The sequence below is a fragment of the Pelodiscus sinensis genome, chromosome 1 (assembly GCF_052426305.1).
Source record: "Pelodiscus sinensis isolate ZL-2025 chromosome 1, ASM5242630v1, whole genome shotgun sequence".
NCBI lineage: Eukaryota > Metazoa > Chordata > Testudines > Trionychidae > Pelodiscus > Pelodiscus sinensis.
In genome coordinates this window covers 91,113,375-91,184,618 of record NC_143052.1, presented here as the reverse complement: position 1 = coordinate 91,184,618, position 71,244 = coordinate 91,113,375, and the positions used below count along the sequence as shown (strand labels likewise).

The 71,244-nt window shown below is 47.4% G+C and overlaps 1 protein-coding gene across 2 annotated transcripts; it reads left to right on the top strand.

The window, feature by feature from the left end:
• Positions 1-19,242: 19,242 nt before the first annotated feature.
• Positions 19,243-44,683, top strand: TEF (TEF transcription factor, PAR bZIP family member). Of its 2 annotated transcripts, none has more exons than XM_006123960.5 (5): positions 19,243-19,552; positions 29,690-30,016; positions 32,977-33,197; positions 34,452-34,663; positions 36,949-44,683. In XM_006123960.5, exons 1-5 carry the CDS (start codon positions 19,450-19,452, stop codon positions 36,968-36,970), a joined length of 885 nt encoding a protein of 294 aa, XP_006124022.2. In that variant the 5' UTR covers positions 19,243-19,449; the 3' UTR covers positions 36,971-44,683. The 2 variants fall into 2 exon arrangements, with proteins under 2 accessions (XP_006124022.2, XP_075792280.1); XM_075936165.2 differs by lacking the exon at positions 19,243-19,552 and adding an exon at positions 27,181-27,436.
• The last annotated feature ends 26,561 nt before the right edge of the window (positions 44,684-71,244 follow it).

Genomic DNA, 71,244 nt, shown 5'->3' with positions numbered 1-71,244 from the left:
AGCTGCACTGCGAGCTTTTACACCTGGGCTGCACTGGGAGCATGCCCAGCAGGGTCGCAGGGGAGGGGTGTATTCCACCACATAGGCATGCTCTACTTCCCCTTGTTCAGTGCGGGCTTGGTGTGCCCTGTCACACCCCTTAAAAGGGTCCCCTTGGTGGGCTTCTCATCACCCTTCTCAAGATCTATTCGGGAAAAGAAATCCGCATTTGCGTGGGCTTTCCCTGGCCTGAAACGAATACGGCTGTAGCGACAAATACCACGTATAGTTCGGGCGTTGGTGTCTTGTATAGTTTGCAGCCACCATAGTGGGGCATGATCCATCACTAATGAGAAGGAGGTGCCCAGCAAATAATATCTAAAGGCCTCAACAGCCCATTTCACCACCAGCGCTGCCGCCTCTTTGGTGGAATACTTGGTCTCTCGGGGATGCAACTTTCGGCTAAGGTATAGAATAGCGTGTTCCGTACCCTCTACCTCTTGAGATAACTTGACGCTGAGGCCTACCTTGGAGGCGTCCATCTGTAGGATGAATGGCTTGGAAAAATCCGGCTAGACCAGTACCGGTCCCTGGGTTAGGGCATTTTTTACGAGACCAGCTTTCTCACTCCGTTGCCCATTCCACCCGCCGGGGATGTTGGTTTTTGGTCAGATCCGTCAAGGGGGTAGCTATGGTTGAAAAGTTAGGAACAAATGGCATTGGCGGGGCAGCAGCTATAGGACCTCACAAAGAGCAGTGTACTGTGGTGGTGGCCCCAAGGTTGGCATACCCAATGGTGTTAGGCCAGGATTGGCCCTATTTCTCCAATGGCCTGCCCTCCCCCCCACCTGACCCCGTCTTCTTCTCTGGGTCTAGCCATCACCAACATTGTTCCCGTATCCTCCGTGCCACCTCCCGGGGTCAGGCCCCCCAAGGGGTATTGCTTCCGCCCCGGGCCTAACATCTCCTTAGGTCCCTGCGCTCTCTCTTGTGGGGGACTGGCCCTCTATGGGGACGCACAGGAAGAGGGCGAAGGCCACACGTGTGAACAATCGCGGAGAAGAAAAAAAATTAGCCGGAACCCTCTGCCTCGCTATCCATATATAGTATTATCCCCTTTGTCAGTCAGGGGTCGGGAGAGGGGGGGAGGGACACTCAGTGTCCATGTTCTCCACCAGTTGTCCTGGGTTGCCTTACTCCAGATGTGTCTATGACCCGGCAAGCCTGAGGGCCCGGGCCCTGTTCTGCAGGCCCAGGGGCCCAGTCATTGTCCCGCAGGCCCGGAGGCCTAGTGACTTGCTCATCTCCGAGGCTGGGAGCTACAAAGAGGAGGTAGGTAGGGGGGCCCAGGCACTCCCTCTCCTCCAGGCCCCAGCCCAGGGCCCTATCAGTGGTGGGCAGTTCCCACCACTGGCTCGGTGGGGAGCTCTCCCCAAAATGCGCCGAGCCCCGCCCTGTGCTGCTTCCTACCCCCATCCCCCTGGCTACTGTGGACCCCACCTGCGTAGGCAGATCGGTAGCTGGGTTGGTTGGTCCGGTGGCAACAGCGCATGTGGCAACAGTGGTTAGTTGCGAGTCGTGGCCGGCGAGGCGGTAGAGATCGGCCTGAGGGCTGGGTCGTCTGGTCCGGCGATAGCAGCTGCGGCTCTGGTGCTCAGGCCGGAGCTCCTTCCTCTCCCAAGGACAGCCCCAACTGAGCTGGACTGCGGGCTTTTATACCTGGGCTGCACTGGGAGCATGCCCAGCAGGGTTGCAGGGGAGGGACGTATTCTACCCCACAGACGTGTAATAATTTCACCCACAAGCTGTAATAATCTTTTGTAAATTCTCATCCTGTTTAGTTGCTTGTGTAATTTCTTTCCAGAATGTGTGCCAGAATATACTCTTGTGTTCACACCCTACGCAGTTATAACTATGTTTGTACGATATTGGGCTCATTGGTTAACATTCACGGTTACATGCAGCCCTCCCTCCCCGACTGCTGCCTCTGATACAGAGGCAGCAGCATGTGGGAGGGCAGATGGTAGCCAGTGTTCACAGAGAGCTAGCTTTTGGGCTGGCTCCCAGGAAGCCACCTGTGCCCCATCAATAAACATCAGCGGTTACATGTTTACCTAAACAAATGCATTTTAACATCCCTACTGGAGGTTTTATCATATGACAAACTTTAATTAATCTGGAAATGCTTCTTAAAGGGAAGGCGAAGGACTAGAAAAAGCAGGGGCTGCTATCCCAAGACACCCTTCTTTCCCCCTGCCCATTGCAGTGTCTGCATCTGAGAAGATAAAAGGAAATACCTGCTGGACTTTGGGGGGTAGGGTCCTGACCTGAAGAATGTGGTTGGTAACCTTGCTGGAAGTGCATGGTGAGAAATTTTGCTTGAAACTAATAGTTAAGTTAGGCTCTAATCAACATTTTCTCTGTTTTTGTCTTGTAACTATGTTTTCAACCCTTTGGGGATTGTCCTGGAGTCTCCAGGAATTAAAAATGAATCTTTAAAGATTGTCATGTGATGAAATCCCCAGGAATATGTCCAACTGTAAATTGGCAGCATTACTTTGTAACCATTTCAGATTAAGGGAGTACAAGTAATAAGGCATAAAAATCAAACTCTATGGAGTTAATAAGCTTGATTTACTGTTACCTAATCCAATGTTTTTAAATCTGAGAGTCTGAGTACTCTTATTTTAAAATAATAAAATGGTGTATTAAAGAAATAACAGACTTAATATATTTTGTACAGCCCAGCACAGAGTTGGGCAGTCCAGGACATATGCTTCTGGTGGGATGTTGGGGTTACCCAGCAGTATAAGCAAGGCTGGAGGAGAGCCAGGGTAGAGCTGGCAAGCTGCAATTATACCAGGAACCTTAGGGTGTGGCTTGCATGCTGGGAGCCTGTTTGTAAGTAGACCAGGTGGGAGCTCCTACAGCAAGTCATTGTAAGGTTGCAGAGCAAGGGTGACATAGACCACCACCCCCCCCCCCCCATCCCACACACGCCCTCTCCCCCTACTCTGAATTGTGCCCTGGTATGTCTCAACCAACAATCCAGTGCTGTTTTAAGATGTCTACTGAGATCATCTATAAAAAACACTGGTACATGTCGCTCCATAGAACTAGTGTGACTTGGCCTGGAATACTGAGGGAATTTTGGTTTCCATCTTCAGGAAAAAGCTACAAGAAATAAAAACCTCAGTAAATCTAGGGGGATTAGAAGGCAATATGAGGAGAAAAAGATGGTGCTAAATCTGCAGTGTCAAGAAAGGAGAACCTCCCAGGAGCTGTGATTCAAAGTTTTACAAGGAACACTGGGGAAAAAACGGAACTCTTGTGTTCTGAAAACAGCAAGACAAGTAATGATTAAAGAGAGAGAAGTTCAGGTGATGACATGATGAAAATGTAATAATAATGGAAAGCAAGCAGTAACAGTCTCTCGAGGCAAGGTGTCAGAGTCCCTGGTGGTGAATTTCAGGCTTGATAAAATGTTTGTGGATGGCTGGAGCGCTGAAAAAGGCATTTACATGGTGATCTTTCACAGGAAGTTTCCTTGACACTTTCTAAAACTTATAAACAGGGTTCTTAGCTAAGCTATATATTCATTGATTATAGAGCAATATCAGGCTGTAACACAACATGAAGATGCAAATGTCATTGTACATGTGATGCTATACGTGTGGGCCAGCCCATAAACTAATTCCTAAGGATGAAGAGTTACAAGATCTTGGGGCAGACCCTTTAAAAACAGGCTGTTAGGTACCTGATGAAAGGAACTCCTAAATGAAGCTCACTCAGATCTGGAAGAGGAGCCTCTCAAACACGATTCTCATCATGACTGCCTCATGCTTAGAAGAGAGAAGAGTTTTCTATAAGCTGAAGGCTTGGGCAGCCACCAGGAGAGTTTCAGGTGTCATCCAGCTGATTAGCAGAGTGCCCACAGCCGGCAGCATGTGTTTCTATTGGTGCACATCCGCACATGGGTAGGTACACATAACAAAATTTATTCCACACGTGGATGGAAAAAGCTAGGTGGAACACTGGAAAAAGGGAAAACATTTAATGTTAACGGAACCCTGAATAACTCATACTCCGATAGATTACATCTGTCTGCAGTGACTACTAACTAAGCATCACTGGTACCCTACCTGCAGATGCTGGGAAGGGATAGTTAGCCATGGGTTGGTAGAACTGAACATCCAATACTGCTTGATCAGCAAACCTGGAAAAACAGAACCAGAAATCCCTGATTGCATTGAGTGTGGGTGGGTGACTGCACCAGTTTTCAGAAGCTGAACTGTGCCAGAACATGAAGAGGAGTCCCCAGGGCAATGCATGGTGCCACCAGTGGGGTTAGTGTCTCATGCAAGTCAGTACGGAACCAATATTTCAGAGTGTGATGGCAGGGAAATCCATCTTTCTTTGGAGAGCTAAACATGGAGGCCCTGACCATGGGGTCATAAGAAGGTGCTTTCCATATGAGGAAAGGTGTTACCCCATCCTATCCAAATTCCACTTTAGGTAATTACTTCTGATATACATTCTCCGTCCCCCCACACAAGACACAGTTTCAATCACAGCATTCTTTCCTTTCTTTTCTCAATTGTATTGCCACAGGGCACATTACCCCAGATGCCCCTCTACATTTCAGGGGTGGTGGAGCGATCCGGTCGGTAAAGTGCTTTGGGATGGGTAGGGGTGAAAGGTGCTTCAGAAATGGCTGCTGCCAGGAGACATAAAGAAGAACTCAGAAGTCTGTCTTTCATCCACAGAAGTTGGCCCAGAAAAATAAATAGTACCGCTCCCTAGTGTGCATCTGCTGTAACATAAAATCTCAATAATTTCACGCACAGCCTCACTTATTTTTAGAGGGAGTACAAAGACCTGCCCTTCTTGCCTCCTCACTCAGAAGACTTGTGCTGTTCCCTCTAAGATTTTTTATTCTTTCCGTTCTCCTTTTAAACATAGTGGATGTGCCTACTCTAAAAACTTAAGTCGACTTATATCAGGTCAACTTCTAACCACCTCAGAGGCACTTCCACCAACCTAAGAGAGGCAGCATCGGGCGCTGAGAACCTAGTCTCAGCTCTGCTAGCGGCTCCCTACAAGGGGCCCCGTTACCCCACAGGCTTCTGGCTCCCTGCTCCCCACCACACATCTGCCCTTCCCTCGGCTTCCGGTTCCCAATGGAAGCCCAGCAGCCCTTCCAGTTTTCTGCTCTGCTCCCAGTAAGGAGGCAGGAGCCTTGGAGAACAGCCTGGCTGGGACAGGGAGGACTTTCTTGTTAAATTCATGGTTCTACGCTGAAGCTGTCAAATTGACAAGAATGACAGCCAACAGCTGATTTAAGTAATGCAGTGTCCACACAACACCCGCTGTTTTAGTTAGGTCAATATAGGTCAAAGTAAGGCAGCTTAACTGCGTAGCGCAGAAAAAAAAAGACTCAATTTAGGGCTTGTGCTGGGTGTGGCTCTTTGCACCACATATTAAAACAGTATGTGATTTAGTTATTAAGCAGTCTAATGCACATTGCTTTTACTGTGTGGTTAACCAATTGTAGTTGATAAAATAATACTCGGTCATTTTGCAGAGAATTATATAAACTATTTTCAGGTCATATTTTTAAAATATGAATAGCACTACAGCAAATGAAACCATGAATTCATGCTACTGTGGCTCTTTCGAGAAGTGTGGATCACTCATTCGGCTCTGGAGTGCCGAGGGCTGAGTATCGCTGATTTAGTGCATGCAGTGTAGCTTCCAAGTCCTGGTCACTCGCAGGGTTGCTACACGCAAAGGGCTCCTTGTGGGAATTCACCTTTGGCACTTCCTAAGTGTGGCTCTCCTCGGGCACCCAGATGTTTCATAACCACTGAAGAAAAGCAGCTGCGGCTCTGGATCTCCCTGCTTGTGCCTCGCAAGGAAGTGCAGGGCTGGTGACACTCTGGCCCTAGCAAGCTTGCGCATGTTCCCCGCCCACTCTCTTTGTTTCCTAGGGGGTGGCAGCTCACAAGGGATGGCCATGTGCGTGCAGAGCTGTGGGGAAGCCAGCTGCCACGTGAGCTCACGGAGAGGGAGGAGGCATGCTTTTACTGAAGCGAAGCTACTTAGTTTTTGGCACGGACAGGTGTGAAAGGAATTTCTTCTGCCTCAGGCAGGAGGTGCAGGTGATTCCTCTCCCCAGCAGCAGGCAAAGTTGCTCGCAGAGCCCAGGGTTCCCTGCGGAAGATCTGCTCGCTTTCAACAGCTTGGAGGAAGGGGAGGCGGGTGCCCAGGACGTGCTGCTGGGAGTAGTTAATGTTGCTCATGTGCAGTATGGTTCCATTTAGGCCAGGCCAGGCGGGGAGGGGATAGCAGGCCAAGCCCGTGGAGACAAGTCATGGTTTTAGATGAAGAGCTGCAGCCTCACAGGTGCTGATTACAGGCCTCTAGACTACACACAGCCCTTGACGATTAGAGACAGGCCAAACTTAGTGTTCAATGTGCTGATCACAGCAGCTCCTCACTGGGGCTGCAGAGCCACTAGCCCCAGCAGCGCCACTCTGGGCCTTCTGAAGTGCTGTGCTGATCGTTGCAGGAGGAAGTCTGAGGGGAGCATTTGCTGCTTACAGAGGCGAAAGCCGTACCTGCTTCTTATTAGACTAAAGGAGCGCCTCCGCCTCCAGAAAACACCTTGGTTTCCCTTTCCTCCCTGTCCAAGAGAGCTGAGCTGAAACTGAACACCCACGCCGTGCGGTGCCCAGTGATCAAGGGAAGGGATTAGGTGAAGCAGTCACGCTGCTGCTGACATCAGGCACACCACCCTGGAGCTCTTCAGAGACCTGCTGTTGGGAATTAACTGTAATTCTCCCTCCCCTGGCTGCTGTGACAGGAGCACTTTGATTAATTAGGCCGGGTTCTCCACTTGCTGAAGCAGTGAGGCAGAAGGCCTCCCTTAGCACCCAACTTGGTGAGGTGTTTCTTTAGTCCTGGGGAAAGGAGTGTGATTGGTGCCCTCGGTAAGCAAACTGTAGCCATAACACTGGGGCAAACAGTGCCAGCGGGTGATTCCCCACAAACTGTCCTACCATAAGTGCCCCCCAAAATACAGAGGAAGTTCAGAGTCAGCTGTCTTCCAGGCACCACCTCCTGGCCCAAGGTGCCCTGCTAAAGATTCCTTCCCTTTTTAGGATTCTCCCATAACTTCCACATCAAAGGGGCCATCTTACCAGCTTCTGGTCGGGCTTTTAGTCTTCTTTTATTTTATTAGTACAGCAAACGAAGCCTGAAAACATTACCCTGCTGGTGTTGAGTACTGGCTGTAGTGTGTCTCTTCCAGTTTCCTGCCTCTGGCAATCTCAGCAACTCTCTTGGGCTGTGTCTACACTGGACCCCTTTTCCGGAAAAGGGATGCAGATGAGACAAGTCGGAATTGCAAATGAAGCGGGGGATTTAAATATCCCCCGCTTCATTTGTATAAACATGGCTGCCGCTTTTTTCCGGCTCAGGGCTTTGCCAGAGAAAAGCGCCAGTCTAGACGGGATCTTTCGGAAAATAAAGCCTTTTCCGAAAGGTCCCTTATTCCTCTTAAAATCAGGAATAAGGGACCTTTTGGAAAAGACTTTATTTTCCGAAAGATCCCGTCTAGACTGGCGCTTTTCTCCGGCAAAGCCCCGAGCCGGAAAAAAACGGCAGCCATGTTCATGCAAATGAAGCGGCGGATATTTAAATCCCCCGCTTCATTTGCAATTCCGACTTGTCTCATCTGCATCCCTTTTCCGGAAAAGGTGTCCAGTGTAGACACAGCCTTGGTGTTCCTACTTCAGCTTCTCTCTCTCTCTAGCTGCTTCCTCATTGCAGCTGCCTGCTGCTCTGATAGTGGGACTGCCTGATCCAGCCCAGGAATGGCTCATTTATAAGCAGGATTGGCTCGCTTTAGGCACTCGCGCCTTTATGGGAAAGGCTCTCTGTTATAGGCTTCTGTGCTGAGTATTGGTGCCAGTAGTTATGCAACTTTTGCCATGTGGACACGTACCTTCGGGTGCGTGGATTGTTCATGCATGGCAAGCTGGGGTGTACGTACACAGCATACTAGTGTGCCGCATGCTAACTGGTCATGTGGACCCAGCTAACATGCTCTGAAAGTTCCCTAGCGTGCACTGACTTACTCTTCTTTCATTGACTCATTTTACAGTCACTGAACTGAGTCACTAGTGGTCATGGGTGGCGGGTATAAGAGGTGGGGAAGGCATGGCCTTCCCAAACTGCCAGGCATAGCCCCGCCGACACTTCCCCTCCAGAATACACCCTTCAGCAAGCTCCTGGGCTTCAGCTGTGCTGAGGTGGGGAAGGCTAGGGCAATAAACCTTCCCTGTGATGCGGGGAGGCTGGGAATGTGCATCACTTGCCCTCCCCATGCTCTGGGGCCAGGAAAGCTCCTATGGGGGACTGGAGGCTTGCCCTCTGGTCGGGGGAGGCTTGATTCCTGTGGGGGTGGGGCCTTGGGCAGAAGGGGGGAACTGGGGGCTTGTCTCCCCCAGCCTTACCTTCACCCACTACCCATGCTAGTGGTCCGCTGTGGAAAATCTCCTCTCCCATCCTCTGAGCCATCCACCCTCCTTTGTATTTTGAAAATTTTCCTCTTTTGTAAAAAAAAAAAATCACACCCTCATGCTATTTGAATGAAAGATCCTCTAATCTGTGGTGATATTTCTCTATAGTGAGCAAAATCCTCCCCCAGATAACTTAGTGTGAGGGACACTCAGCTGCTAGGGATATTGCTTTCAGCCGTGGTCGCCTCATCTCAAAAAAGATATATTGGCACTGGAAAAGGTTCAGAAAAGGGCAACAAAAATGATTAGGGGGTTTGGAATGGTTCCTACATGAAGAGAGATTAAAAAGACTTGGACTTTTCAGCTTCGAAAAGAGGAAACTAAGTGGGGTATGATAGAGATCTATAAAATTATGACAGGTATGGAGAAAGTGAATAAGGAAAAGTTATTTACTTGTCCCTATGACATAAGAACTAGGGGTCACCAAATGAAATTAATAGGTAACAGGTTTAAAACAAAAGGAAGTTTTTCTTCATGCAGTGCACAGTCAACCTGTGGAACTCCTTGCCAGAGGATGTTGTGAAGACCAGGACTTTAAGAGGGTTCAAAAAAGAACTCGATACATTCATGAAGGTTAGGTCCATCAATGGCTATTAGCAGGGCTCGCTGAACCGCGGCAAGCCCCACTCGCCAGCTGTGTTGTCCGGCGATCTGCACATGCGCAGATCGCCCAAATCCAGCTCTTCCGGGTTACAATCTACTCGCCATGGCCAAGTAGTTTGTATAATTTGTCGAGCCCTGGCTATTAGCCAGGATGGGTAGGAATGGTGTCCCTAGTCTCTGTTTGTCAGGGGCTGAAAATGGATGACAGCAGAGGAATCACTTGATCATTACCTGTTTCTGGTCACTCCCTCTGGATATCTGGCATAGCCATTGCTGGTAGCCAGGATACTGGGCTACATGGACCTTTGGCCTGACCCAGTATTGCCATTCTTATGTAGGGAAAGACTGGAATTATGTCGCTACAAGAGAGGGCAGTACAAGGTGGGCATTGTATGTCAGGTTTTTGTGGCAGCTCTCCCACCAGCCCCCATTAGTACTGAGCACTGCTGCTCTGCCAGAAAGGGTTGCCAACCCTCTAGGATTGTCTCGCAGTCTCCAGGAATTAAAGATTCCTTTTTAATTAAAGATAATCATGTGATGAAACCTCCAGGAATGCATCCAGCCAAAACTGGCAACCCTGCTGCCAATGCACTTTAAGCCTGAGTGTCCGCGTCCTGGGTGTGACAGTCCCGGGGTCTCACCCAGCTCTGCCAAAAGCCTCTCACTTCTGAGCCGCAGCTGGCTCTCTCTTACTTCATGAGCTACTGCAGTGCAGGAAAGCTCAAACTTGGGGTTCTAGAGTCCAGTCACATCCTCTAGCTCCAAGTGGTTCCATCCTTCCTTGGGCTTACAGTTTGGTTTAATGGCTCTCGCCCCACCCCAAAACAAATTGTTCCAGCCCCCCTGATGCAGTGGATTGGATACTGCACACCAGTTAAGGAGAAGCTTGGATAGGATGCAGTGCAGACATTTCAGAAGGTTGTGCTGAAATTTAAGTCATTGGCAGAGATACTGGCTCCCATCAAAAGTTACAAAAACTGAGGCAATAACCCATTCATTTGATCCATAAATTACTGAGAAGTCACCTTTTCCCCAATTGGCTAGCTGTATCCAATCAAAAACCATTAAACATTCCTGTCCCTGACCAGTATTGTCTCACCTTTGAAGAAAGGTTGACACTAAAAGAAACCAAGTTCAGCCCTGAAGTAAGTAAGCAAAACTCTTTGATTCCACTTGACTACCTAGTCCAATTTCTGGCTTAGACAAAGAAAAGAAGAAATATGTGGATGACTTAGGTGGAAAGGTCATTGCCTGGCCCCCAACAAACTTTTCTAATGGGACATGGGGCCAACTGACATTGCTGAGTTTTTCCACCCTTAGGACTTGGAGCCTGGATGGAGAACACTATGAATCATCTTGATCCACAGGACACATGGCAGAATAGTACAAAGTCTCTGAGGGTGTGTCTACACAGCACCCTAAACTCGAAATAAGAGATCCAATTTGCTCTATGCAAATTGCGTATCTTATTTCAAAACTATTTCAAAATAGCTTATTTTGAAATTTGGCGCATCTACACAGCACCGAATTTAAAAATAATGTGCTATTTCGAGCCATCCCTTATCCCTCGTGCAACCAGGTTTTCCCAGGGTGGTGAAATAGCACACCCATTATTTTGAAAAATATTTCAAAATAACAGGCAGCTCGTGTAGACATGGGGTAGCTATTTTGGGATACTTCTAGTATCTTGAAATAGCTGCGCAGTGTAGACGTACCCTGAGAGGGCAATTTTGACATTCCAAAGCAAATGGCTGTGCAGCAAAAATCAATTGTTTCAGCGGAATTTAAAAAAGCATCTATTTACTAGAGGAGACAAACTGTACCAGATCACCAAGTTGCTTTGAACAGTGTTTTGCCTGGTCCACACAGAAGCTGAGAGATAGAAGAAGAGGAATTAATAATAAATCTACCCAGGATGCTCTTTCGTTTGCGTTAAGTCATCCCAACATGCAAGAAAACTCTAGAGAAAAAATGCCTGCTTAAAATGTGCAATTAATAAAGCAAACTGAGAAGTCTGCTACTGACAAAAGGGCCAAGCTCAGGATAGGAGGGCATTTGAAGGAAATAAATATGTGTTCAACATTAGTTTTATGTTAAAAGTCAACGTCAGGGCGAAAGCTGTAAAAGTAGGATGCGATGTACTCAGATGTAGGGGAAGAATATTCCACTTGTTGGATCCAATGCAGTCAAGCCACCATGGCAGATAAAAAGCAAGATTAACAGAGTGATTACCACACAGCAGGTGGTATGTGTGATCAGATACCTGTCGGGATGAGGCTTCGGGGAATGGTTTTGCATGTAACTCAAGTCTACACCACTGAGGGCTTTAAAACCCAGGAGTGCCAGTTTAAAATTAAGCTGCATCTATGTACAGCTAGTATAAAGAATGCATGGTCGATGAAATTTGATCCTGGTTGTCCAAACGGGTGAGCAAACATGTTTCCAGAGGCTGAACAAATTGTGAATGGTGGAGAATCCCTGCTGAGAGCTCCACTCAGATGGGATTACAATAATAAACCACACGGGAGCATGAGGGCCTGCAAGGTCATTGCAGGATAAATAAAGATGCGACCAGGACAAACACAACGTCTCACACATAGCTTCAGGGGCAAAGATAGAGCCAGTGTTTTAAACATTATTCCTGATTCCAGATCAAGTCCCTTTAATAGCAGGGACACAAAGGAAGAAAGAAGCACCCTATTACAATAAGTACTGACTCCCCAGGACTTGAAAACAAGTCAGTTCTGATGCATCATCCTTCTAGTGATATCATCCAAGCATTTCTCTAGGGCAGGGACTAAATTTCCAGGGTCTGTGAGACACAAGACACTCACCAGAATGTTGGCAGGAGGTCTCATTTATATGGTGAACACTGGTGGGGGATACCATTTACCAGACCTTTGGTGAATAACACATGAATATCCCTCATCACAGAACAGTCCCTGTTTTTTATTAATGGCTCAAATCAGTGGATGGCCATTTCAGACACCAACAAACACCTTCTTTTGCTGAAGCAATAACCCACAGTCATCTGTTCCACAAATTACTGAGAAGTCAATTTCCCCACAACAGGTGAGCTATATCCAATCGAAAACAAATAAACATTCATGTCCCTGACCAGTGTGGTCTCACCGTCAAAGAAAAGTTGTAGCTCATGGGCCTAGCCTACACTAGGAGTTTAGGTCAAACTTAACCACATTAGGTTGATATTCTAAATGAGTCCACACCATCAACCCTGTTCCATTGACTTCAAGAGCCATTAGTCAATTTCAGTACACTTGACCTCGAATGGTCAACTTAAAGGTAGTGCAGACACAGCACTGTAAAAGTTGACATTCTTGGCCTCCGGGAGGTGTCCCATAGTGTCCTGCTCTTTCAACTCTGCTGCTCTCCAGGTGCACAGGAAAAGGCCCGTGGAAAATTTGAATTTCATTTCCTATGAGGCCAGTGTGGTGAGCAGACCTCAGAGCAGGCAGCGCACCTGACCAGGAGTTCAAATTTCACAAGTTCCATTTCCTAGGGTCGCAAATGAACACCAGCATGGAGCATGCAGGAGATCCTGGACCTGATTACTGTGTGGAGAGTGGAATCAGTTCAGGTAGAGCTATGAACCAGCAAAAGAAACGCTGATATATATGCCAAGATTGCACTGGGTGTGGTGGAAAAGGGTACACCTGGGATGCCCAGCAGTGCTGGGTGAAAATAAAGGAGCTGAGGCAAGTGTACCAGAAGACAAAGGAGGCAAACAGATGGTCTAGGTCTGTGCCGCAAACATGATGCTTGTATGAACAGCTGCATGGTACTTTAGTGGGAGGATCCAAACAGTTTCCCAGAAGAGTCTGTGGATGTCTCCCAAGCGACAATTCAGGCAGCTTTGGACAACAGCATGTAGCACAGTGTGGATGAGGAAGAGCAGTCAGCAGGCAAGCGGAGCATCCGGCCTCACCTACAGAAGGACCTTTGAATAACTTTGGAGACAATTCCTTTATCCCAGGGCATCTCGTTGCTGGGCCCTGATAGTGGGGAGGGGCACTTCTGTTAAGTTCACATTTTTAATCATGCTACAAGTGGGTTAAAGCACTTGGGTGTGATCTGTGGCAGCCACTGTGGGTACACTGGGTAGGGGGTTGGAATAGCTTGTTAACCTGTCTGGAGACAGAGTGGAAATCCTCCCTGCACATAAAGTTCTCCTAGAGTTACTCTTTCATCCTTCTCACAAGGTTTCTGAGGAGGCCTGTCTTATTCTGTCCTCCACGGTGGGACCCCTTTCCATGCCAAGCCAGCAGTAAGTGGTCTGGCGTCATCGCAGCACAAAGCATTGAGCACAATGTCCAGGTTTCTGGCCCCATTATCTCAGCATCCGCTCCCTATCACTCTGTGATGCGGAGAAGACTGCTACCATGTGTGGCAACCTGGATGAAGCAGGGGAAGCTACATATGTAACGGATACCACAGCAGTAAACCTCTGTTTGTTCATCCTCAATCAAGCATTGTATGAGCCTCTTCCCTGCTGTCACACCCGACTCCCTCTGCCTCCTGCCCGCAGGCTCCTCAGTGTCCGTGTGAGCCCCTGTCCTTCTGCCACATCGAGACCCTCTGTCCCTTCCTGCCTGCAGGCTCCTATGGGAAGGGAAATGTGCACTCCCCTGGCAAACAGGGGAGAAGGATGCCAGACAAATGGTCACCACGCAAGCTCCTACATGGCCCTGCTGCCACACCACCATGGCCCCTTTTTGCAAATGCAGACTCTTGCTAGCTTCAAGAGCTGCTATTTGCAAGCACTGTGTGTCACACATGCTTTCAAAGGGGAAGCACAAGAGCAAGCCCAGACCTCTCCCTTACCAGGCCTGTCACCAGACCAAGTCCAACTGCTCCCACATGTCTGTGATGTACCTGCTGCATAGTGGGTGCTTAAAAGCATAACTTTGGCCTTGTAAACAACACGTGCCTATTGTCTTGAACAGATGTCCCTGTATGCTGAGAGATTAGGTTCTGCATTCTACAATGTATCTCCTGTAAATTTTGCCCTTAATTTTTCATTACAATGGGTGCAACAGTGAGCCTGCTGCCCATTCCCCTGGGTCCGGCTCCTCCAGCTCTTCAGCTAGCATAGATCAGAAGGTGAAAAACATAAAAGGGATAATGTGCAATGAGTGAATGCGATCCGCCCACTTGGATAGTGCACAATTAAATGAATGGAGGAAAATGCAGCTGCTGGAGATGCCAGTGGAGCGTGAGGACAGGAAAGTGTGCAGGGAATGCAAAGTGAGGACACAGGAGAACATCTTGAGGGTGATGGCAGAGCTGATGATGTGCCTAGTAGACTCAGAGGAGAGCCAGATGCTCAGACACCCCCTCTGGTCCATGCTCACCCACATTCCTTCCTCACCAAGTTCCACACTCTCCTCTCCCACATGCCCTAGAACGTGGGGGGTGGGGAGGAGAGTAAAGGGCAGCCTCACACTCAGTCTCCATGGATGTGCCCTGGAACAAAAGGCTGTCATTCTCACATTAGTGCAATATGCCACTTTCCATTATCCTCCCCAAAGCTCTCGCCCTGAACTCCTTTTCTATCCCTACTTCCTTGCTTTCCCTTTAACAATGCATGGTTTCTCAGCAACTGTATGTTTATTGCTTGTGTTTCATAGGTGAAGGGAGGGTTTACAGGCAAGCACACTTAATGCAGGGAGCACCTTATTTAGAGCAACATGCATGATTTTCATATTGATGTCTGGCCATTCACAAAGCTGTTTTTCAAAGCCTCCCTGATTTGCAGTGACCCTCAAGGTGCTTGCTTTATTGCCCTGGTGTCTGGCTGCTCATAATTAGTGGCTAGGTGCTGTGCCTCAGCCCCTTGCCCCCAGTATAATATTTCCCCCCTTACTATAAAGTGCTACCAGTCCATTTGTTGTTTTTTCTGTAGCAGACTAACTCGGCTACCCCCTGATGCTCCTTACTACGGTCCAGCATGCCTGTATATGGCTTCATGAGCCACAAAAGCAAGAGGTAGGCTGGGTCGCCAAGGATCACTATTGGCATTTCAGTGCCTCCAATGTTAATTTTCTGGGTTGGGAAGAAAGTTTCATCTTGAAGTTTTCTGAAGAGACCAGAGTTCCTAAAGATGCACATGCATCATGCACCTTTCCTGATCATCCCACACTGAGTTCAGTAAAATAGCCATTGTGATCCACCAGTGCCTGCAACACCATCAAGAAGTAACCCTTGTGGTTTATGTACTCTATGGCAAGGTGATCTGGTGCCTTCTATCTATCGCTCCATCCACAGTTAGAGACCCACATTGCGGAAAGCCATCCACTATGTGCTGCATATGTTTCCCAGAGTCACTGCTCTTCCTAGAAGGAAGGAATCGATTGCTTTGGCTACTTGGACCACAGCAGTACCCACCATGGATTTCCTCACTATGAACTGACTCCCAACTCACTGGTTGCTGTGTCATGTTGCAAGTTTCCACAGGGCTATTGCTACTCACTTCTCAACTGTCTGAGCAGGTATCATTCTGGTATCGCTGCACTTCAGGATGAGGGAAAGCAAGGGCACCATTTTGGGGGGGGGGGCAGCAGCCATGCACTCTGGGATGCAGCTTGCTTTTTATCCCATTCCCCCACCAGCCAGGTGTGAGAGGCATGCACAGAATGCAAGTATTTTCCCCTCACTCCCTGATAGTTTGGGTAACGGGATGAAAAGCAAGCTATGCCCCGGAGCACATGGTTGCTGCTCTCCTACCCTCCTGAAATGGTGCCCTTTGGGGAAAGCAATTCACAAAGTTCCATGAAAGTGGCCTTACACATGTGAAAGTTTTGTGGCCACTGCTGATCATCCCATAGCTGAATAACTATGCAGTCCCACCAGTTTGTGCTTGTCTCACAGCTCCCGAATCCTGTGTCAAAAGGATTGAAAGCCGCCAGCATCTGCCAATTGCCCAACTCAAGTGCTTTACACAAATGTCTGTTCATGGCCTCCTCAGATTCTTCCTCATTCCCGCAGGCTAGGGACTGGACAAACTGCAGCAAAAAGGTGCAAGATGTTTGCTAGGATTGCCATAGCACTTTGCTGCTGAATGGAGTTGCCCTGCTATAGCATCTGCATGGATAACCATAGGAAAAAGGGCATGAAATGGTTGTTTGCCATTGCTTTGAAGCAGGAGGGAGAGGGAGGAGATGAGTGCATCATAGGATGATGACAACATGTACCCAGCACTACCCACTGCACTCTTTTGGTCCCATCAGGCACTGAGAACATAATCCAGAATGCAAAGAGGCAGCAGGAACTGTGGAATAGCTGCCCACAGTGCATCTCTGTCAAAACTGACAGTAGCCACCCTACTAGGGATGCACTACAGTGAATTCTTGCGCACGGTGGGGACATGCACCTTCGACTTTACAAAATCGGGTGTTAAAAAAATCAACTTTAATAAATGTGAATTTATCTCAGAATGTAGACATGGCCACGGAATCAACCCAGGATGTCATTGGAGTACAAGCGCAACTGGAAGTGAATAGCCACTACCTGCTCAATCGCTTTATTGGCAAAGGAATAAGTTAGACTTTGGGATACCTGGCACTCACACCAGTGTCAATGAATGGGTCCTTGAGGAGGGACAGCCTCTGCATGTTTGAGGATAGTAAATTTCCTCATTCAACAGATATTAAATAATTCCTATTGCCAACAATAACGAATGGCTCCCACAGCTACTCCACTTGCTTTATGCAACCAAGATGGACAAGGTTTGGAATCACAGATGGTGAGAGTCAAAAAAGAACATGAGCATCAGTGGTGAAAGTAACTTACAATTTCTTAGAGGTATTGTTCTGTTGCAGCCTGGGTCCCTGCCAGCTTTTCAAATAGCTCCCTGCTGGCTTTTGTTGCAGCTCAGCCAGCTCTTGCCAGAGCTGTGCACCTGCTTACTTTCACCTGTGATGGACATCCTACTTCAGAGGCTGCTTGTCTCCCTGTAGCATACGGCAGCAGCTGTGATCAGTGCCTGAGATGGAGCTGCCTCAATATAAAAGTAGGGGCAGCTGGCAGACAATTCTCTGTGAGGGGATGCCAATGGACCTTCCCCTGAATGGTAAGTGCAAGAAACTGTTGTCCTTCAGGGCATTCTGCAAAGTCTCCCTCCTTCCCCGAGAGGAGAATAAAGGCCAGAATTTGTAGTTGTGGTTATATAGTGGCAGGGTGTTGTTTGATTGCTTGGCTGGCTGATTACATTATTTTCTGATTTGGGGGAAACTACTAAGGTTTGCCTCATTAAATTTTAATTAAGAATTGTGTTAAAGGTGCCTACATTGAGACTTTTCAAAGGTGATTAGGGGATTTAGCTCCACAGCATCCCCTAATCTACTTTCAAAATCTCAAACCTATAGTCTAGAAAAAGTACTTCCGGATGCCCCTTTTTGTTAGATATCTAAATACATCTACGCTGTTTCGATATCATTTTGAAAAGAAACATTATATTACTGGAGAACAAAGCATAAAAAAAGCAATCTTCAAGAATCTGGACCCTGGGAAAGCAAAGCCCTTAAACTGAACTTCACAGCTATGAGCAGTTTCACTGAAGTCAGCCGGCAACTCACCTGTGTAAATATTCACAGGATCAGGACCTCAGTCCCCATAAAGTCAGCATTCAGAGAAGAGGCAGCTCAGCCCATTTTATCTCTGGCTAGGTCTATACTACAGGGTTCTTGCGCAAAAACCTGCAAAGCGTCCACACCTCAAGCGTGTTTTTGTGCTAGAAAATTTACAGTAAAATGGCAGAATAGAGGGCTTTTTGCAGTGCAGGTATACCTCTTTCTATGAGGAATAACTCCTTTATGCACAAGAACTCTTGTGCAAAAAGGTGTGTGTGGATGCTCAATGGGGGTTTCCTGTGCAAAAAGAGACTATCAGAAAAAGTACGGGTGCTCTAATGGCCATTCTGTGAATGGCAATCAGAACTTTCTTGTGCAAGAGCGTCCATGCAGTGTGGATGCTCTCTTGCACAAAAGCACATTGCTTTTGTGATGCTCTTTTTGAGGTGTGGACATGCTTTTGTGCAAGAAGTTTTTGTGGAAGATCTCTTCTTCAAAAAGCTTCTTGCGTAAAACCCTGCAGTGTAGACAAAGCCTCTGAGAAAACATGTCACTTTTGAAATCAAATTCTACATATTGGAGGATGCAAACTTGGCCAACATTGTGTTTGGTAAAATTATTAAGAAAAATATCTTGCATTATTATGGATACTAGATTATTAAGTAGACCACATACCTTGCACAATACATAAAAACAGTTTCAAAGAGCCTACAAACTAAAGGACAGACACAAAATGTGTATGGGGGTGTTGAATGGTACTAGTATGCATGTCCAATATCAGTGCTGGAGTGGCTTTCAGTGTATTTATGTGTTTTGCTACATCTGTGGCCTCAGTGTGTATGTGTATTTAGATCTGTGTATTTGCTGTTGATATGTATCATGTCCGTGCATGTCACTGTATTGTATTTACTGTTTGTGTCTCCTCTGTATTTGCTGTAGACGTGTAATGTATACTCTCATGCGTGAGACTATATTCGATGCCTGTGTTTGTTGTCAGTGTACTCTGTTTCCTAGCATGTACGTATTGTATTTTTTAGTTTGCTGCTGGTGTGTGCTTGCTCTCTGTATGTGAGGGGTGTGTGTGTGTGTGTACTCTGTATGTTTTTGTTAGCAGATGTGTGGGCTGAGTACTTGTGCTCCAATATCTGTCAATGTGTATGTTGTTAGCACTTGCTCTCACTGTGTGGGTTTGTGTGTGACTATCTCAATGTGCGTTTTCCCTGTGTGTGTGTGTGTGATCTCAATGTCTGAGATAATCCGCCTCTGTCTTCTAGTACGTGTTTGTACTCAGTGTGGCTCTTTCCGTGTGTGTGTTTGTACTCGGTGAGTGTTGCTTGTCCGAACACCTCTCCAAGCAGTGAGTGCTTCTTTCCCAAAGTTAGGTAACAGGCCTAGTTCTTTGCAGCCTGGTTGGCTGCAGCGGGTGCGATCAGCCAATCCTGGCGGGCGGCCCGGCCCGGCCCAGCCAGTCAGGAGGCCATTTCCACCAGCGGCCAGCTGGGCGAGGAGCGGAGCGAGGACTCGAAGGCGGGCAGGGCCGGGTCAGCTTGGGACAGGCTGGTTCTCTCGCTCCTCTGCCCAGCTCAGCCAATCCCGCATCGGCCGCGGCCGCAGCCTCTCTCGTGACTCCCATTAGAGCCGCCAGTGGCCCTGCCCCGGCGATCTGCACCCAGCGGGCCCCTCCAGGACACGGCATGTCCGGCTGCAACAACCTCGGCGTCCCGCCTGCCATGGACTTCCCCGAAGTGCTGAAGTCGCTGCTGGAGTACTCCTTGCCCTGGGCCGACACGCGGGAAGGTAGGCGGGGGTCCCTTCCTGCCGGCGCCGGGCTGCGCCACCCTAGGAGAGGGCGAGGTGGGAGAGTCTCCTGGCCAGACAGATCGCCAGTTCTGGGAACGGGGCGCAGCTGCCAGCGAGCCTGGCGGGCTTTGCGCGCAGGGAGGGTTGGCAGCAGAGCTCTCCGCGGCAACAGGCGCAAATCCCCTGCCCTGGTTGTTCTGATTCATCAGAACTGCCGCGCCTCCGGTGCTGTTCTCCCGCTCCCCCCGCTCCGCGCAGGGGCTCCCCGGAGTCACCCTGGGATGTTTGTGGGGCACCTTTGTGTCTGGTGCGGGGGTGACGATGCAAAGCTGGCAAGGAGCAAGACCCACGATGTCCCACCCTGTCCCAAGCAGCCTCTTCTCTTCGGGATGTTCCTTCTTGCTGGGATCCTAGGTCTACACACACTACATGCAAAAGACCTTAGGTTCTCTAGCAGCGGTTCTCAAACTTTTTGGGCTCCGGAGCCCTTTACATGCGTAAATATTTATGCGGAGCCCCACAGCAGTTCACTGATTGTATGTGTTGTACCTATTGATGTTTCCAGTTTGTCAGCCTCTTGAGCCCTGGGGCTCTGCGGAGCACAGTTTGAGAAACACTGCTCTAGTGCAAAGTCCTATCCTTCCCCGGCTGTGCTAAGCACAAGCTTGATGGAGCCCCCTTTGCTTGATACACTCTGAGGACTGGGGAACCACTATACCCAGGAACCTTCCCATTTTCCGGAGGGACAGTCCCATGTTCCTTGCAGGCTGCTTGGTGGAAGTTGTTTGTTTTATTTTTAACTCTTTCATGGTTGAGCAGGGACGCACGTGGGTCTGCCATGGCACACCTCAGTCCTGTTTGGACATGTCTCTCCTTACTGAGTAGACTGATGTTCATTGAGCTAAATGTTCTTAGCAAACTGCTACCAGGACACAGATTTGGTTATGTGGCAGCATAAAGAACTAACAAGGTTACAGGAGAGATGCACCAGAAAGCCATTAATCTGAGATCTCTTAGCCTAGAAGAGAGGCTGATTGGATGTAAGTGTGTGTGTGGGGGGGAGAATAGTAAGTGGCTTATGGCACAGAACAAAGACAGCTGAAGATTTCATAAGAGTCCCTATGGCATTAGGAAGATGGGTGATGACGTGGAAGAGATTAATGTAGGTCCACTGGTCACCTTCCTGATGAGATTCATTTTGTCAACTCCCTATAACATAGTCTTTGTGGTGTTGCCAATGAATTCATTCCCTCCCTTGTTGGGATCTTGTACAGTAACCAGACAGTTATATAATACGGAGCTGGACGGCTGGTCCTGGGTGTGTTTTCATGTTATCCAGTGCCATGGTGGAAAACTGCCTGGGAAGGGGGGGGAGGTGAAGTTGTGGCAGAAACGGGAAAGCAGTGTCATTAGTGCAAGTGCCTAGATGTTGCTCTGGCCAAGCTTGAAATAAGTAGGCTCCTTAGATAGTTGGTATCCAAACTCAGTGGAGTGAGGCAATTGTATGGAATCCATTCAGCCTAAGAGAACTGTGCAGAATTTGTTGAGGGGGCTAGAGAGGAAATTATATGATTATTGAAGGGAAACATTTGGTCTTAATCAAATGTGACTTTGGCTGCATGGTACCATGACAGCTCCCTCCTTTTACCTGGAGACAGCCCTACATGCAAAGTTTCATTTAGTTCTTAGTTCCCTATTAGTAAATTTCCCTGCCAGACCCAGCCTTTCCAATCTCCTTTGATAGTGACTGTCATCACTCACCCCTTCTCCATTTTACACCTACACTGCAAACCTTTTAGCAGTGTTGATTGTGTGCGCGCACACCCTACTTGGTTCCAGGCTCCTTATTACACATCCTCCCACCACATCAGAGCTGTGTTTCTCCTCCCTTTTTGGAGCTGAATTCCCCATCACAAACTGCCCAATATAAAAGCAAAGTCCACTAATTCCCATCTTGCATGCTCCAATTCTTGGTACCAGAGCTTAAGAGAAACTGACAATTACATTTGCAGAATCCAAATAAATCAGGAGGGTGCCAGTGATGTTCTAGTTCAGTGACCTATTACACCCTCCATTTTATTCCATTGGTGACTAGACTTTGAGTATGTAATCCCAGGAAGAATTCAAGGAAACTTTCCCGAATCAGCTTCTCGTATCACTGAGGAAAAGCCAGCCACTTGACATTCATGCAGAGCTGTGTGAAAGATCCCATAAGAGGCTCCCTGCAAACTTGTGTAAAGGCCTATGCAAAAAATCTTTGCGTAAACACTCCCTGTGCACCGCCACATTCCTGTGACTCAAAGCTAATCCTAATGTTCAGCATCTGCTAAGATCATCTGGGAGTGAGCCCGGGAACAAGGTCAGTTTGAGGCACAAGCTCTGCAAGTGCTTGTCTGAGGCTCTGCACTCTTGGGGATCTTCGAATATTTCCATTTGAAGAATAGGCCTAATCATCCCCATTAGCAGAACTGGAAGAGCATGGAAATCTTCCATCAGACCAGATTCCACTTTTTGTCCAATTCAGTGCTGCAGTAGTATAGATTCCTTGCAGATCATAAAATCAGCCTTACCAGGGAAACCACAATATGGAGCCAAAAGGAGGGAAAAAGGCCTGAAGACTGTAACCTTGTGACACACAAATCTTCATTTCCCCTAAGAGATTCTTGCTTCTTTCAATCTTCCTAGGCAGTGTTCTCTTCTTAGTAGGAGGGAAGTTAGCAATGGTGGAAACTTTATTTACAGTCCAGTTGCCCTACATGGAGCATGATGCTCCGAATGTGGAGGATTTATTATGCATTTCATTGTCCCTTGCTGGATAGAACATATTAAATCTTCTTATCTGTGTATTTCAGTCTTCTACCAACTAAGCTAGAGGAGATTTGTGCACTAATTGCCTGCTATTTTGAATCTGTAGAGGGCATATATCAGTTCATCATCTATCTTCTATTATTTTAGGTGGGGTTTTTTTTCACTGTGCCCATCATCAGCTACCCCAATGTCTTCCAGTGAGTCATTGAGCAACATGAATAAGCATTGTCATGTGTTATCACTTCTCCATTCCTCTCCCTAGGGCATGGTTGAGGAATTTTTTGTATTTTGATGTACTGTGACTTGGTATTAGTGAAGGTCAGGTCAATGAAAGTTTATCTTGCAAGTGGGACAGAAAGTGATGAAATCTGAGATTTCTAAGATTCTGTAGGAGTGAGTTCCATGGTCATGGACTGACCCATAAAAATGCATAAATCATTGTGGTAGATATGTGGTGTCCAACCAGCTCTGAAGCCAAGATTGTGGCTACTGCTATCGTGAACAAGCCACATTCAATGGGCCAAATAACCACAAGTATGTTGGAGACCATGGTAGATAATGGCCCCTGTTCTGGAGAAGTGCAGTTCTCTGATTTATGGAAATGGCTCTTAGCTATGGGATGGACATGTGCCTCACTGTCCTCCACTAGTTACAATATATTATGTACAGGCAGTCCCCGAGTTACACGGATCTGACTTATGTCGGATCTGCAGTTACGAACAGGGCTTTTCTCGCCCCGGAGGACGGGAGCGGTGGGACGCCCAGATGTGCCGCGGTCCCGCCGCCCACGTCCTCCAGGGCGAGAGAAGCTGCTCCGCGTCTCCCTGGTCTGCTGGGAGGGAGTCCCCCCCAGCAAATCAGGGAGACGGGGAGCAAAGCCTCGGAGGACACCGAGACAGCCGCGGCGCGTCTGGGCTGTCCCGCTGCCCGCATGCTCCGCAGCTTTGCTCTGCGTCTCCCTGGTCTGCTGGGGGAGAGCCCCCCCTCAGCAGACCAGGGAGACGCGGAGCAAAGCCGTGGAGGATGCGGGTGGGACTGCGGTGCGTCTTGGCAGTCCCGCCACCCGCGTCTCCCTGGTCTGGTGGGGGGGGGGGGGCGCACCTAGTGCGCCCCCCCCCCCCCCAGCATAGCAGGCTTTTCTGGCGGACAACGCCTGGGGTAGAGCAGCTGTGGTGCTGCCAGGTTGGTCCCGCAGCGTCGGTCCTCAGCGCTACTGGACCAACCCAGCAGCACCCCAGCTGCTCTGCCCCAGGCGTCCTGATTCAGCCGCTGCTGGTCAGTTTCAGCAGCGGCTGAATCTGGATGCCAGTCCCGACTTACATACAGATTCAACTTAGGGACTGTAGGTTTGTTCTTATCTTGTACATAACCCGGGGACTGCCTGTATTCATGTATCACCAGGGAGCATGCAACATTTTTGCAGTCCAGTAAAAGACAGTGTTCAAAAAATTGCACAATGAAAGTGTATATCATTTGTCTATAAGCTTATTATTTTTGCTAGCTGTGGTACTGGAAATACTCCTTTAATATCTGGCTGGGTAGAGATCTATGTTCTCTGCAATGGAAGATTGCAGGATGTAGTCTCTTAGGGTACCTCTACACTGCATGGCTATTTCAGGATACCAGAGGTATCATGAAATAGCTACCCCCCATCTACACAAGCTTTCGAAATAATGGGCATGCTATTTTGACATCCTGGTAACCCTTGTTCCATGAGAGTTAAGGGAAGTCTTGAAATAGCACATTATTTCAAAATTTGGTGTGGTGTAGACATGCCAAGCTTCAAAATAAGCTATTTTGAAATATTCTAAATAAAAGAAGCGAGGAATCCTGTGGCACCTTCTAGACTAACTTCAGTTAGTCTAGAAGGTGCCACAGGACTCCTCGCCGCTTTTGCAGATTCAGACTAACACGGCTACCCCTCTGATTCTAAATTTGTGTAGTGCACTTTGCACATCTTTTGAGTTTAGGGTGGTGTGTAGATGCATCTTTAGGTGGCAAGTGTTATGTATCTGAGTGCTACAGGAAACATTCAGAGGGTCAGCAGGAACAAAGGTAGGAAATGGTTAAAGACAAGATAGAAAAACAATGGCAGTTTGTAACTCTGGGTAGTTTCTCAACAACTTCACTAGTCTAAGTACATTGGGTTTGCACCTTTGAATCCAGCACCACCTTCCTTATTTGTTTGAGGGCTAGAAATAACCTCAAAGTTTCTTCCTTCTCTTAGGGATTTAACATCATATAGAATACACAGCTGCTGTTATCATGATGTAGGACAGGGAGAGCCTATATCCATGTCACTTAGGATAAGTGATCTCTGGATTAAAATAAGAACATTGATTAATATAATTATGGTTTAGTGTGTCCTCCGAACAGCTATGCTGGCTAATGCAGGAAATAATGCTAGCATCCCATCTGAAGGTAGTGTTAGATTTGAGCTCTCTAGATGTTGGCCATACAGAATAAGTTTGCATAGCATTTGAACGTAAGCAACTGTAAATACCCTCTTTAGTTTTCACATAGTTTCTTTGTGCCGATCAATACATGATGGTTCCCATTAATCTAAAATATCACATTTCCCTCCCCACTCTCCTCCAATAATAGAAGAACTAGAAGTTCCAAATACATCAGCACTATTCCCGGGGTGAAAAACATTAAGGAATAGATTTCCCAGAGAATGCAAGGCCAGACTTTCAAGTGCTCAGGGCTTGCTATTGGAGCAAGATTTTCAAAAGAATTCTGCATCTAGCAGGTCCTATTGTGATACTGGCAGCCAGATTTCAAGAGCTTAGCTCTTAGCATGTGTCTGATTGTATCCTTTTGGAAGTCTACTCCAAGAAGTATAGCAGGTGCTGGTCAGGTACAAATATTAGTTTATGGCATTTGTATAAAAAGAATGACCACACACATTGCTTCTTCAGACCCAAGAGGGAGGAAAGAGGACTGAATGATTTCACATTTTTTCACTGACAGCACAATCTCTTTGGCTACAGTCTAAATCAGGGGTGGGCAAAAGCCACTCAGTGGGCCAGATACCTACCACCTGCCTAGGGCTTTGATCCAATCTGTATGGCTGTTCCAGGCCCTGCCCCTTCATACTTTGCCTAGGAGCTGGAGCTGAGCGAGCCCTTTCACCTGCTTCTATTTAAAGGGCTCGTGCTTCCCTGTGCCTGTCAGGGTGTTGGAGCTGTGAGCCCTTTCTATTTAAAGGGCTCATGCCTCCCAGGCAGCTGAATTGCCTGGCAGCCACAAGCCTGTTAAACAGAAGGAATTGAAAGGGCTCGCAGCTCCACGCAAGCCTGTTTCCTGGGAGCCAGGGACATGCAAGCCCTTTCAACTGCTTCTATTTAAAGGTCTTGTGCCTGCCGGATTACTGCTGGGCAATGCAGCTGCCCAGGAGGAATGAGCCCTTTAAATAGAAACAGTTGAAAGGGCTTGCATGTCCCTGGCTCCCAGACAATACACTAGCAGTGAGACTGGGAGCAGTAAGCCTTTTAAATAGCAGGAATTAAAAGAGCTCCTGTCTCTGGTGAATGTGATGCCTGGGAGTCACAGGGAAGGCATGAGCCCTTCTAAATCTTGCTATTTGAAGGCTCTGCTCCTTCCGGGTGACCCACAACCACTCTAAAAATTTTGTTTGTACAGTGCCCAGAACAGGGCAGGGTTCTTGGATGGCCTCTCAGGCCTAACATAATAAATATAAGAAAATAGAAGCAGGAAATTACACCACTGCAGGGGAAAAAGCAGAAGGAAAGAAAGTAGACTGGAGTTCTTAAATCTCAGCCTGGCCACCACCCCTACCATTTGTGGTTGGGCACAAAGGGCTCTTTTCTAGCATCGATGTGGCAATAATTATTTCCAGAGGATAGTATATTAACGAAATTAATGCATTTCTAGCTTGTTTTACTGACATCTAGCAGCTGCATGCAAGCAGAGCCGGTATCAGATGAGACTGCCCCCGGTGGGCCAGGGAGTGGTAGCCACACAACAGCTTGGGATCCTCGGTTATAGAAGGTTAGGGTCCTGCCGTCGCTGGGAAGGTGACCCGCCAGAAGCCAGCTGGGGCTGAAGTAAGGCGACCCCTCGGAAGCTGTTTGCTGAGCCTAGGGTACGCGGCAGCGAGGCACGCCGCAGTAGCGGGGCCTGTGCGCTCACGAGGCACTTGCGCTGGTGCAGCTGCCCGGGGGGCAGGCCGGGAGGGGCACAAATAGGACATATCCCGAGCTGGGCTCTCTCCTGATCCGGCCCCCAACTTCCTGTGGGGTTGGAGCAAGGCGCTAGGGCGGAGCAGCGCTGCCAGCCCGGCTCCGTGCGGAGAGCGGAGTTGTTTGCTGGGGGTGGGAGCGCCCAGCAGCCTCCCCCAAGCGGCCACAGCAGCTGACTGGCTCGCGACTCGCTGCCCGCCCCGCTACGCAGCTGCGGAACGAGGGGCGGGGCAGGCCAGGCCCGGCCCCGCTGGCTGCTTCCCACGGCTCGCGCGCTCCCCTGCGGCCGCCGCGGCAATAGCGCGCGCGCGCGGCTGTTCTCACGCCAGCCCTTCCTCCCCTCCCCTGACCCGGCGGGCTCGCGCGCTCGCTCTTCAGGAGAAACAGCAGCAGCGAACCTTCAGAGCCCGGGACGGGCGGGACTTACGCTACTAAACCACGCCCCTTCCTAGCCAGCGCCGACCCAGCCTGTCTGCCTGGGGCCAATGGGAGCGCGTCTCTCCAGCGGCGTAGCCAATCGCAGAGGGCGGATTGGGCGAAGGGGGCGGGAAGTGGCTGGGAGGGACGGCTGGCGCTCATGAATAAACAACTAAGGCGAGGCAGGCTCGCGCGTGCGCGCTGGCGGTGTCTTTCCGGGAGCTGTCGCAGCCCCAGTTCGGAGCCTCCCGCTGCGGGAGCCTCCCGGTGTCGGCCGTTGACGCCGCTCGCCGGCCAGCGGGGAGCATGCCCGGCCGCGCCGCGCGCCAGGAGGCAGCGGCGGGGAGCGCGGGGGCGGCCGCCTCCGCGCAGCAGGAGCGGAGCCTGGCCGGCGCTTTCCCGCTGGTGCTGAAGAAGCTGATGGAGAATCCCCCGCGGGACGCGCGCCTCGGTGAGGGCGGGAGCGCGCCTAGGCGCGGGCCCGGGAGCGGCCGGCGCGCGCGGGGGGGGGGGAGGGGCGAGCGTTCCGGGGCGGGTCTGGCTGCGCCCGGGCGGTGCCCGCGAGTGCCCCCAAAGCCTGGCCCGGCTCGAGCGGCTGCGGCCGCGCCTCGGGGCCTCCCGATGGGCGCGCGGGGCGGGGGACAGGCCGCTGCGCTCAGTGATGGGGGCTGCACCCCCCCCCAAAAAAAAAAACAAACCCGCGCCCGTCCCCGCGCCACAGCCGGGGCGGAAAAGCGTCTGAACCTGTGACCCGCCCGTTTCATCTGCTTTGGGACAGCCCCGTGCTCTCAGCCTTTTGCCAGGCTGCCGTGTGCCAGCAGTGACTAGCCTACATCTGGCCCAACAGGACTGACCTCTCTCGGGAGTTTGTCATTCTGCTGACTATGTTGCTTCAAAATTTTTAGAATCGAAAGGATGGTGCTGTCGATTTTGTGCATCGCAGCGTGAGGAAATCTAGTTTATAATCGCTGCGCATTCTTGCAAGTATATATTTATACTTTGATCACCCTTGCTGAATGAGTTACTGCGCTGTGTATACTTCCCAAACAATAGCCTGCATGTGGACTTTCAAACCCCATCAAGTAGTAATTACCTGGGATTGCTGGCTTTCACAGAGCAGTCTTCACTGTATTGCCAAAAGTCAGAGGAACCAGCATCCAGATACTCTTGGGTGGGAGTGAGCATCTTGCAAAAATTGAAAAGATCTCATTGCTCTGCAGCCTTTGCTCCTCATCCCAAGTCTCCACCAAGTTTTCACCAGTCAGTCTGCCCCCAAAATGGTACTCAGTCCAGCTAGGCACCTGAGCCATGCATTGGTTTCATGAACAAAGGAGTGTCATTATGTACAGCTGTCTTCTAATTTGTATAGGCATAGTTCTTTGCTGAGATTGTACTGGGTGTATCTTTGGCCGTGGTGTTCAACATGCTAGCCACATGTAGCTATTTGGCAGGTTGAGTGTAGCTAGTTCACTATAGCTTCAGAACTGGTTGGACACCAGGGATCTATGGCCTTCATCAGCCAATTGACTACATTTCCAGGAATTTAGTCAGAAATGGGCTTTGGTTAGCAGAGACAACTGTACTTTTGTATATGATCTGTAGTGCAGTTTATACAGAAAATTGTATCAATCTTGGGGGAAAATTCTGAGATCCTCATTAACAACTTTCCCTTTTTTGGGAGCTGTCTGATCATTATAAGCCAAAGTACCTAACTGCTGGAATGAGTATTGTGTTGGGATACTGAACTGTTTCTAGAACAAATGCTATTATAAATGTTTAGGTGTTAGTTTCTAATATAGATTGACCTTGTGTTGTTTGATTTGGGAATATGAAAAATCCATCTTTTTTTCTTCCTTGCTCTTATACTTTTTCCTTCTTTGCACTTCTTCTCTCCAGACTTCAAGATAAACTTTTTTTGTTTCCTTCAAAAGCATATTAATAGTTTTCATTATCCGACCCTTCCACATCTACTTTTCTTGCTTTCCAGGAAAAACCTGGAAGAAATAAAATGTCATAAATCCTGAAGGTAATCAAATTTAAACAGTGGTGACTCATGGTGCCTTGCTTATGTGTAGTATGCCAACCCTAGGAGGGTTGTTGGCAACATGGATGGAACAGAGGACATCTGTGCTACAAGACGCTGCTCTCTTAGCTCCAAGACCTATAAATCTCTGCAGCCTACTTATTAGATGGAGGCTAAAGTATGGCATACAGATGGAGATTGGTCTAAGTAAACAGATGTAGGACATCTCAGAGAGGTAGCTGTGTTAGTCTATAACTTCAAAAACAGCGAGCAGTCCTGTGGCACCTTAGAGACTAACAGATTTATTAGGGATTTTTGTGGGTAATAAAACCCAATTCATCAGTTGAGTTAGAGTGGAAATGATAGAATCCAGGTTATATATATACCTGCAAAAGAAGTTACCTATAATTTGTAGGCTCAATCAACTGTAGGACAAGTAACTTCTTTTGCAGTTATATATATACCCTGGATTCTATCACTTCCACTCTAACTCATGACCTAATACATTTGTTAGTTTCTAAGGTGCCTCTGGACTGCTCATTGTTTATGATGTAAAACATGTGAAGGAGTGAATTTCCTTGCTGTGACAGTCTGTACTGAACTCTTACTGTAATTTTAAACCTAGTCTTTAATCTTTTAATCCACATTTTGTACAGTGACCTTTATGTTTTTGTTTTTTAGATAAAGAAAAGGAGAAGGAAAAACTTGAGGAGGATGAAGCAGCAGCTGCCAGCACTATGGCAGTCTCTGCCTCCCTCATGCCTCCCATCTGGGACAAAACCATCCCTTATGATGGGGAATCTTTTCACCTGGAATACATGGATCTGGATGAATTCCTCCTGGAGAATGGAATCCCTTCTAGCCCTGCTCACATAGGCTTGAACCAGAACCCACTCCTGCCTGTGGCTGAGCTGGAAGGAAAAGAGCCTGCCAGTGCATCTGCTGCCTCTCCTCCCTCATCATCATCCACTGTAGTTTTCCAACCATCTGAAGCTGCCTCCGGCACAGGTAGGTAAAATACATTGAAACAATATCACAATCTCTCTTGTGTTGTGTGTAGAGGCTTCCTTAACCTGGGGAAAAGCACTACTACCCTGCTAAGTTTAGCTTCAGAAGCTTAAACAGCATAAATATGTTTAGTCTGTAGCAGCAGTGGGCAACCAAGGTTAGTGAGTGGTCCACATGAGTGGTCCTCCTTCATCCAAGTGGCCTGCAAGATTGAAATATGGTTAGTGCACATCAGGACCCCAAAGTAAAATTAAATACAGTGCACTTCATTTTTTTTCCTTTATCATGCCTTTTCAACATAAAGCGATCTATTATTAGAGGGCAAATTAAATTGCTGACAAAAATAACAAAGAAACGGAGGGGGTACACATGCCCTTGTTTTTAATGCACGTAACTTCTCATTTTGCCGGGGCTATTCAACTGTTCCCTCCTCTCCAGACTCTGCATTCACTCCACCCTTCCTCTCCCCTCAAAGCCCTCTCACTATTTCCAGAACGCAGTGAATCTGTTGATTCACACCCCTTCCCTACTCCTCCCCCTTCATCCCAGAGCTTGAACACCATGAATTAGAATTTGCAACATTCAAGCTCTGGGATCCAGGGGAGGAGCAGTGTCAGGCACATGCCAGCTGATTCACTGTATTCCAGAAGTGCTGCGGTGGGGGAGGGGGGCCCCAGCATGAAGGAGTAGGGAAGTGGGGGGGCCCAGCATGAGAGAAGAGGGGGGGGCCGGTTTTGGCCCACGCACATAACTCTGATGGGCTGTAGGTTGCCTGTTGCTGGCCTGTAACGTTTAATTCCTCTGTAAAATCTCTGTTAATCTTTATGAAGAGGTTTTTCCCACCTCAAAAATAATTTATTGTCATTGCCACTTAGCCAGTTAACATTCAGTGTATCTGATTGCAAATTTTGTGGATGAAAGAGCACAACTAAAGTAACAACCAGACCAGATTTTCTCCCACAATTGAGGCTGAACTTTTTTGAGGTTTTAAGGTTTTTTTGTTTGGTTGGTTTTTTTTTAATCACATTGCTTCTGTGCTGCTTTGCTCCTGTGCTGCTTTGTTTCTATTTGGAATTAGAAAATCTGAGATACCAACAAAATTAGCCTTTCTCATTGTTACTTTTAATCTAGCTAGAGTCTGGAATTCCGTGAATTCTTGCAAAAGAATTTGTTGTTATAAGGTCTGCAAACTTGATAGGCTTTTGAACACCTTAGTGGTTCAGCCCATTGGGGGTAAACCATTAGTAGTTAGTGTAAATCCAATGAACTGTGCTTTATGGAAGTGTTGTTATAAAGCCTTTCATCTGGCTTGTGAAATGTAACGGCTACGTTTTTTAGACAGGAACTGTTTATACTGTACTTTTGTTTGAAGCTCCACAGAATGCTTGGAATTGTCTTGAATACCTGAGGTGAGACAGGAGAGACAAAGAGATAAAACACGTTTCTGGCGCTTCCATGTTACCTACCGTCTGATCCTAGAGAGTAGTGTACATGCTTTTCAGTAGGGATGTAAAGGAGTAGTCAGCTACACCATAAGCCTATGTCTCCACTCTCACCCCCTTGTTGAAAAGCTCCTACTGCCTTTTAAACTGCAGAGCCATAGTGGGGTTTGTTCCTGCACCCAGTGTGAGCCGGGACTAAGCCAGGCTGCCTACCAACTAATCAAGTAGTTAAATACCTGCATTTTAACATCCCTGCTTTTCAGTTTAGTGCTGGACTTGGGAACTCCACACAATAATGCTGCCCAGACTTAATGACTCTTTTGTGAGAAAATAACTTGTGAGAAGCCTTTATGGAAAGGGCTTGAACCCCCTTTCCACAAACCTGGCAAATAAATGCCCAAAATGGAGTACAAGGGTTTTCAGCAGGAGAGAGGAAAGAAGCCACGCATCAAGTGCTCACTTGTGAGCTCCATGTTTATATAAGATAGCTTTTGGTATAGTTTTTTGTTGATGTTTTTCCTGAACTCCTATGTCAATTTGTTAATGTTTTACTGTATTGATATGTGGCTGTGTTTCACTGGAGGAAGAAGAGATTCAATCTTCCCAGCTTATATTTCACCTAGCACAGTGGTTCCCAAACTTTTCGGCATCACACCCCCTTTTTGTTTTTTGAGAAACCCTTATGCCCCCTCCTCCCAAAAAAATAGCAGCAAAACTTAGGATGGGATTGACGGGGATGTGTGTGGCTGGATTGCCTTGCGCCCCCCCTGGAATTTCTTCACGCCCCCCAGTTTGGGAACCCATGACCTAGCAGTAAATTTTGCAGTTCATCTATGTGAAAAAAGTTACAGATATAAGGTTACTGTAATGTGTCTATTAACTCATATCTTCAAAGATCATGCCACAAATCTGTTTCTGTCACAGTACATATTTCTTCCAAATCAGGCCCTTTGTTGTTATACTTTAATTTACATATAACAAATAGGGACGAATATGATGTATGGGTTTTTATCAGACTTCTGTTTTCATGCTCTTTTTTGAAAATGCCATTTTTGTCTGGTCTTTATTGGACCGAATGAGAAATCTCCAAGATGGCTTATGTCTGTGGCAATTTGAGCCATAAATGTCAGGACAGGAGCTCTCAACTTCTGATTTAATTTTGTTGGAGAAAGTATTCCTTACATGTAGTGAAGTGCACAAGGCCACAAGATTTTTGCTGATGGGAGGAATTTTCATATTTTTGTACCATTTTTATCTTCCTATAGCTGCTATTCTGGGTAGGCATGCCTAGGGCTTGTATTTCATCCATGATGAAGGAGGTTATCCAGCATTTCTGCATTAGGCTTCATCCTCTTGCAAGGGATGAACTGTGTTTTGTACAGTACTGAGCACACCATTGAATAGTAGTGATAAATATTGCTTACATAAGGACAGTGAGAAGAGATGTCCCCTTATGGGTGCTGAATTTATTTTCTTCATCATGCTGATGTCATTGTAACGTTTTCTGCCTTTTGCTAGAATCCTCCCCAGAGAGTGAGAGAGAAACACCAAGCCCCATTGATCCAGACTGCATTGAAATTGATGTGAACTTTAATCCTGACCCTGCTGACTTAGTGCTCTCCAGTGTGCCGGGTGGTGAGCTCTTCAATCCTCGCAAGCACAAGTTTGCTGAAGAGGACCTGAAACCACAGCCCATGATTAAAAAAGCCAAGAAGGTTTTTGTCCCAGATGAGCAAAAGGTAACAGGTTTCTTATATCATACTGATAAGGCTTTATTCAGAATGTGTGTGGGGTGTCTCTCTTTTGTCTATCAAAATATAGTTAGGGTAAGGCAAAGGGGCCATACCTACAGGGTTGAGTGGGGAACATTGCTCAAAATAAGTTAATCAGGCTGATTCCTGTTCATCTGAAAAGCCCTTACTGCTTTGTTAACTTGGAACAGTGAGTGAATAATTGTTCAGGAGTGGCTGGTGCTGGTAGACACAGAAAAGGATGGAAAAAGTAAAGGTTCATCTACACTACACAGCTTTTAGCAACAAGTCTGTGTTGACGCAGCCTTATCACTAAAAGTCAGCTTGAGTGAATATGGTTTGTCAGCACTTTGGCCGACAAGATGATTTTGTTTTGTTGTCAGGAGAGTGCGCCTGCTGGCAAACAAGTGTTCACATTTAACTTGCTACCGCAAAACTTTGTTCATGGGGAGGGGCAGGTGTTTAGGCACCCATGAATGACAGAACTTTTGTAGATCAAGTGCAAATATAGACCTACCCTAAGTTATCTTTGCTCTTTCCTCCTTTGCTCATTCTCGCTAATGCCAATTTATATCCCATAGTTTGTGTCTTGATGGTCATATACTTATTTGTCAATGCTTTTGTCTAGTCTAGTTCTAAATGCCCCAGACAATGAACATTAATCACTTTCAGTGGGAGGACTGTTTCGCAAGCTAATAGAGCCCTATGCAGAGATAAAATTAGTATCTGCATTCACAGAAATGATCTGTGGATATCCACATCCATGGATGCAGATATAAACAGACACCTGCAAATGTTTAAGATGCTAAATACAAATTTTGCATCTGTAGCTGCAAAAATGAGCCATGGATATCCACATCCATGTTCTTGGATGCAGATATAAAGTGGATAGCTGTGGATTTGCAGGGCTCTACTAATAGACTTAGGTATTAATAAACTGTTCTTGATATCTAGCAGAAATGTTACCATTGTTTAATTTCATCTCAGTTTTGGTCCCCATCATGTTACCCAACCCAAAACTGTCTCTTCACAAGAAGTCTATTTAGAACAATCTTCCAGTACTGTGTTGCCTACACTTCAGTTAGTGTCTGAGCCTAGCCCAACCAGCAACTTCCTGCATGAACTAAGGAAGAAGTAAGATTGCAAGTAGGATGGCTTTTATGGTAGGGCAGGAAGGTAGCTGTGTGACATTGGATATGGAATACCGAGCTGTCAGACTGTCATTTTTTTTTCTTTATGCAGGATGAAAAATACTGGACAAGGCGAAAGAAGAACAATGTGGCAGCAAAGCGTTCCCGTGATGCTCGGCGACTGAAAGAGAATCAGATCACAATCCGAGCAGCCTTCTTGGAGAAGGAGAACACTGCCCTCAGGACGGAGGTGGCCGAGCTACGCAAGGAAGTGGGGAAATGCAAGAACATTGTCTCTAAATATGAGACCAGATATGGACCCTTGTAAGCACACCCTCTTTCCTTGCTACTAGGGCTTCTTGTTTAGCTCTTGGACTTTTCTGCCTTCTCTAGAGACTCCCAGATATAACGTGTGGAGGCTTTGTCAATGTGCGTCTCTAACATAGATCCACTTCTGATAGCACAACTTGGTCAGGTCCTTGCCTGACCCTTGTGGTGCCAGAATCTAAGTTGTGCCCATCTTTAGAGATTTGTTTTAACACTGCAAGAACAGTTGATGATGCTAATCCAAGAGAATGGATTAATCCATCCAGGGGAATAAAAATGAACCTGTCTAGATTGTTGGATAAGGCTTTTGCTTTCTGTTTTAATCTCCATTTTAAATGGAAAGAGCTGTCTGAAGTGCAAAAGTCTGCTGTCCCTGTTTCTCTTATAAATCTTAGTTTTATAATTTGGGATACAAATGGATGCTGCTGGGCAGCATCATAAATAAGTTCATTCTCCAATTCCTACATACTGGAACGTAGCTGAGCAGCGCCTATTGTGGCCGGGGGGGGGGAGAGTCATAATAACTCTGTGCTCCTGTTCAGGAGGAACAGAGAACCCTCTTAGGCCTGGGAACTGTCTTCTGCAGAGGTGAAGATAGCATTCAGATGAACATGCATTTTTGAGCGCAGACAACAAAGTAATGAACACTGTCTCTAAACAATACTTACACATTTTTCTTTGGCTAACTCCCAGACCACACAATGAGGTGCAGGGCAAAGAGCCCCATACTTCTTTCCTAACATGAGGTAATACTTTCTGACTTTGTCTACACTGCAGGGTTTTTGCACAAGAAGCTTTTTGCAGAAGAGATCTTTCGTAAAAACTTCTTGCGCAACAGTGCGTCGCAAAAGCAGAATGGCCATCAGAGCACCTGTGCTTTTTCTGATAGGGGCTCTTTTTGCACAAGAAACCCCTGCGGAGCATCCACACATGCCTTTTTTGTGCAAGAGCTGTAGCGCTAAAAGGAGTTATTCCTCATGGGGAGAGGAATAACTCTACCAGCAAAAGCCCTCTGTCCTGTTGATTTACTGTGGTTTTTTGGGGGGGAGGTTTGTTTTTTTGGGGGGGGGCACAAAACTGCACTTGAAGTATGGGTACTCCATTGGTTTTTGTGCAAAAACCTTGTAGTGTAGATATAGCCTCTGAGTCTGCAGCAATGGATTTTAGGGAGTACATGGCTCTTTTTCCTTTCTACAGTACAGTTAGAGGACTTCTTTTCTTGAACTGCTGATCATGCAGCACACTCTCTGTTGGGAAGTGGAGAAGGGCCCCCACCAAATTTTGAGTCCTTCACCTGTGATCTCATCAGATCAAACCCTAGGCCTCTCTGGTTTGGGAATCACCAGCTCTTTGTGTTTTGGGGTGGCGGGAGTGGAATAAACCCTAACCTCCATTCTAATGCATCATCACAGTTGTACAAGAGTTAGGGGATGGGGGGGCGGGGCGGTTTCCTTCTGCACCCCTGTGATACTTGGTCCTTTGATTTTTGAGCTAGCTAGCGAGCAGCCACACTCACTCTACACATGAAGAACTTCTCTCAACCTCTTTTAGATGGCAGTAATCATGTCTGTTGGTTTTCTCTCAAGCACGTGACTTGCTCTCTTGTTGCTGAAAATGAATTACTTGCCAGCACTGCTCCTACAATAAGTGATGCTAAAGGAAAATGCATTCTTATATAACATTGGAGGCCTCCTCCACTAGCAAGAATGGAGAGCTTTAGTAAGCAATCTTGTACAAAAGTAGACTATCATTGTCATATGTATTTTATCCCAGACTTATAGCAGTGAGTGTGCTAGAACTGTTGGGGTTAGATGTCTGGGGATGGTGTTTGTATTGGGGAGCAAGAGGAATGTAGGAGGTAAGAGGTTTTAGGATAGATTTGGGTGAAGGAATTAGAAATGTCTAAGACCACGTAGAAGTTATGGGGTTTCTTTTCTATAACAGATTTTTATTAAATCAGCTTTGCAAGCTCAGTGAGAATAATACAGCTTGTCTAAATTCCATATATTAGCTCTTTAATTGAGTTGGGAAAAGAGGCCAATCCAGCATGATTAAAGTAACTCTGTATAGGAGCTGTTTTTCCCTTGCATTATTACCTGCTTGCGTAGCATGAGCTGGTTTTATGTGTCATACAAGTCTGAGTTCTCCTGAGCATCAAAGCAGGAACATAGAATTCCACATGTCTAGGTTTGTTTTTTTCTTTTGCAGGGTGGTATGTAGTGGCGGTAGGTGGAATACATTGTAAATAAATTGTCACACTTACTGCTTTGCTTTATTTAAAGTGACTTATCTGATTCCGAGTGATGCAACTTTAAAGACTTCTAAAAACAAAGAAACTAAAAAGCACACACAGAACCATCTGTCTTCAGAGTGAACAGTGAGAGGTGTGAGGTATCCAACACAAACAACTGACGGCGACCCTGCCTGCATGCAAGTACCCCATCTGAACTGCATGGGGACTGGGCATGATGAAAAGTGCAAGGTCATCTTAATGCTGTGTGTGGCTTTATCATCATCATCATCATCTCTCTCTCTCCTTTTTCATTTTTTTTGTACTAATGTTTTTATTCCCTCTGTAATCCAACTGCAGTAATGTTACTTATTGATGCTTATCGGTGACACTTACAGTTCTTGTCTTTCAATTCAATCTGTTGAGAACTTGTGTGAAGGGTGACTGTTTTGATACTTGAATGAAATGGGAGAAAGGGGGGATTCTAACTTAAGATGGCTTAAAGTATATAGTCCTCAATTTGAGGAATAGGTGTTAGCTACTGCTGCAGCTGGGTTCTGGCAAGGTGTAGTATCATGTGAGGTATTGGGAGTGCTGAGCCAGAGGCATCATGGAAAATAATCTAGGATTGCAAAAAAAAAAAAATTGTTGAAGTAAACTAAAATACACTACAGTGTGCTGTACCAAGAGTAACAAAATAAATCCTGTTTTCTACCCAGGGGTTCTTTGTATCTCAATAAAACAAATTAGATCAGTTTTCCTGGCTGCCACATTCAAATAAGGGAGATGTGTATATCTCTGAGCTGCTGAGCCCTGTATCTTGCTGCAGGCCAGACAAATCAATCTGTATCGAAGCCTGAGAGGAACAGTGGCTAGCAGCTACTATGATACACGTCCTTCTCTTTTTTCCTACCCCACTCTGTAATTCCCCAAACACCTGAGGGAGTATGGTGTAATCTGCCTCATGAACCCAAAATATCCAGCAATTCCATTGTCATAATGGCACCACTTTAAAAACAGATCCTGGGGCATATTTAGTGATAGATGAGGCACTTAGCATTGCAGAGGTGTTGGCCCTGTGTGGAAAAGGGAGGTTGTCCATGGAAGAAAGTTCTTTTATTAAGGTCCCATCAATAAAGCAAAAGAATCAACCTGAATCCTAACCAAGACCTGTTAATCAAATCAGTAGGTGAAAAGGAAAAACAGAATGGCTTGCTTCCAGTATAATATTGTAGGGCTGTACTTGTACGCAAGGATATATCAATAACACAGAAATGAAGAGATGGTGTTTTCTGTGTGAGACAAACTCTGCCAGGAGGGTGATTAATAGCAGACACATAGTTGATAAATATCAGAAGGGTATCCATGTTAGTCTGAATCTGCATAAACAACGAGAAGTCCTGTAGCATGTGGCATCTGCATCTGATGAAGTGGGTCTTTGCCCACGAAAGCTTATGCTCCAGTCAATCTGTTAGTCTGTAAGGTGCCACAATACTTCTAGATTAACAATGAGTTAATAAAGAACTTTTGAAAGCCTGCAAAAGGACAAGGGTCTAAATGGAAGACTCAGAATGCATTGCATCTGAAACTTATGAAGCATAGTTTTATAATGCACAAATACTGTGTCTTCGTCTTCCCCAAAGAGATTCCTGCCCTCACATCTTCTTAGTTGAAAGAAGAGGAAAGGGAGCAACGGGGAGAAGCAAACTGTTGCAAACTTTCTTTAAACAAGGCTATAACCAATTAATTTTCAGTGTAGCCTGGCAAAGATTAATGGAGTTTATCCATCAAATGCTCTGCTTGATGTGGCCTTGCAAATGGACAGTGTTTTCATAGTTAATGTGTTTGAACTTTTTTTTCTAACTAGTTACAAATGTTATGTTTATCTATGTAATAAGATGTCAAGATTTGACACTTTGAAGTCTGTTATGCCTGTAAAGTCATTATGAAGCAATGGAAACTGCTACACAGGAGGTTGAGAGCTCTTTTTATTTTGAACATCATCAGGTGCAGTCATCATTGTTTTGTGATCTATTACTATCATGAGTTCACAGCCATTTTTGGCTTTTTTACAACACACAGCTTTAAAAGTTACATCTATGGAACAGTACAACTATACTTTAGGAAGCTGAAACACTTGAAATTCACTAGGAAAAAAATTCATGAACATTTCCAAACATCTGCAAATGGGTTACTATTCCAAATTTCTAAAATGTCAGGGATATATAAAAACCTGTATAAAGTGCTGCAGGCTCACACACCTTGTATTACAGATCTAAACCACCTTTTTTGGTGGATTCCTTTTTAGTTTTAAGGGTCTTGATTTTAAAGATGTTAAACTCATATACATTAACGTTAGCATTTATTTCCAGTTAGCTGCGAATTACTGTTCTTTCACAGCCATGTTTGCCATTTGAAGGGAGGTAGATTTGTTTATTTGAATAATAACTGACTAAATTTAAAATGTGATGCTTCATTTAGGTCCTGCCATCATTCTGCATTAGGAACAATCCTAATATGTTTCTCAATAGTCTTAGCTGATATTTCAATAGGTGACTGCAGAGTACGCTGGTAATGCATATGTGAAAATTATCTTTTGTAATAATGCTACATTATCAGCATAATATTCAAGTAATGGGAATAGTTCCATTTGATTTCCAAATTAAATTCTGCAATGTAACATAAACCAAATGAAATATTGATTAGGTTTGACTTTCAAAGAAAGCTATCCATAATGCATCCTATTAGCCTTCTGTGCTGATCAGTGCACAAAGTCTGATATTGTGTGCTGCTCAATCTAGGTGATGCAAGGCTGTCTGTCAAGTGTAGTTTTTTTTCCCCTCAAGTGTGAATTGATTTTATAGTTGGAAAACCTTCATATTGTAATGAAATATCCTGTAAGTTCTCTGAGATAATGGTGGGATCTCTTATTCCCTTATGAATGCAGCTCTTACTAGCCACCTTCATTGTGTTGGGCCAGCACCTTTTTGTCTTAAATTGTGCTGGCTTTGTGTTGTGAGATTATGGCAGACTTCTTTCAATTCTAACAGTCTTTCAGGCATGGTGCTTCAAAGGTTTCTATTCCTTTTAGAGCAAATTACCATGAACTCTGAGATTGTGATAGTCCATGCTATCACTAAGATGGCCATCTTATCAGTGCAGCCTCTTCCCCTTGGAAAAAACATTGTAGTGTCTGCAGTGGAATACTGATACATTCTTTCAGTTGAATTTAGCATTGAAACCTGTTGAATTGACAGTCCTGGGGCCTGAAGTTGTCTAATGGCACAAGTTCAACAAAAAATAACTAAGCAAGCTTTGTGCATAGATTGCCTCATGCTAGTATGTCATATTCCTCACTGAAGTGGATCATCTTTAAGGGGGGGGGGAATTGCCTCTTTGGCCTTATTAGAGAGATTATCATCAAGGGAGCAATTTGATGTGGGTGCCTGTTCAGTAGCCTCTATGAAATGACTAGTGGTTTAAATATGATTTCCCTGAACAGCCATCAGACAGGACTAAACTTTAAAATATCTCTGCTATTAATAGTGCTATCTGTGGGGAACGTTTGCTTAGAAAAGTCTTTTATTCTATAACAAACCAAAAAAAAACCTCAAATAATGTGAAAGAATTTAATGGGCATTAGTTTCATACAAATCTCCCTGAGTCTAAACATAGCAGTGCGCTTCTGCAATAAATACTCCTTAAATGCGCTATTTTACTTAGTCAAATCCTGTTCCCATTTAAGTTGTTGGCAAAGCTCTAGCTAACTGTCACAAGAGAAGGTCTTGATTCTCTGCTGTGGTGATTTTGAGTTTTCATCAAACAGTGGGGCAGTTAATGCCTTTGCTTTTCTCTGGAGCACACTTGAACCCTGGACTACATTTTAAAAACTAGATCAACCTAGTTTTATCATTCGGAGCTGCAAGAAATACATGACCGTGAGCACCACAGTTAGGTTAACCTAACTGCCCACATTGATGCAAAAGAATTATTCTGTCAACTTAGCTACAACCCTTCCAGAGTTCTGGATCAACTACATTGATGGAAAAACACCTGTTGCTATATAAAGCATGTATGGTGCTACAGCAGCACAGCTTCAGCCTCTCTAGAGTAGACAAGCCCTGAGTTGGGACAAGAAGATACCTCTGTGATTGCAGGTGTGATATTGGTGGACAGATCTTCCCATCACTTTATCTTGCAAACTAGAAAACTGTTTATTCAGATAGTCTGCTAAATTAATATTTTATCTGCTGTTTGGTATGAGTAAAGAAGAAATATACACTGTATGCTGAGAGAAGAAATCTTAATTCCAGGTTTCATTATAAAGTTCTTTACTGGTTTGTTTTTTAGATTTTCAATGCTGATAATTATCTATTTAGTTTCTTTGCTAAGATATTTGGATGTCCTATGTGTTCTAGCTGTAAATACTATTTTCCACATCATCTGCTGAGCTGCTACTTACCTTAAGATGCATCTGATACAGTTAACACGTACAGTGGAGGACCAGCAGCTCAAGGATTTGGGGATATGTAAAAGTACAATTGTAGTGGCAAAAATCTGTTGTGTATTCAGCAGGAGAGCATTGATATTGTAGAATTTCAGAGCTGGGGAGCTGCTAAACTTTAGAGAACTGAAGCTCCTGGTTATCAAAAGTTTTAATTTTACAAAGCTCTTAGTTATCTCAAAGTTTTGTAAAATCAGGGCGTGCCTATATTGTTGTCTCATGGCTGTCTCTTGGGCTCACCCATTGCAAAGAGGCAATACAGAGGTGACCTGACCCATTAACTTCATTTTTGTACAGAAACCTAGAATCTTTACTGAGGAAAGAATCCTTATTTTAATGCCTCTTTTTTTGGGGACTTTTCCCCCTCACAGAAATACAAACTCTTAATCAGCTTTGCTGGTCTTCAGTAATTCTGTTTTGCATCTATCAAAACCATCACTAATTGGCTTTGTTGTCCCTTTCCCCAAGCTTTAATATTCCTTGGAGATATTCAATATTTTGGTTAGCAGCTGATAACTTGATGATACATATGCGTGATAGGCATTTATTTTCGTCTGGGATGTGCATTCAGAGTAGTCTGGTGGTTCATAATTCTTTATTGTGCACTTCCTTTGAACTACAACCTTCTAAGATTCAGGCAGTCATAATGGAGTGGAGAGTTATGAGGGAAGTAAGCAAATAAGTGGAGGCCAAAAAGGAATGGAAATACCAAAAGATAAGAGATTAAGGCAAAATAGTAGCCTGAGCCAGAATGCTGACTCTGAAGCTGACCTGCTTCTAACTTCAGGTCAGTTCAGATCCATATCTCAAACCCAAGATACTTACTTTTTAAGTGATGGGCACCTCTCCTCGTCTTGGACATATTTCTTATGGCCCAAGACGGAGAATGCAAGTGAAAAGAACTTCTAATGGGGGAAGTTGATAGAATAACTAGTTAAAAATCCTAATGTAAGGATGTAAAAACGTATAACAATATTAACCACTGCAGGACTGCCAGCCAGTGGCATGGTGGGTTTGGCAGGCTGGAGCAGCTCAGGTCGGGGACTGCTCTGGATAGGCTGGGCAGGGCCCGCTGCACTGTTGTGTGGGCAGGGAACCCAGCCAGGCTGGAGCAGCTTGCGCTGTGGGTGGGGGACTGGTTTAGTCAGGCAGGCATCATTTAACTGCTTACTTGAGCATCACCCAGTAAGGGTACTACTACTTACTGGTTACTTATTTACATCCCTGTTCTAATGTACTAACTTATGTCTGTCACGTTAAGACATTTTGTTCAGACTAGCAGATTGCTGCAGTACTGCACTTTGCTCATGTGGTTGCCTGAATTGTTTGGCAGCAGCATTCATATGTGTAGTTGAGGGTGAAGTGAGGATTTGTTTACTTACCTAGATGGAATTGCAGGTATCAGCCACCTGTCTTGTTGTTGGTCAGGACAGTGGAAGGATTCATCTTCACATCAGAGTGATGAAGATGAGATTTATTGGGCTATTGTCCTTTATATAACTGACAACATGTACATACACTTTTAAAACTAATCTGTCCTATGACGTAAAGAAATAGTGCTTCCATTGTAACACATGACAATTAAGTGCTTCATTTAGCATGCCTTGGGATTTTTTTTTCTAAAGAACTGCAGAAATCAAAGTCAGATTGATGTTGTGAAGTTTTGTGATGCTTCCTGTTGACAACAATTCTTTTAAAAATAAACCATCCAAGCAGATAAACTTCATTTTATTTTTTTACAGCAGTCACTGGGATAACATTTATCACTGTACTCAATCACACTTTCTGGATAGTCAGTTCTGTTGTAGGCCAGTAACATTTGGAAAGCACTCCTATTGGTCAGTTTCATATCAAGCACTGCACAAGTCCAGGAAAATCATAACTCTTTTGTTTTTGTGTTTTTGCCCTTGGTTGTGGCTTACATGTAGCCCTATAACCAGCCTGCAGTGAATCACTGCCTGTTACTGCTACACATCCGTGACATAACTAGAATAAATGTTCCTAAGTCATGTTGTGTGTATAAACAAATATGTGGTTATTCATCCACTTGCACACATTTGGTGTTTAAAGAGATGCATTGACTGAAGGCCTGAGTTTTCAGTGCATTTTCACTAGATGCTGCCCAGAAGGAACTTTCATTAGCCAGTCAAATTCTGCTTTTTGTGTCACTCTTACACTAGAGGCAAATTAATGGCTGAGTATCATGATCTGTTTTAGGAAGTAAGTTGTCCTTGTCCTTCAAGCTTTATCTTGCATTGAGGCCCAGAATCCTGAGTCTAAAACCTTCCCTGACAAATCTTCAGCTCGCTGACTTTAAGTACAGCCGCAGCATTCCCTTGAAATAACAATGGGAAATATGTTTTTATAGTGGGCAGAAGTAGTGGTATATATATATTTTTTTTGTATTATGTTCCCAAGCTGTTAGGTATCAGTGAAGCGGTTATGCGCAAGTCATTCTCTGGAGTTCTGCTTCTGTCGGGCTTTTTTTGGAGAAGATGAGCAAGTCAATTTTGACCTGTATTTTTGGAAGACTCTCCATTTAGTGTATTTAGTTTATCCTATGCTTTAATGCTGGAAGCAAAAGAATCTTGAAGTGTCCTTTATTTGGATCTGCATATGACGCCTCTCTGTCCCACTCATTCAAAAGGAATAAAGTTTGCAATCAATTTTTTTCCAATTGCAAAATATTCATTATTTTAATACATAGTTTTGCTTTGTGTCATTAAACAATTGCTGTATCTCACCTCTTGGGGGTGTCTGTTTTTGAGGAAGGTAAAGTAATTCCTGTATATAGTTTTGTAAGTCAGTCTGTAAAATGCTTTTTGGATTATTCTGGATGAAAGGCCCTACAGAAATGTAAAATTGCTACTATTTACCAGATAGTATCATGTTTGTCAAACAGGTGGGTAAAATTGTCTATTACCATAAATAATCTAGCTTTGCTATTATTCCTGTACCCAAAACTGCTCGTTTTGTGCACACACTCTTGCTAGCTGATCAGTGAAAATAAAGGTGCCTGAATGGCAGTCTGATGAGGAAAGGGCATTTCACTGTAGATCTGGTGTCCTGTATTTCTGACACTTTTTTAAAAAATGAACAAACCATGGATTTGAAGAGTCCAAGTCTTGGAAAAATCACTTGGAATTTGTGGGTAGTTGAAATCCTTTCTGCTCTTGATGACTGTTTTTTTTAAATGCTTTTTTGTTTAAAATGTAAAGTTTTGACTGTATGAAATTGTTAGTATTTTTCCTTTTTAAAAAAATAAAGTGTATGTTCGACTATATTAAGATCTAGTCATGTTTCTTTTTTCTTCCCATATACACACATGACCCAAACTGCCAGGCTACGTCTACACTGGCCCCTTCTTCGGAAGGGGCATGCTAATTTTGAAAGTCAGAGTAGGGAAATCCGCGGGGGATTTAAATATCCCCCGCGGGATTTAAATAAAGATGTCCGCCGCTTTTTTTCCGGCTTGGGGAAAAGCCGGAAAAAAGCGTCTAGACTGGCCCGATCCTCCGGAATAAAGCCCTTTTCCGGAGGGTCTCTTATTCCTACTTTCAGGTACCTACTGCAGGGATAAAGCTTGTGCTTCTGGTTTCCATGTTACTTTGTAGCTTCTCTGTGGAAGAAATGGAGCACTGACCTGCTCCAAGCAGTTGCTCTAGCACCTTTTATCAGCAACCAGTTTGGTTGGGCACTGGCAGCAACTGCTGAAGTAAAATTTTGATTTCTGAAGATACTCCCAGAGTCAGATGAAATGCCCGTCTATCTGGTATGGATTAAGGGGAAACGGAAATCTCTACAGCAGGGGTGGGGAACCTAAAGCCTGGGGCACTCTAGCCCCTGGACCCTGACTGATTTTTTCTGTGGTTCCGCAGCCCCTGACCCAAAAAAGGTTCCCACCCCTGCCCTACAGTGTTGCAGAGAAAATAGTGATAGAAATGTAGCCGTGTTAGTCTGGGGTAGCTGAAGCAAAATACAGGACTATGTAGCACTTTAAAGACTAACAAGATGGTTTATTAGATGATGAGCTTTCGTGGGCCAGACCCACTTCCTCAGATCAAATAGTGGAAGAAAATAGTCACAACCATATATACCAAAGGATACAATTAAAAAAAATGAATGCATATGAAAAGGACAAATCACATTTCAGGAGCTTCCAGCGGCGAGCGACAAGGCGCTGTAGAGGCAAGAGCCCTGGAGCCAGGCGTGCTGGAGACAGAGCGAAGCCGTTCCTGGAATCGTGGGGCGCTGCAGCACTAGACTGGTGAGTCTGCACCGAGGGGCCCAGCGGGCAGATGGCCTACGCCCGACTCTTGAAGGCAGAGCTGGTGGGGCTGTGCAGAGAGAGGGGCTTGCCTGTGCGGAAAGCAGCCAAGGACCAGCTGATTGCCCAGCTGGAAGAGAATGACCAGCCCCAGGGCCAGGATCTTGTCCCCAGGGGAGGCAGCCAGACCCCCCCTGAGAGTGTGTCAGTCTCAGAGAGGGGGAGGAGCGCTGGAACCCACCAGAGAGATGAGGCAGCGTCTCCCGGGAGGCCTGCAAGCCGTAGCCCATCTAGGGCAGGGACCCACCCAGCGGAGCTGTGGCGGCTGGAGATCCAGCTGCGGATGAAGGAATTGGAAGTACAGGACCGGGAGAAGGAGCGCCAGGACCGAGAGAGGCAGCGACAGCATGAGTTGGCCATGGCAGAGCGGAGAACCGGCGGGGCACCGGCTGTGCCAAGTGCGGATGGGCCCCAGGGTCCCGGGGCTGCCAGACGCTTGGAGAGGCTCGCGGTGGCTCAATTGAAGGACATGGGCGACATAGACGGGTTCCTCAGCTCCTTTGAGAGGGCCTGTGGACTGCAGCGGGTCCCCCCAGCTGACTGGCTGCAGGAGCTCATCCCCGCACTGAACCAGGGGGCGGCCGGAGTGCTCAGTCAGCTGGAGGACCTACAGCCAGGGGATTACAACCGAGTCAAGGAGGCCCTGCTGCACAAGTTCGGGCTGACCCCCGAGATGTACAGGAAGAAGTTCCGGGGGGTACAGAAAGGGCCACGGGAGACCTATGTGGACCTGGCCTCCCGCCTGGCGCAATACTGCCGCAAGTGGGTGTCTGGAGTCAGAGCCCAGACCGCAGAGGAGCTACTCCAGCTGGTCATGATGGAGCAGTTCTATGAAGCATGCCCACCCAAACTGAGGCTGTGGCTCAAGGACCGGAGACCAGAGAACCCCCAGGAGGCCGGGAGACTGGCGGATGAGTTCACAGAGAGCCGGTCCGGGTGTGAACGGGAGTTGCTGGCTGGAAGCATGGAGGAGACAGCCTAGGGAAAGGGGCTGGAGTTTAGGGGCCCAGTCTCCCCCATCTCAAGGGGGCCTGAGGCATCCTAGCCCAGCTCTGTGACCAGACTACATCTGTGCTGTGCTGTATCCTGGAGAGGCAATAAACTTCCTCTATTCCACCGGCTGGTGCAGTCTGTTTGGGCCATTTCGGGGTGCAGGAGACGGGGGACCCCCAACGCGCCGTCACACTGGCCATACGTCCTTTTCATATGCGTTCATTTTTTTTAATTGTATCCTTTGGTATATATGGTTGTGACTATTTTCTTCCACTATTTGATCTGAGGAAGTGGGTCTGGCCCACGAAAGCTCATCATCTAATAAACCATCTTGTTAGTCTTTAAAGTGCTACATTGTCCTGCATTTTGCTTCAGCAGAGAAAATAAACTAGATAACTGGCTAGAGCCATCTCCTGCTACAAATTATTTTCTCCCACTTCTCTTTGGGCACATCGCTGAGGAATGCCATGATGGCCAATGACCTGGACCACATAGGGACCCAGGCTAAGAGGGTGAATAAACACTCTCAATTGATTAACCAGAAATAAGAACCTGGCCCACTTAAGGCTTGATAGTACATTTTAAGAGGAACTGTGTGGGTGCCGTGAAGTCTGTATGTCTGGGTCTAATTCTAGAAACAGCTTAAGATCCCAGTGAGAACACCTGGGCTGTGTCTAGACTGGCAAGTTTTTCCGGAAAATCAGCAGCTTTTCCGGAAAAACTTGCCAGCTGTCTACACTGGCCACTTGAATTTCCGGAAAAGCACTGACGATCTCATGTAAAATCATCAGTGCTTTTCCGGAGAAACTATGCTGCTCCCGTTTGGGCAAAAGTCTTTTTCCAAAAGACTTTTGCACAAAAGGGCCAGTGTAGACAGCATAGTACTGTTTTCCACAAAAAAAGCCCCGATCGTGAAAAAGGCGATTGGGGCTTTTTTGCGGAAAACCGCGTATAGATTGGCCACGGACGCTTTTCCGCAAAAAGTGGTTTTGCGGAAAAGCATCCTGCCAATCTAGACGTGCTTTTCCGAAAATGCTTTTAACGGAAAACTTTTCCGTTAAAAGCATTTTTGGAAAATCATGCCAGTGTAGACGTAGCCCTAATGTTGGTGCCTGGCAAGGTGGCTGCTGTCAACACTAGAAATACTTACTGATGTGCATCCCTCCTCCCCCATGGAGTGTCTTCTGTGGAAACTTGTAAACTTGCTAAATAGACAACTTGTATTACCTGTTCCCTGCAGGCAAGTGCAGTGACGATCAGAAGAGTGATCAGAAGAGTGACTCCTACTCTGCCAGTCTGCTTCCTGTCTGTACTGGAGTCAGATCTGCTGACTGGAGTTACCAGAATAAATCCTTATTACTTTTTGCTCCTGGTATCTCCACAAAGCCAGCAGAGTGAGCTAGGAGAGCCACCGTAGAGTGAGCTAGAATGGACATTCAGTAATGGATTTGAAAGCAGCCATCCTTCTTCAAAAGAATTTCAAAACCGGATTACAAAGGGAGATGGCTGAACTGGAATTCATTTACCAATTCAACGCTATCCATTTAGGATTGATTAAGGATCTTAACTGGTTAACAATTTACAAAGGCAAGTTCCCTTCTTTTTACATTCACATCTCCAACACCAAATGCTGTAAAAACTTAAAAACAACAAATAGGCTGGTAGCATTTTAAAGAGTAACCAAACGTGTAGCTGGTATCATGAGCTTTCATGAGTACAACCTACTTCTTCAGATGACTGGAGTGTTGTAAATGAGCTATTTCCACCTTCATTTGATTACCCTTATTTAACTGTGTGTGTGTGTGTGTGTGTGTGTGTGTGTGTGTACACCCCTACCTCTGTAACTTCTACTCTAATTCATCTGATGAAGTGAGTTTCACCCACAAAATCTTATGCCCTAATAAATCTGTTAGGGTACGTCTACACTAGCCCCCTAGTTCAAACTAGGGAGGCTAATGAGGGCGACCGAAATTGCTAATGAAGCGCAGGATTTAAATATCCCACACTTGATTAGTATATTCCCGGCCAGTCGCCATTTTGGAAACTGGCTAGCCCAAAGTAACTGGCCGCGTCTACACGCAGCAGAGAAACAGGATTCCGAGATAAGCCCTTAGTTCGAATTAACAGTTACTCCTCATGGAATGAGGTTTAACAGTTAATTCAAACTAAGGGGTTTATCTCGGAATCCCGCTTCTCTGCCACGTGTAGATGCGGGCAGTTATTTCGGGCTAGTTAGTTTCCAAAATGGCGACCGCCCGGGAATATGCTAATCAAGGCAGGATATTTAAATCCTGTGCTTCATTAGCAATTTCAATCACCCTCATTAGCCTCCCTTGTTCAAACTAGGGGCTAGTGTAGATGTACCTTTAGTGTCAAAGGTGCCATAGGATGCCTTGTTATTTCTGTTTTGTGTTGGCATTGCAGCACCAATAATTTTTTTTTCCTCCCACTGAAGCCATGCAGGGCTTAAATCTTAAAGAGAATTCCTGTGTACTTAAAATGAGGCATTTCCCTTATTTTCTGTTATGCTGTTAACCTTTATTGCTGGTTAGCACATCTCGTGAAAAACATTTCAAAGCACTACATGTGGGCTTCAGAGAGTAAGCTGGGGACATAGTCTATTGATCTGGAAGTACAGGTCCTTTCACCAGCAGGTGACTAGTTTGCATATGGGACACTGAATTCCCCTTCAGACACACAAGTGCGGAGGTTTTGTGGTTATTTGGGAAGGGAGAATGGCAGAAGGCAGTCACTGTGTGAGGGAGACATGGAAATAGTAGTAGGGGCAGTTAGAGAAAGGGGCAGAGTTTCAAAGTTTGATTTGAAGAGATAACATCAGAAGGAAGAGACGGGAAAAGGGATCCTGGATAATGGACTGTGCAAGGGAAAGAAGAGCCAGTGACCAGCCTTTCTCCTCTGTGGAAAGGGGAGAGGACAGAGAAAGCTGAGCTGGGAGGCACTGAGAGGACCGGCAGGAAGAGCAGAGTAAAGGCAGAGGCTCTGACAACATGCCAGCTGTGGCAATAGGTAGCTTTACAGGCCTTTTCCCTTTCCTACGCATTTGCAAGTTCAGGGTCAAAGATTACTCAGCTATTCCAGGCCTGGACTTTGCCTCCAGAGAGAGACAGTGGGGTCGGTGACCTGAGCTGTTTGACCCCAAAGCTGCACTTTTTCAGTCTCCTACAGTGAATCAGAGTAATACTTAAAATACCCCAAAGGCCAGCCCCTCCCATCTAGGCACATCAGGTGAGGACGGGCAGGCAGGCTCAGCCAGGGAGGACCAAGTATGGTGAGGCTTAGTGTTGGGGGAGGGGGAGAGGAAGGGTTCCAGGTGTGGGATGAGAAGGTTCTGTGTGGGGCAATCTGGGTGTGAGCAACTCAGGGGGGTGGGCTGGATGCTGGGGGGATCTGGGTACACGGGTTTGTTGGGGGATCTAGGTGCAGGGGCAATGGGATTCGGCAGTGGGGGTACAAGTGAAGGTGGTAGGCTCTCAACGTGGGGGGGATGTGGCTTGATGGGAGGGCTTACATCCAAGAGGTTCATCAAGGAGATCCAAGTGTGGAGGAGTGGGGCTTTGTGCGGCGGGGGTCAGGATGCAGCTGGTTGGGGCTCAGTGGGTGAGAGTTCAGGTATGGGAGGCTCATTGGGGTAGTTCGGGTGCACGGTGGTAGAACTTGTTGGGGTGGGGTTTCAAATGTGGGTGCTCAGCAAGTGGTGGTTGGGATGCGGGAGGCTGGCTGCAGGGGGCTCTGGATGCAGAGGGCGTGGCTCAGTGGGGTGGGAGGACTAGGAGGGGGCTCCAGATGAATGGGGGTTGGTGGATGAGGAGCAGCTCCCCCCTGCAGCAACGCCTCCCCCTGCAGCTGAGGGGTGATGCAGGAAGGAAGTGGGGGAGGGAGTGTGGAGCTTTCAGGAGCCAGGGGAGGTTTCTGGGATGAGTCCTATCCTGCCCAGCCCAGTGGGGACTAGTGCCGGGATCAGCTGCAGGGTACAAGGCACCAGCTGGGGTGACCTCAGCTCCCCCTGACAGTGAATTACCTCTCTGTCAGCTGCTCTGGGTGCTCAAAGTGACACATCTGCACTGCTGGGGAGGCGCACGTGACCACTCCTGCAGCTTATCTTTGCTTTCCCATCAGAAAGTCATTCTTCTGTGGGAAGGCAAAGAAACCTGGGGGGAACGTGAATTCTGCATGTGTGCACTGGCACAGAATCCCCCCAGGAGTAAACAGTGATTGTAAATCCAGGTAAACTGCATAACAATAATCCAGTCTGAAGGTAACAAAAATGCATATGAATGAGTCCAGGTCATCATCTGCAACAATGAGACCTAAGGTAACTTTCCAAAAGTGCCTAAGTGACTTAGAAGCCCAAGTTCCATTGAAAGCCAACGGGATTTAGGCTGAAGTAACTTAGGTCCTTTTGGAAATGTTACTACTAGTCTAGTCAGAAGTTGCTGAACATCTGTATCATTCTCAGATAAAACCCCCTAAAGTTGATAGGAACTGTAAGAAGTAGGGATGTTAAATATCGGTTAATTGAATAGTTGAGTAACCTCATGAATTCTTATCAGTTACTCAACTAGTCTATAGTCCCCGGAGGCAGCAGCGCAGGGTGCCAGGCGGGAGCTGATCTGTGAGGGGAGCCAGTTTAAAAACCAGCTCACCTTGCAGACTGGCTGCCTGTCACCCCGCACTGCTGCCTCTGATACCAGAACTAAGCTGTGCTGCCAGGCTCCTAATACACTTTAAATGCAGAGACGCAGTGGGGGTAAATCCTGGACCCCGTGTGAGCCAGGATCAAGCTGGGCTGCTGACCAGCCTGCTAAAAAATTCACTGGCAAGGGAGTGGGGGGGGGGGGGGGGAATGCATGTAGTCTATAGCATTAACCTATAAGCTTTTGCTTATCGGTTAATGGGTTAATCGACTACACTATTACATCCCTAGTAAGTAGCAGACACTGGGAAACATAAATATCAGGAATAGTGGTATCAAGCAACTTTAACCCTAAAAGGTATGGAAGTACATTAAGGCTACATCTACACTGCAGGCTTCTTGTGCAAGAACTGTTTTGCACAAGAGTTCTTGTGCAAAAGGTCTTGAACATGGCAGTGTGGACGCACTCTTGTGATTTTGAGTGTAGACACTCTCTTGCACAAGAAAGCTCTGATGGCCATTTTAGCCATAGGGGTTTCTTGCACAAGAAATTCATGTTGCCTGTCTCCACTGCCTTCTTGTGGAAGAGCTCTTACACGAAAGGGCTTATTCCTCGTGGGGAGAGGACTAACTCTTCTGGAAGAAGCCCTGTTTTCCGACACTGTACTGTAAATTTACTTGCGCAAGAACATGCGTACAGTGTAGATACCTGGCAAGTTTTTGCGCAAGAACAGCTGTTCTTGCACAAGGAGCCTGCAGTGTAGACATAGCCTAAGTGTTAATGTGTGTCAAGAGTCAAATATCGGTACAATTCATACATTCTCTTGACATATGGCTCCAGGGTGGGTCTTAGGATGAGAGTTTTGGGGTGCAGGAGGGGGCTCCAGCCTTGGGTGGGGAGTCTGGGCTGGGGCAGGAGTGGCTTACCTTGAGCAGCTCCCAGTTAGCAGTGCAGCATGCGTGCTAAGGAAGGCTTTCTGCTTCTCTTGGCACCGCAGACCATGCTGTGCCCCAGAAGCAGCCAGCAGCAGGTTCCCAGCCAACGGGAGTGTGGAGCTAATGTGAGGGGCAGGGGCAGGGTGCGGAGCCCTGTGCACTCTCCCATTCCTTCCCTCCCCCCCTCCCAGGAGCCAAGCCTGTTGCTGGCTGCTTTTGGGGTGTAGATAGCCTGCCTTAGGACCCTCACTGGTCACCTAATTCCCCCTGCAGCAACGAAACCCAGTGCCTGACATTCCACAACCCAGTACTGAGTCATGATCCATTGTTTGAAAACCGCTGTTCTAGGGCGTGTAACTCTGAAGCCAGTGGGGTTCCACTGTTGTAACTGAGGAATATGCGAGCTCAGAAATGTGCCTGCTCTCCTTAGAACATTGTGGAGGTTATTTGCTTGTAAACTAATATGTGTGCCCTATGTGCAGGCACATACACACCTGATCTCTCCCCTCTTCCTCCTTCCAGCAACATAATTCTCTCTTCCCACCTCTAACCCCAAGGGGCCAGACTCTCTGTACCAGCTACAGAAAGTGCTTGTGGGAGCTACCCTCTTTCAGGCTTTCTAATCCTACTGTTGCCTTCTACCTGGGGCCTACTTTCCAGACTCTGAAGCTGCCTGCTACCCTCTGACTAGCTTAGCGATTCCTTCCAAGCTGCTGGATCTGCCCACACCCCCTATATGGCCATCCTGATCCCCTCTCAGCTGCCCAGTGCTGAACTACTCACCCAAAAGCCTCAGATGAGAAGACCTCCAGCTATGCCTTGATCCTATCCTGCCTAACCCACTGGCAATCCCTGCAGTACACCCCTTCCCTTTCCTCCAACAGCATGAAGATCCTAGTATCCAAGCATCCGCCACTTAACCCTACCAATTCTATCTCTGTGGTTTAAGTCTCTTCCTAAAGTCTCTGTGTTTTCAATGGCCGATCGCTAGATGGCTCTGTGGTAGCATAAAAAATAGGGTGACCTTGTCGCTTTAAAAAAATAAGCCAAAACCCTTCTTCAAAAGCAGGATTGTGCAAGGATCCCAGGGTTATTCATATTGGATTAAAGTGAAAATGAGAGTAAAAAAAAACCCTCTTTGCCTTGAGCCTTTAATCCAGGCCAAAGTCAGCAGCCTGCGTGGGTATTTAAAGGCACAGAACGCTCCCTTTAGCAATTTCATTTTCTGTCTGCGCTTGGGTTTGCCTGCTGGGTTGTTATCGGGCAGGAGTCCAAACACACACTGATCAAGTTCTTTCCCTGATTAATCTCATCCGGCTGAGTGGGCAGCCCTCAGGAACGTACTTGCCTGAGTGAAAAAAGCCTTTTATGTCACATGCACAATGAACTGGGAATATAGTCATTGCTATACCAGAGCTATCTACTCCAAAGTGTCCTTTTTTTGCCAGCATTTCAGGAGAAGTTAGAAACACTTCTGCCCCTTACGTCTCTCCTCCCCCTGCCCTTCTGCCTTCCATGGATGCTTAGCCACTCGACTGCCCATCCAGGAAGTTTTTTCCTAACCTGTCACCAACTTCTGGCCTGAGGCAAGGGAATGTCTCTCCCTTCTTACTTTTTATATCCCATACAATGCACCAGCGGGGAAGGGCAGTGACCTCAGCTGAATTCACTCAGGCCTGGACAACAGACTTGGCAGTGCCCCAGTTTCTGTGCACTGCCATTTTTGGACCATGTGTTGACTCTCTCTTTTGGACTCTGCACCCTGACCATTTAAACAGGGCGAGTGGGATGGGGCTGTGATATCTAGTGTATTCTCACTGGGTGACATTGGGCAGGTCACGTAGAATGAAGTATTCTGTAGTCTGGGCAGTTCCAACTATCTGATGGATGTATGCATGCAGGCTGTTTACATGGCCCCTATCCCTGTAATAGTTGAATGTCTCACAATACTTAATGGGTTTATCCTGACAGTGCCCCTAGGAAATGCATAGGACAGATGGCCAGCGCAGAGGCTAAATGAGTTGCTCATGTTCCCAAAGGCTATCTGCGTCAGAGCAGGGAACTAAATGTGACTCTCCCAAGTCTGAGGCTCTGAGCGCTGCTGGCAGACACATCCAAGTTGTCTGCACACCTGGGGGAGGAGAGCACTGTAAGGAAGGGGGCTGGGCTAGGGCATGAACTGTGAGGGTGAATGTTAGATAGTTCTTTCAGAAAAGCCCAGGAGCTAAGGGCTGCTCTGGGTGCACAGAAATAATGGTGTTAGAACTGCCACAGAGCCAGGAGGCCTTTGTTCATGGGGTCAAGCAACAGTCCCTCTATTGGCTGCCCTACAGTCTGTTCCCCACTGAAAATAAACCTAGGGATAGGACATCTCTGTCTCTCTTTCTCTTTTAGAACAGGGAAGGAAGACAGGAAGTCTTAGGTTAGGTTTAGGGGCTAGAAGAGGTGAGGGAAGTTGAAACAGAAAAGTTTGTAACTATGAGGGGGGGATCACTGAAGGATTTGGAGGGCAGGGGCACTGCACTGTGGGGAGAGGCTATAGGACATCTGGCCACAGGGGGTGGCTGTACATCAGGAGGGAATGCATGAGGTGGTAGGCAAGGGAATTTGAGGCTCAAGGAAGATGGACGTGTCTTTACCTGCCTGCCAGTGTCAAGGACTCTCTGAGAATGTTCCTCATCTCCCTGAGGTCGTACAGAGGCGCTGGCTCTTCAGGAAACCACCCCATCTGATGAGCTGCAGTGGGTGCTAAAGACACTGGGCCAAAGGAGCAGTTGTTATGCTGCAGGCATTTGTACCTTAGTGCCCTAACACGCTCGTGCTTCACACGCTCCACTTCTCCACCCTCTTGTCCCGCCCAGACACCAAGTGGCGGGACCTCCTACTACCAATGGAGGGTGGGGAGCCCCGGTGGGCCAGCCTCTATTCGACCTTGGTTCCACGGCCCACCGGGGACATCTGCTGGAGAATCCTGCACGGCGCAGTGAGCACGGGCGTGTACTTGGCGCGGTTTACCCCTACCTCCGAAAAGTGCCTCTTCTGTGGCGTGAGGGAGACCCCGGCGCACATCTACATTGAGTGCGCCAGGCTACAGCCCCTCTTTCGGCTCCTCCAGAACCTCCTATTGAGGTTCTGGCTGCACTTTTCCCCCGACTTGTTAATTTACGCACATCCCATCCGTGGCCCGACAAAGTCGCAGGACCTCCTGGTCAACCTCCTCCTGGCTATGGCCAAATTTGCAATCTACAAAACCAGAGAGAAGAGGTTGGCCGGGGAGGGGCCTGCGACTGTGGGGCCTATTTCCGTTGCTGTATCCACTCACGTATCCAGGCAGAGTTCCAATGGGCAGCAACCACTGGCTCTCTCGAGACCTTCGAGGGGCAGTGGGCGCCGTCCGGGGTTCTCTGCTCGGTATCCCCATCTGGTTCCCTCGTTTTAACCCTCTGACCCTCACACCCGTACCTGTTTTTCCATTATTTGTCCCCAGTAATTAGTTGGTTTTTCCGGGTTCTGTGGACCCTCCCCGCAGGCTGGGGGGAGGTCCTTTAGATGTGTCCTTTAGACCTCCTGGACACCAAATAGTCTAACAATGGCTCAGGAGCCCGCTGTGCTAGGTGCAGGACAGCGTCTCTGTCCCAGCCAGGGCAAGCACAGTCTTCCCACACACACGGCACACAAAGTTGATGCACCCTGTTGCGCCTTTCTGATTCAAGTTGTTAGGGCTGAGGGGCCCAGCTGGGGGATAAGGCAAGTGGATTTATGTGGCCTTTGTACTTCTCCTATTCTGGGGGCTGGTCAGGGGGGCCCCGCCTGCAACTTAGATCAGCCTCCAGGTTGCCCTAACTTGTGCTCTTGCCCTGAGGGGCTGGAACAGCAGGCAGCACTGTTCTTGCTACTCCCTGCGAGTGCTCCCAGCAGGTTCCTTACACCAGGAACTGTTATGGAGTGTTGCTGGGCTATTGTACTGGCTCGCTGAGAAATCCCACCTCCCATGAAGAATTTCCTGGGCTCTAGATTTGCTGAGGGACCTGGCCCAGAGGGGCCCCAGCACAGTTAGTCAGGCTCCTGGTGCCTCAAGGGAGACCTTGATGTGCCTGGCAAATAGACCAGCTAGCTCTTAACCTCATGTTTCCACATGACACTGCAGTTTTCCCTGCCATCCTTCTGCTCAGGGCCCAGTGATAACCCCGTGGCTTGAGAGGGAGGGAGAAGGGAGTGACCTTTCTAATGTTACAGCCAGCGAGACTGGGAACTGCCAGTTCTGCTGGTGAAGGGATGGGGGAGGGTGCAGGGATGTGAGCTGAGAGGAACAAAGCAACTAAGTCAGAGGGTTGGGGACAGTGGAGGGATGGGGGAAAGGCAGGGACTTGAGGGGATGAAAGGAAAGAGAGGACGTGGGCTGGAGGTGAATGGGCAGCTAGACCAGCAGTCTGAGCCAAGAGCTAGAATGTGCAGCCCTGTGGAATCCTCCCGGCGCTGAGGCAATGAGACACAATCACTATTTGCTTGGGGCAGGCCTACCATACCTTGTCTCTCCACTTGGGCTGGGAGGGGGTAGAGACAGCTGCACATCGTGATAGGGGCTAGAGGAGAAAGATGAGAGCAGGGAGGGGAGATTTAAAAATAGCCCCTTCTAATTATTGTGGCTGTTGCTCACTATGTGTAATCCACCCCGAGGCACCCCAGCGCCAGTATATACTATGCGTTACATAATGGGAGACACACAGGCGTCACTGCAGCCTTGGAATAGGGACAGACGCGACATTTACTCAGCTTGTTTCCCAATCTGTCCCTCCAGGCCCTGCCACAACCTACCCTACCACAGGATATATGGAGCAGCCGTGAGGGGCCTGACACCTGGAAACTGGCTAAGGACTTAGGAGACAGGCTATATGTGGGCAGTGAATAGCAGGAAGAGTTTCCAGCATCTAGGATGTGGCGCAAGTGTCAGGCTAGGGTAGAGGCAAAGGCTGGCTTGGGGAGGGCCGAGGTGTGTTGGGGGATGGGCGTAGGAGCTGGAGAGCAGGCTGAGGTGCAGTGGGGGATGACAATGCAGGACACTGAATGACTTAAAGGGAATCAGGCTGTTTTGTGGGGGAGCAGGTAGCTCAGCTCTGCTGGGTTTCTTGTAAAGGAGTAAATAGAGGCTCTATTGCATATGGGGAGGGAAGGGTCTCTTGGAAGAGGGAAAGAACTACCATTGTGAGGAAGGGAGGTGGAGTATATTGGTCATTGAAAGGCAGACCAGGGGGTGTTATTGGGGAAGCTGAGAATCAGCAGTCAGAGGAGATAGGGTTAGCAGCCTTTGGAAACCGAGGAATGTGGGGAAGAAAGGGGCTAGCCAGTTCTGGGGAGGGTCAGGGAGCTTGGGAAGGGTGACCATATTTCTCTAGGCTGAATATGGGACATCGGGTAAAACTGCTCACATTCAAGCAAGTTCACTGGCAAGCAATTAGAACTATGCAGTGTAAAGTTAACATCAAGTTGACTAAGTCTCTGGTAAAAAGAAATACTGTGTAGTCTGACACACACACACACACACACACACACACACACACACACACACACACACTTCCATACACCTTGCTCACACTTCCCCTCCCTGCCCCTTGCTCTCTGCTCTCCATGCCTTGCTTGTCCCCCAAAACGGACCTGCTGGTTCCTGGTGCCGTGTTCCAGAGGCAATGTGGGGAGAGGGGGGCACACAGAGTTGCATGCCTTCCCCAAATTTCTGTCAGGATTCACACCAGAATGTGGCCAGCAACTGCTGGGAAGAAAGAGACAGGAGCTGCTTCCAGCCACAGGGGATGGGTGTGGGAGAGGGATGATCTGACCTGTGTCTTTGCAGAGCTCATCTCTTCTACCCCCCTGCCCCTCCCACCCCAGCAGCTTGTCCCTTCCTGCCCACAAGGCTAACGTGTCCAGGCTGCTGCTGGCCACCAACATAACCTAGGGGCTTCCTGTTCCCTGGCTACAGTGTGGGTAGAAAGGGGTTAAACCTAAGACTTCAGCCCAGGGAACCTGACTGCAGAGGTTTCAGCCAACTCAGCCAGAGAGGTGGCTCAGCAGAGGTGAGTGCCTAGGGGATGAAGTAGCCCCATGCTCCCTGGGGCTGGACCCAAGGTGGAAAGTGGGAGTGTGTGAACAGCCCCGTGGGGGGAGAGGGGCTGCTGTGGAGCCTGCAGGTTCAGGGCATGAACAGACTGGAAAACAACCCCCCCCCCCCCCGCCCGCTGCTCCAGAGCCACAGTGGCAGTGCTGTGAGGGGCTTTGGCACATGTTGGCCAGTGCCCCATGCACTTTCCTGGGGCAGCAGTGGAAGGAAGTAGCCTGCTGGCTGGGCTGTTGGGGAGCTGAGCGTTCCACCAGGAGATTGTTCTCTGCACAGTGCTGGGAGCAGGATGTGGCCCACTGCGGGGTAGGGAGACTATGGAGAAGCAGTGAGGCTGGGAGATGAAGGGGCATAGCAAGGAAAGGACCGTGAGGGGGGAGCACATAGAGGGCTGATGGGTGGGCAGCAGAGGCGACATGTAACCGGACACCGGCCCGCACACACCAGACTGCACAGCCCACAGCACGCAGCTGACCGAAAGCTGGCACATCGCGCGGGCTGCATTGACGGACCAGCAGGAGGAGCAGCTGGAATTTTCACTCCACCACCAGCTTTTCATACCCACCTCCATTGTTGGCCACTGGAGCCCACACCCACCACTTGTGGGCTGGCCAGCAGGGTTCCAGCCAGCATCAGGACCCACCAGTACTGATGTGGGGGAGATAGAAAATACAGGACACTTGACCCATTTTTAAGAAAAAATCAGAACACCTGCAGGAGGGCTTAAAATACAGGATCGTCGCTTTAAAAACAGACTTCTGGTCACCCTATGCTTGGGGAGAAGTGGGTGGGTCAGTAGTTGGGGGTGGGGAGGAAAGGTCGGGGTTTATCAGAAGATGACTAGGGTGAGTGGCCATGAATGAGTCCATTCATCCTGGGTGTGTGAAGGGCTAAAGGGCCAAATGCTCCCACTTCTTGAGAAGAAGACAAACGACATTCCATTCTTCTCATGCCAGTCATTCTTGGGCTGGGATGTCACTCTGCTGTCATGTGCCTCTTTCCTACCCTTCCAGTTTGGCCCGGACAGAGCTGTGCATACTGATGACCCAGGGGAATTCCAGTGCAAGTAGGAGATGGATGCAGAGCAGGTTGTGTGGACAGAGGCAGGTTGACTGGGCTGTGGCAGGGAGGTGAGGAGCCTGGTGCCATCTCAATATAAAAAACAAGACTCTCAGCCAGTCCCTCTGCACGGCCTTGAAACACTTTCACAGCCACCTTCTGCCATACCACTGTGCCATATGTCTGCTCTCTTCTTTCAGAGATCACCTGCTCCTATTCCATATGCATGCAGCCAGCCTGCCCTGGCTTACTGACTCATTATTATGTGGTTATGCCAAGTGTGTGTGTTGAGCACTGCCCATGTGCTTGGAATACAATCCTGCTGGTCGCTGGAGTTTACAGTCAGAGGGCCAGACATGGAGAATACAGGCAGTCCCTGGGTTACGTACAAGATAGGGACTGTAGGTTTGTTCTTAAGTTGAATTTGTATGTAAGTCGGAACTGGTACATATTGTACGGGAAACTCTAGCCAAACATTTCTCCAGAGCTCAGTTTTATTCTCCCACACCTCACTTCCCTCAGTCCTTTATTCTCAAGCTGAGGTGTCTGCTGAGAAAAGCCGCTCCGCGTCTCCCTGGTCTGCTGTGTGTGGGGGGGGAGCGCTAGCTTCACGTCTCCCTGGTCTGCTGGGGGGAAGCAGCTAGTGCAGGGTTGCCTCACCCCTTTTGTAAGTAGGGATCCGATGTAAGTTGGATCCATGTAATCCGGGGACTGCCTGTACTGAGCTTTGCTTAGCATTAACAGTCCATGGGAACTGCAGTGCTGACCCTCCATTAGCAACACAGCACAGTTAAATGGTGCTTGTGATGTTGTGCCCTCATATTTGTATGGGCATGTGCTTTTGAATCTGAATATACCTAACTCAAACATGCGTGATGCAAAATTTTGCAAGTGACCTATTTTTTAAAAGCTGTAATCTGCTGAATGTGGATATTCTATTTGTGTACATGTACCATTTCTGTATTTTAAGTTAGAAACATGAAATATAAACCTGTTTACTAATCTAGACCTGCTAAGTTAGGGGCATTAGGGGTGCTTAAAGAATTTAATGTCTCAGTATTTGGGACAATAATCTATAAACAGTCTTGCTTTGCCTATTTGCCCGGACTATGGTTGGCCCTACAAAGTCATGTGACCAGGCCACCTGGTGCCGAAAATCATTTTGAACGCTGTATTTTTCCATTCAGGGTGAGGTATTTGAACTGGACATAAAGGATTCCCACCTTGGGCAAAATGGATATAAACGCAGGAAACCATACAATAGGACAGTTGCCAAACACCAAGATACCACCCAGGTGACTGCTAGAAACATCTAAGACTGAGTGGGAGAAGGATCGGGCCCAAGCTAGGAAACTCACTAGGCCCCTGGGAAAAATGGAGAGGGGAGCCAGCTATAAGCCCACAGAAGGGATGGGACCTAGGGCAGATGGGTCGGGGCTGGAGCTACCCTCCTTCAGGCAGCACCACCCGCAGTGCCCCGTGCTTCCCCTAAGCTGCACTCAGCACCACCTGGAGCGTGCCACAAAGGGCTTCAGGGGCAATTTAAAGGGCCCAGGGCTCTGGCCTCTGCCACTGTAGCGGTGGTGGCAGCCAGGAGCCCCGGGCCTTTTTGAATCACTGGTAGGGTTGCCAGATGGTTTCAACAAAAATACTGGACACACTTGACATGACATCACAATCTACATTACATCTTATTTAGAAAACTAACCAATTAGCCTGTCATAAGACGGGATTTTCAGGTCTCTCCTCCACGTCGGTCTTCTCTCCTGAGCCTCCGGTCTCTCGCTCCGTCTCTCTCTCTCCTCCTCCTACTGCCTTCCCCTCGCTCTCTCAGCTCTCCTCCACCTTCTGCCTCTCTCCCTTTCTCTCCTCCTCCTCCTCCTGTCTCTCACTCTCTTTCCGCTGTCCTCTGTCTCCGTCGGGGATGCACGCTCATCCAGGCCCCGCCCCCTGGGCATATATGTCACCTCCCTGCCCCCCTTCGCCTCCCGCTAAGCCGGACCGCCACGCAGGAGTAAGCGGCGCAAACGGCCTCTCTCTCTTCTCCTCCTACTGCCTTGCCCTCTCTCTCTCTCAGTTCTCGTCCGCCTCCTGCCTCTCTCTCTTTCTCTTCTCCCCATCCCGCTTCTCACTCTGTGTTTCTCTTCTCCTCCTCCTGTGTCTCTCTCACTCTCTCTCTTACTGTCCTCTGCCTCCTCTGCACCTCCTCTGTTCTCCTTTCTGTCTCCTCCATGTCCTCTGTGTCTGCTCCACTTTCCTCCTTTTGAATCCGGTGCCCTTTCCTGACGTCAGAGACGCATGCTCGTCCAGACTCTGCCCCCTGGCTGTTCCCCCCTGGGCGGCGCTGTTGCCTCCCGCCGTGGCGCTCAGCTGCCTTCTGCGCCGCGCAGCCAGGCCACTGCACGGAAGCAAGCAGCGCAAGTGGCCGTTTGGGCCCCGCGCTCCCCATGCAGCACCTCGGTGCTGCATGGGGAGTGCGGACCCCAAACGTCCGCTTGTGCTGCTTGCTCCCGCACGGTGACCCAGCTGAGTGGCGCAGAAGTCAGCCAAGCACCGTGGTAGGAGGCAACAGTGCTGCCTAGAGGGAACAGCCAGCATTTCAGTGTTACGGAGTCACAGACATTGGGCTACTATATATATGATACCGGACATTTATATTTTCTCAATTATATTTTCTCAGTTTGTTTCCCAAACAGAAAGCTCAAATACTGGACTGTCCGGTTCAAAACTGGACACCTGGCAACCCTAATCACTGGGACTTGGGACACCTGCTCCCTTTCCCTCTCTTCCCCCTTCCCCAAGTCGGTGGGCCTGGCCCTGGTCACACCCACTGTGCTGCCGTTGTTGGGTGGGTGGGGTAGAATGGCTCAGTGGCACCTGGGAATTCCACGTCTGCTGGAGTGGGGTTCAGGACAGAGCTGGCCTCAGACATTGAAACAACTGCCAGTTTTGGCTTTCTAGGGAAATTCATACCTTAGTTAGTAAACAGCTGTGAAATCTCCTACCCATTCTCGGCAGTTTTCCTTTCAAACTGACCTCCCAGAGCAGTGAGTAAGTCCCAGGCCTGTGCACTCCCTGGTTTGGCAGCACTCTGTGGGGCTGGCTTTCCTGGCCTCCATTCTATGAATGCTCACAGACTGGGAAGTTAATTCTCTTTCTGCAGAGCTAAGCACTTAACATTAGCACCAGCAATAGGCAGGATTGCGCGATCTCAGGGCCAGCCCAAGGGCAGTCAAGGGCTTGAGTCAGAGGAAATCACAAAACCCTGTGGCTGGCCATAGCACACCTCTTCCATCCCCTACCTCATGCCCTGCCATGGAAAAGGTCCCTATATCCCCAGGAAGTGGCCTGACCATTCACTCTGCTGAAAGCCAGAAGAAATCAGAGCATCCACTGCAGGTCAGCCTGAGGGCCTCTGTGAGATTGGGCAAGCCAGCAATAAGAAAGAGGAGATAAAGAGTTTTATAATAAAGGAAGGAGCAGATGTAAACAGAGAGGAACTGTGTGTAGAAGGAAGGCTGAAGGATGATCCTTTGCGGATAAGCTAGACTAGGAAAGACTTGCTAAGAAGGGGCAGCCTCACAGCCAGAGAAATGTTTACAGAGGCAGGGGAGTTCCTTAGCTTAGGGAAGCATGAACGCAGGATCAGTCACTCTTAGTATCTGTAGGGTCTTAAGCCGCCACAGCTGAGGGTATGTCTACATTACCAAATTTTGTCAACAAAACTTAATATTGACACCCAAAAATCAACAAAACAAAAAATGCCAGAGGGTTTTCACACATGCTCCCCCTGCCGACAGATCATGTCCACATTGGGGCATTACCATCCACAGTGTGAGCAATGTATGTATCCTATGGTGCAGTGTTGTGGGAATGCAGAGCTGATCCCTGCACATCTTGGCTACATCTAGACTGGCATGATTTTCCAGAAATGCTTTTAACAGAAAAGTTTTCCATTAAAAGCATTTTCGGAAAAGAGTGTCTAGATTGGTACGGACGCTTTTCCGCAAAAAAGCCCCGATCGCCATTTTCGCAAAAGGACTTTTGCCAGAACGGGAGCAGCATAGTATTTCCGCAAGAACACTGTCAATCTTACATGAGATCGTCAGTGCTTTTGCGGAAATTCAAGCAGCCAGTGAAGACAGCTGGCAAGTTTTTTCGGAAAAGCGGCTGATTTTCCGGAAAAACTGGCCGGTCTAGACACAGCCCTTGGGATTCCCCTTCAGTTCTCCCACAGCCTTCTCAGCTGCTGGGAGCAGTATCATGAGTAACTCTGTGAGCTCCCCGCGTCGAGGAATGTCAAAGCACCACAGCAGTCTGTCCCCCACCCCGTGCTGCAGCAGTCTGCCTGCCACTGCGTTCCTAGTGCAGGGCAGAACAGGAGCAGTCCAGTGATTTGCTCTTTCTTTGTTCCCCAAACTGAGCAGCTCAGTCAGCTCTCAAGCACTTCCTGGAGCTTTGAAAAGGGAGGGGCGCATGCCTGCAGGGCAGCAAAGATCAAAGCTGAGCAGAGCCATCAAGGGAGACATTGTGGGATATTAGCGGAAGCCAGTTTTGTGGATAAAACAAACAGCAGAGTTCTCTTTGTCAACAATAAAGGACGGGGAAAAGAAAAAAGTCTCTCATGGAGGTGGAAGTTTTTCCCAACAAAAGGCTCAGTGCAGTGTATAGGCTTTCACTGTTTTGTCACCACAAGGCAGGTTCTGATGACAAAACTTTATAGCGTAGATGAAGCCTGAAGTGCTGGTCCTGAGTTTCCTCGCCATAGCTCTCACTGCCAGAGAGAAGTGCAGCAGCAGCACTCAACTGGCAGCTGGTGGGCCTTTCCAAAGAGCTGGGCACCAGGTGACTACCTGTGTACAAGGCCTGCCCTGCATAATCACCTGCCTCCACAAGGGTCTCCGTCAGGGAGCTCCAATCCCTCCCCAGACTCAGAGGAGGGAAGCAGGTGGTGTGGAGTTAGGTCCCTCCTGAATATCATTGGCCCATTTGATTATAAATAGTCACAAAGGTGTCAGGATGTTATTTGCACTAATTGCTCATGACACATTTACAGGAAGAGCCAAGTGTTTGCCGAGAAGTGAGGACAATGGCAGTAGAGAGCAAGGCCCTGCTACAGGAGATGTCCTTTTGGACCCATCACTCGCTCCCTCCTTCTGGTCAGCCATTTTCCTGTGGGTGCAGGTTGCTGATGCTCTTTAAATTCTGCATCTATCTTGCCTTCCTGCCCTTTGGCTTCCTCTCCTTCTGTCCTTTCATTTCCCTTCCTCTCTTGCCATATTTTACTCTTTCTTTTGCTAGACTTTCATCCTTGTAGTGGTTTTGCTCCCTTTCCTTTGTTTCATTCTCTTTTCTTCACCCACAGTCCCAGTCTATTCCCTCTTCAGAGACTCCCTGTAGGGCTGGTGCAGACAATAAATGCTAGAGCTCTAGAATTCCTTCACTTTCAACCACCCTAATCTCAGCTCAGTACACACACCTCCATCGCAGAGACCCCCTCACTCAGCTTGGACTTAGAACCTTCCCCTAAGCTCAATGACCTCCACTCTCAGCTGACCTTCCTCAGTGCAGAAACCTGCCCTCTCCCCCGTCAACCTCGCAAAATCAGACCTCCTTTATGTGCTGAAAAAGCAGGGTCAGAAACAACAAAGGAGGGACTGTAGCTGCAGGGAACATACATGCAGTGCTGGATCTATGCATAAGCTAAGTAAGCTACAGTTCAGATTACAAGGGGGCTCTGCGTACAAAAAAATTACCAGTTTTTAGTTGCATCCTCACCTATGTACTGGTATATAAGCAAATATAAAACTTTATTATTTCTATTTGAATTGTCCTTTCTGTTAGAATAAGACAGTTTTTTGGTGATGCTATGGGCCTCTTAAACTCAACATAGCTTGGGGTAGGGTTGAGGAACCTCAGGCTCCTTGCGGCGTTGGGCTTGCCTGAATCCAGCCCCCAAGCCTCAGGGCTTCCCCACCAGCATTGGGGAACCCACATTGGTGCTTCAGCCCCCTGCCATCCTACTGTGAGGCTGGAGCACAAAAAATCTACTTGCCTGTGGGCCGTCCTAGGCTGTAGTGGGCAAGGGGAATGTGGGGAGTGTTTGTTTGTTTTTACTTTTGTTTTTTTGCTTCTTGCTTGTGTGCAGCCCCTGACTAATTTTTCTGAGTCAGTAGCCTCTGACCCAAAAGAGGTTCCACACCACTGGCTTAGGGTCTTAGCATGTCCTAATCTGGCCCTGCATGTGTGGGAAGCCTGGTACTCTGTTCCTGGGGGTTCAGGGAGGAGGGGAGGAATGGCTAATCTAAATTAGCTCCACAGAGGCCTGTGTTTTCTGCTCTGCATCTGTTCCCCCTGCTGCCTGAAGTCCATGGGCTGTAGAAACTCCAGCTCACGTGGGAACCTCCAGGGTGTGCAGTACTCCCAGCCCTCGCAGGAGTCTTCCAATGATGGTAAATTACACTGCACCTGGCAGTACCGCAGCCAACATTATAGATGTTTTACTGCATCCATGGTATGGCTGCTGATGTAATATCCCCTACCTAACAGGCACCTGGCAGTCTCCCAAGTGTTCTTCCATCACTCTGGAGTCCTGCCCTGATCTTCTTTTTCATTAGAGACTCGGTTTGTTTTTCTGAATTAGTTCAGGGAACAGCATTTACAGTGGGCTTTGGATATAGAGAAGTGAGGAGGTGTCTTTGAGTGTGGTCTCCTATTTTTCTTTACTCTGTCTCAAGGGTTGAACACAAACTCAAGCTATGATCACAGTTGATTTTGCAAGCTGGGAAGAATTGGCCTTGGACAATATTTGGGTGAGCCCTTCAAGGAAAAGCCAGTAGCTGCTAGAAGTGGCGCTGATTGTTCAGTATAGCTTCTCTAGGTCTTAGTGAACCAGTGCTTAAGCATGGTGGCAGGGGCTCATGAGCTGTTTTCAGATGAGCCATCTAACAGGTCCTGATCATCCCTCATAAATAAAGATCCTGTAGCACTCTTCTCAGTAGCAGACCTATGAATCCCGATTTCCTGGCCATACAATAATTGGACAATTACACTCTGCTGACAAACATTTCTCTGCAGTTTCAATTATTCATTCTTTATTTATTTTCTACTTGCAGACTTACCTGGTATTGCCCAAGTCCTTCAGGGCAGGGGGCTGCCAGTGGGAGGGGGGGGCGGGGCAGGACTCAGAGCAGAGCGTCGGGGATGTGGGGATGTGCAGGATGCTGGGGACAAGGGGGGTGAGAGTGAAGGTTTGGAGGTGAGACGGGGCTTACGATGGGGGAGTCCCATGTGGCACATGCCTTTTCTCTCCCCCCAGCCCTGAAATCCACCAGGAACATTTTCTCTCCCCTCAGCTCCTCCCAGATGCCAGGGGCATTTTCTCTTCCCCCAGACCCCACAGTTGCCAGGGGCATTTTCTCTTCCCCCAGACCCCACAGTTGCCAGGGGCATTTTCTCTCCCGCAGTTTCACCCTCCAGCCACCAAAAGCGTTTTCTCTCCCCCCAATCCCTTAAATTTCATTAGCCCTTTTCATTCAGATCCTAAAAGCATTTTAAAGACACTCATCCTCCATGGAAATGCAGTTGAACTGTGAATGGAGCTTGTGTGTGTGTGAGAGAGAGATGGCAGCCATTTTGTATCCACCATCACTATCTATCTATCTATGTATCTATGTATCTAATCTAATCTATCTATCTGTATTAGAGTGTGTCTGACTGGCATTTTCTCTCCCCCCATCCTGTGTTGTAGCCAAGGGCCAGGGTGGTGGGGAAGGGTTTGGGGCAGGGCGGGCTATTTAGTCGGTGTGCTAGCAAGCAAGATGGCAGATTCCCAGTCCTGCTGGCCACTCCCTTAGTGGTATAACTGCTTCCAGTGGACACAGAATAGCTCTTCCCTGTGGGCTCGCTGGCCCCAGTGGCCACTCTCACATCTCATCCCTCAGTACAGCAACCCCTCCCTTTGCATGTTATGGAAAACAGTTCTTTTCCCAGGGCGTCTGGTTGTCCTAGCACAACAAAACCCTGACCTTGCTTTAAGTTATGATAAGAAGCTGCATACCGCATTTGGTGGTCCTAGCTCTTACTGTTTAGGAGAAGTTCTTGAACAAATGGACTCACAGACAGACACACACATTTATATATATATACACAGATAACAGCGATGGTGTATACAAAATAGCTGCCATCTCTCTCTCTCTCACACACACACACACACACGCGCGCGCGCTCATGCAATTGAATTTCTATGGGAAATGGGTGTCTTTAAAATGCTTTTAGGATCTTCTGAATGAAAGGGTCTAGTAAAATGTAAGGGATTGTTAATAAGGAGCTATTTTAACTTGACCCAGTAGTAAATCTGGCCACCTACAATGCCATACAGCCCACTTCCCTGCTTAGTCCTAATCTCTAAGGGCACTCAGGAGCCAATCTTCCAGCCATTGAAGTCAATAGGAGTTTTGATCTTGACTTCAGAAGAGTTACGTTCAAACCCTCGAGGAGGATGGCAATGCTAGGAATATGGGAGGGATGGAACTTGAAACCACTCCTGTGTCATCTTCACATAGGTAGCAGGGTCCCGTGAGTCTGAAATGGAGGAAAAACAGAGACTTTTTGTTTTTATTTTCTGAGCTTCAATAGGATTCAGTTTGTTACTTGAACAGAAACCACAGGTACCCAGCCTGCTTGAAAATAAGGCCATGTATATGCAAATGTAATTATATCCTAATACTATTTATATAAACCCACTAGCTAATATGAGGTTATGCGTTTAAATTGAAGATAATGAGAGGCCATAAACCCAAGAGGTTGGCTAATATTTGGGGGCCTGTGGGTTGTTTCCATTGGCAGGAGAAATTGGTGCTGGAGAAAGGTACTTCTTTGACACAGTCCTGTTCAGTTACAAAGAACATATGAAGTCCTATTTCCTTGAACACAGTAGGAATCAAACAGCAAACAAGAGTCTTTTTGCTCGCAGTACCAAGCATCTTTCTAGCCAGCACTCTACCCAAAAGCTAGCCCTCTTAGTTTTACTCAGGGTCACACTACAAGTGCTTTTCTGGATGTCTCTGCGGTTTTCTACTCTGTTTATTTCTATTGTGTTTCTGTTGCTTCTCTCTCTCTCTCTCTCTCTCTCTCTCTCTTCATCCCCCTCTCCTCCCCCATCAAACAATACCCTGTTCCCTGAATTTGACTTTGGGAAAACCCCTCAGATGACATGGTTCAACTTCTACTCTAGCCTAGTATGTGGTTTATGCCTGGGGCACTGTCTTCTATTGTTTCAGCTATCTGTCACAGAGGAGCTCAATGTTTTTTCTAGTCTCAGTGAAGGGCAGCTATTATGCTCAACAATTTCAATAAGGTTTCACCCATGCAGCAGTATAACAGCAACAACAACAATTCTTCACAATATCTTCCATAGCAGTTTTGGAAATGTTTTCAAAATATTGATATTTCAAAATATTCCTGTGCTGCAGTATGATACTAAGATGTTGATAGGTCTTAGTAAACTAAATACACTATAACCACTGGGTCACGGTTATCCACATATTGTTGACCACTCAGAGAACTCTAGTAGATTGGTGTAGCATGATTTCCCTTTACAAAAACTGTGGTAGCTCCTCATAAACATATAATGTTGTGTCTAATAATTCTCTCCTTTACTATAGCTTGAACCAACGTGTCTGGTATGGAAGTTAGCATTACAGGTCAGTAATAGCCAGGATTACCTCTTTACCTTTTTAAAATCACCCTTACAATGCTCCAATCACCAGATACAGAGACTAATTTAAGATTTAGGTTACGTACCACAATTCAGAGTCTTGTCATGTCATATATGAGTTCCTTGCACAGCCATTAATAGAAGTGTTCTCTTCTAGATGCAAAGACCATTTGCCCCGTTAGCTGTTGCTACCAAGGCACATAGGTCCTCAAGAGCTAGGAGAGTTTGCTTTCCAGCCCAGGGAAGTCCTCTTTGTTCTTCCCAGCTGGTGCATATGCCTACAGCACAGGAGGACCTGCTCAGCTCCTTTGAACTGTGTATTTCCCTTTGCCAGACCATCTCTCTGTGCCCCCACTTTCTGCCATTGAGGTTGCCGTGAAGCTGAGAGATTGTGAAGCTCCAAGTATTTGTCTCCATCATTTCAGGCCCTCCCAGAAGATGGTTCCTACTCACAACAATAATACGCCAGCCTTTGACTGGGCACGTGTCCTCCAGTTCTCAATCTTCTGCTCAACCATGGCAACAGCTGAACCTGTACATGTATTGGCTGTGCCCCACTGGTGGTGCCTGTCATTGGTGTGGAAGATGCGAGAGAGTCAGGCTGGCTCTACCAACCAGAATGAAGAAATCAGGATCATCTGATGATCCTTAGTTTAATGACAAGACTTTGGGTATCTAAATCATCCTGCCTCTGTTTATAAACAAATTCCCTGCCCCAAAGTCTGTGCTGCTCCCAGCTGTCAAATTCATCATATATCACACTCAGGCGATCGTGCAGTTAAGAGCTCTGGCTGGAGCTAGGGTGAATAGACCCTGGTACAAAAATCAGGACTGGGGAGGGAGGCTAGAGCCCCATCTGCCCCCCTGAATCCACCTGAAGTCAGTAGAATTTCTCTTGTGATAGAAATGTAGCCGTGTTAGTCTGATCTAGCTGAAACAAAAAAACAGGACTATGTAGCACTTTAAAGTGCTACATAGTCCTGTTTTTTGTTTCAGCTAGAATTTCTCTGTATTTACACCACAGTCATTGCAATAGGGATCTGGTCCAGTGTGTTTGGTTGCCCATGCTTGCTGGCAGACAGACTGGGAACCGCAGCTTGGGTGGCAGAAGAAGGGCACAGCTTCTGATGTGGGCTGGCTCTGGCTTTGGCAAGGCTCGACCTGGTGTAGGGGCTGGCAGAGCTGCAGCTAGGGTGTGGGTGTAGCCAATTCTTGCTTACACTGGTGTAAATCAGAAACAGCGTGAATGAAGGCCAGGGAGCAGTTACAGCAGTGTGAGAGGGAGCTGGATCTGAGTGCCTGGCTCCTCTGAAAAATGGTCAAGAAGAGGGGGCCGGGCCAAGCAGCACCGGCTGGAACTTTGATGACAAAAACCCCAGAGAGATCTTGGAGTCATCGTGGGTAGCTCTCTGAAACCATCTGCTCCAAGACCAACGGCAGGCAAAAAAAGCTAACAGAATGTTAGGAACCTTTCGGAAAGGGACCGATAATAAGACAGAAAGTATCATAATGCCTCTGTATAAATCCATAGCACAAGTATATCTCGAATACTTTGTACAGTTCTGGTTGACCCATCTAAAAAAATATGTTAGAATTGGAAAAGCTGCAAAAAAGCACAACAAAAATTATTTGGTGGTATGGAACAGCTTCCACGTGAGGAGAGATTAAAAAGACTAGGAATCGTTCATCTTAGAAAAGAGATCACTAAGGGACAGCATGATAGAAGTCTATACAATCATGAATGGTATGGAGACAGTGAACAGGGAAATGTTATTTATCCCTTTACATAACACAAAATCCAGGAGTCATGCAATGAAATTCAGAGGCAGTCAGGGTTAATCACTGGGCAATACAGAGTCACCTGCAGCTGTTTCAGGTCTGAATGGCCCCTATTGAGGGTGCTGGACAGTCAGTGTCCACCCCCTTGTAGGTGTAAGCAGCTTGTTGTGAAGCACAGGAAAGGTCTAATTTCCACCTCTTGGGAGCATGCAACCCTCCCCCCCCCACTCAGCTGCTTGGGCAGACAGCACAGATGAGTGTGGAGG

Bases quoted from the DNA above. Each gene is read 5' to 3' on its own strand.
- TEF (XM_075936165.2), top strand. From the start codon at position 27,292: ATGCCCGGCCGCGCCGCGCGCCAGGAGGCAGCGGCGGGGAGCGCGGGG. The intron at 27,437-29,689 runs GTGAGGGCGGGA...TTTGTTTTTTAG, and splicing joins CCCGCGGGACGCGCGCCTCG to ATAAAGAAAAGGAGAAGGAA. The intron at 30,017-32,976 runs GTAGGTAAAATA...GCCTTTTGCTAG, and splicing joins TGAAGCTGCCTCCGGCACAG to AATCCTCCCCAGAGAGTGAG.